Genomic DNA, 72,089 nt, shown 5'->3' with positions numbered 1-72,089 from the left:
AAAAGGCATTGATCCATTCTTAGAGGAAGGAAAGTATACACGTGCTTTGAGTAACAATGTACGTAATCAGAAGTAGTAATAACAGGGGTACTATTCAGTACTTACTGCTTTCTTCTTCCAGCACGATAAGGGAATGGTTTAAGAGAAGAACGTTGTTCTAGAAAAGATAGCACAGGTGTTGTTGCATCCTTAAATGCTACAACTTACTCAGAAGTTGCTTTAATTGTGAGCAGAAATGAGGTTTTGCATTATGCTGTAACCAGCATATTGTGAGCAGGTTATCCATGGCGTGATCGTATTTGCCAGACTTGATTAAGGCTTTGGGCCATCAGGCTTAGTATTCTGCTGCCAGCTGTCCCCACCTCCTAGGGCTTTAGTTGTATCAGATGAGCAGAAGTAAGTCATGGTCTTGAACATGCTAGTGGTATCATGTAAGTGTTACTAACTGCAAGTGTTGACATGTTATGACAACTAAGAAAGCATTTTGGGGAAAAAAAAAACCCCACAACCAAAAGCAACAAACAAACCAAAATACAACAGAACAAACAAAAAAAGAAACCCCCCCCCAAAAAAAAAACCGACCCAAAACAACAAAAAAAAACCACCACAGCCCTCTGCATATCTGTAAAGATAATTTAATTCAAATATGAATAATTTTCTGTAGAAGCCAAGGTAACATGCAGATGGGTCTCTGTTGTGCTAGGTATTTTCATGAGCAAATCGAAGTCAGAAATGAGCTATGCTGAAGTGACTTAATTCTGTCCATTCTCCTAACTGAAGCTAAAGGATCAGCGTTCATGTAATAATGTTTCCTTGCACTGTTGAAGGATTGTAACTGCTTTGGTGACAGTCCCAATGTGCTGGGGATATATGGAAGAGGAAACAGAATTGTTTATATGGCTTCAATATTAATAAAACCAGACTGTCTACTACCTGTTACTGGAATTTTCAGCAGTTTCACTTTTTTTTTGGTCTCATGCTTTGTGTTAAAAACTAGAAAATTGTCAGAATCTGATTCTACAAATATTGAACAATTTCTGCAGGTTCTTAATGTTCTTATCTGCTATTAGAGGAGGGAACTCTCAACACCCACAAAAATTCTTAGGTTGTAAGAGCAGCATGAATTATTAGGATTATCTGATGTACCACCACAAGTGACAAATTACAGAACTTCACACTGAAACAGAATGTCTTACTTAAAATTACACTGCATCTGCCAGGTTGGTGTCCTGCTCACAAAATGGACAACAGTTGTTCCAACCCAGAGCAGCATTTGTCAGAGGTTCTAGCCAAGAATTATTACCACTAGTTTAGAAAAACTAACAGGCAGGAGTGACTACCTATGAACATAGAATTTTCCAGAAATTGTGTTTATAAGCGAGTAATCTTTTCATATTCATAATAAAATCGTTTCATTGGTGCTTGTCCTTGAAAATCCTGAATTGGCAATTCCTTTAGACATAGAGTAACCAAGCAGTGCAGAAGGATCCTTATACCAAGGAGAGGTAGAAGAAATTAGATGCAAATATTTACACTTCAGAGTTCATTCAGCCAGAAAGAAGCTTTCTCCAGAAGCTACATAAGTTCTGGAGTGAGATGTCTAGTTACATTTAAAAACACACAAACAAACCCCAAACCAACAACTATAATAATATCAAATATACAGGTTTTTTTTAAATGTCAGTTATGTAAAGTTGAAATCTCAAAGCTGTAACAGCTGTATTTTTAAAAAATGTAAACCAGACCTTTCTTCCTTTTAATAGGAGCATGTCAATTTCGAGATTGTGTTATATGATCAAGTTATACTGATGTAAAATTATCACACGAGTGTTTGGTCTCCTTTTTCCCTTATTGGAGTAAGACACAAAGGTATAACAGTAGCCAGCTTCAAACAGGTTAATGTACTTGCACTATACCAGAACATCAGTAAGTAAAACAGGATTAAGTCTGTTTAGAAGACCCCAAACACAGATTATCTGGGTTTTGATTAAAAGAAAAAAAATCTTTCCAATAAAACCATTTTACGTGAAAGGGAGGTGTAAGACCCACAAACACTCAGAGTTATAAAAGTGCATGAAGATCATCTCCCATTTAGCACCAGTGAAGTCCTTTTTACATTCTTACAGTTGCTTCCTTGTTCTAGCTGAATTCAACCACTATGAGGTCTTCTGAGGAAAAAGACAGTGCTTTGTTCGGGAGGTGACTGAAAAGTGCTCTACTACTCCAATAGTGCATTATGTGCCAGCTGCAATAGAGGCTAAAAGATTCCTGACAACCAGGAAGGTGTTCTGTCCCCTTTCCTCCGTGAGCACTTGTGGTTAATCAGCATTTTAAATACTCAGCCAGGCTGACACCGCTGTGTCACGCTCAAGAAACGGGACATGTATGGACAAAGCTGTTTTCCACGACCTGCTTTCATGTGGCGTCAATGAAATAGCTGCATTTCATAAAATCAGCCATTCAGGGTATCCTCATGAGGAAGAGAAATTCAAGTCTGATTTAGCAGGGTGACTGGACTGTGTCAACTGATACACTTCAACACAGAAGGTTGGGACTCCTTGCTTATAAATTGCCACTCTGAACTTAGAGGTGCGAAATTGCACAACTGTTTACAAGCCCCAGCCCTTGGGATTCTTGTTATCATCTGCCACTGCAATGACTATAGGACTACTGCAAAACATGCTGCCTAACATCTCTTGCAGTGGAAAAAGGCATTCAGACAAGAAGTAAGTGAAATTTAATCTACTCTGGAAAAATAAGTTCTTCAGTGCAAAGTGGAAGCTCCGTTACATCTGCTGCCCATAATGGGCAGTAAATTAAAATCTAATGGAGATTTTCCTGTGCATGTAACAGAAAAAAAAAAGACAAAATCAACAAAACACAAGAATGGCAGAGCAAGATCCAGATTCCGTGGAGTTACAGGAACTGGAAAAAAATAAAGACCGGTAAACGGGCTGTCTTTAAATAACTAGAAATCATCATGAAAGCCTAAACCTTTCAGAATGCAAGGGAAATAAAGTTTTTTAAGCAGAAATTATTTCTCTTTTATGCCAAAATACATTCCAGACAGCAAACTGAATGTTCTGTAATTATTTATTTATTTATTGTATGGGTTTCTCCCAGAATTGAGTTGTACTCCTGGATGCAAAGATGTAAACATCCATAATAGGGTCTTAGATAGCATTGTCCATGGTATCAAAGAAATCCTGAAGGAAAGGGGTATTTTCCTGATTTTTACTTTGTACCTCTGATAGAACTTTCTGTGGGTTTTGGGTTGTTTTCATTGCTGCCAATTAATGCTTTCCATTTATTGTGACTCAGTCATTTAAAGAATAATTGTGTTGTTGGGAGTTTTTTTAGTTAGTTGGTCTTTTTTAAGAAATAGTGCTTTTAAAACAATGAAGACTAGTGAAGATACGCAGTATAAATATGGTGCAACTGTTAGTAAGTTAACCTGATTTCATATTGATAGTATTTCTTTCAGTTTGGATCTCCCCTGGTCAAGTCAATGCTGTATTTCTACTTGTAGAAACAGTTGATTACTGTTTTCCTAACAGGACTTATTAACTCAGAAAATACTTTAAAATAATTTTAATATTAATTATGTAAGAAGGTGAAACTGACCCCTGTACTCTAAAGCCTAAATCAAGTGTTGTTGAATCAGTGGAGTAACTTCACTATCTAAACTATCCATTATGTCCCAGTTTGTGTTCTGGGGTTACAAATATATATACACGTGTACATATGCACACCAACTTCTTTTTTAGTAATTGTTTCTATTTGACTGTTTCACCTCACTCCCAAGCAAATAGTGGATATAGCTCTCACTCTTGTTATTCTGTTTCTTTTTTTACACATCTCCATTTATTGTGCTGCAGTATTTTGTAGTAAAGCCCTTGTAAGTCTGACCAAAAAATTGATACAGGGCTAAAGAGTAAGTGTAAATATAAACAACATTAAAACAGTTTGTTGATAAAAACATAGATTCTATTGAAAGTGAATACATGATGATAAGACTTTTTAAAATTTGTGGGTTTTTTTGTTAATTTTGTTAAAATTAGTTTTGTATCAATGGTCAGGTCCTTAAAATATGTATTAAAAATACCTGAATTAAAAATAGGTACTATCTAATGAGTCAAATAGGAATATTTTTTACCAAAAATAAATTACAATAATTATCAGTCAGATCCTAGAACTTCCATAGGTTTTCTTAATGAGGGCAATTATTTTAAATATTTTCTAGAGGATTTCTCTAGAAAGCAGAAAAGTGTTACAGCAGCTACTACCCACTGAAGGGAAGGTAAAATAGAACACAGATCCTGTCTAATGGCTCAGGCTTATTTACTTTTCGGCCATCACAACAGTAAGAATCTTTTCCTGCAGTTTAACAAAATTGACAGAAGACTGTCCTTGTCAGACAAAAGTGCAATGGAAACATATGTACAAGCTTCTGAATATAAACAGGAAACATAGTTAGAACTGCCAGGCATATAATCATGCAGTAGTTTAGTGGCTACAAGTGGTTGTCTACTGTGAATAAACTAAAATCTTCCTTTGCCGAGTCTGAGAAGCTACTGTGAGCTGCATCTAGCTCACTGGCCAAGGCCGTCAGTGCTAAAGAAGGTTTCTGTGTTCTCACTGGCATTTGAGAAGTGAGCTATGATCTGGATTTGCTACGTTGGCAACAGAATAGGAAGGGTCACCACATCTCAGCAGTGAAACTGTCAGTAATAAAAGGATAATCCTCCTCAGTCTTAGTTTCAACAGTAGTTACAGGGTAGTTGATGCTAAGGTCAAGCAACAAGGCAAGACCAATACTAGTGCCAATGAGCCTGTCAACATTAAACACCTGTTTTTCAGAAAAGTACCTTCACACTTGAATATTCTGTGTTTCAGACTGTATCTTGACCAGTAGGGTTTTTCCCATTGATACTCAGGTGAAACTAGAGCTGTCAACATACTAGAGGACAAGCAGACAAGTCTGGACCCAGAAAAAAGATAGTGCTTCAAAGTCTGAAGGTGACATTGAAAGAACCCATCAACAGATAAAAAAAAAAGCCTAACCAATTCAATGGATATTTTACACTCTGTGTGTGTACTTACATTTCTGAGCTTAGCAGTAACACAGGTGTTGGCATTGCTACTTACTCTAAAATTGCAGTCAGTATCAGATGACATCAGATTCATACTGATGAAAGGAATAAGCTTTCCCTGCCATGGATGGCATCAGAATTCATAGTTCCTTCAGCACCTGAAAGAAATGACCAGACCAAGTGAAGTTCCCAACGAAATCAGCATGTGTTTAAGTCAGTTAAAAGAAGAATTCCATCTACAGAGAGGGAAAATAATTTTAAACACAACTTCTTCAGCCCACACACAAGATCTCAGTGCTGGAATCTGAAATGATAGTGGCATCGTGCCCTTTGTCCATCTTGACAATATTTCCAAGTGTACTGGCTTATTTTTTCTATAGCAGCTAGATGCGACAGCAATTCCAATGAGAAGGAATAACCTGACAGACTTTTCCAGTACCAGACTTGATGCTAATGGCTCCCACTGTCCACTTGGCATAACCAAACACAAAATAGGCACAGCTGAGACAAGTGATCATCGATAGGGGGTACTGCATTTCCTTGCCTTGTAGAATGTAGACTCATTACAGTTGGAAAAGTCCTCTAAGATCACTGAGTCCAAATGCCCACCTAGGAGAAAAAAGGAAAAAAAAAACAAACCAAAACAAAAATCCACAAGCAAAAAAGCCCACCACCAAACCACTAAATAAACAACACAACAACATCCACCATACCCATTAGAGCATGTCCTGAAGTACCATGTAAACATATTTTTAGCATGTTTTTCTGATGGTGACTCCACCACCTCCCTGGACTGCCCATTCCAGTGCCTACTGCTCTTCTGGTAAATAAATTCTTCCTAATGTCTCATCTAAATCTCCACTTCCACAACTTCAGGCCATTTACTCTAGTTGTTCCTGCAGATCAAGGTGAGAAACTTGATCTCACTCCTTGAGAAAAGGCTTTATGTGAAATACAGTGGTAGCTTTGCTATGGCAATTACTAGTCTGTAATATAGGAGTCTTACCTCATTTTTATCAATTAGCTCATTGAAAGGAAGGACTAGTTTTGTTTTTCTAAAAAGTCCTCTTTCTGTGGGATAATCTGTGGTATGTCTGGGAGGTGTTGCGCAGCTGGTCAGCAACTGGAGCCTCAAAACTAGTGATGGATTAAGAAATCCTCTCAGAATTCTGCTAGGATACAATGCCACCAGTGTGTGAGCATTTAAAAAATGGTTTTTACTTATATAAGCCTTTAAAAATCTATGTATACTCAGTAGAGAGTTGATAAAAGGAAAGAGCTGCATCCTTCAAGAATCTATAACTACAAAGTAAGCTCAGACCTCTTCTTCTTCTTCCTTGACTAGTCTAACACAGCAGCTAAGAAGGCTCCCTCTCCTTTGAATCATTACCAGGCTTTGCATCTACTGATCCCTGACAGCAAATGATTTTTAAAAAATTATTTCCTTCTTTTCTATCCACTACTGCAGTAGAAAAACTGATTTTTTCTAAACTGGTTGCTCCTCTCTACTCAAGCCCAGGTAGTGATGGATACTGAAATTAACAATGGTGAATTTATTTATATCACTGGAGAAAGAAAGAGAACAGAAGAGATTTGATGTGGCGTTTGGATGCAAGATGAAGCCCAGGATTGTCTGGATGAAGAAATCAGATGTTGCTCCAAGAGATGAGTGTAATATAGAATTCTAGGAAGTCTGCACCTGACCTTTTTGCACATCAAATAAAGTGAAGGTCCGGTAGAAATCACTGTGAACATGCAATTGGGAATTGCATCATAATCTGAAAAAAAGGGTATAAAATTCTTTTTGCATATGAGAATTTAGTTGTCATTTCCTAATTTTGTGTACTTGAGTTTGCAACTACGTTGTTGTTCTATTAATGTAGTTTTGATGAGTAAGGCTAGGTATTACAGAAAAAGAATTACTAAGATGGAGTCTTAATAAAGATTTTGTTTCTTCAGACTTGTACTGACTACATTGTTCACAAGTGCCTGTATGAATAGGAAGCTTTTTTTCCTATTTTCTATTGATGACATTTTTTTGAAAAAAAATCCTAATAGGCACAAATATGAGTCAGATGCTTAGGTGTCTTTTATGCCTCTGAAGGTCTGAGAATACTCCAAGCTATTTTTATTTGTTGTAGACTACAGTTAGAATAGGATTCTGCCATCAGATTTGGGGTTTGTTCCCTGATACAAGACTCACAACAGGTATTTTCATTGCTGAACAGTTTTGAAAAAACAGAGGTATTATTTAATTGCATTTTTTAAAGAAAATTTTGACAGCATCAGTGTAACAGGGCATGAAGAGGAAGACAATCCTATCCACCAGCATGCACATGGTAAACGCTTAGATGGAAGTGACAACTGTATGACAAATTGGATGCTAGATGATACAGCTGTCATTGCTTGATTTCCATCCATCTGGCCCTCTACCTCACTAGATCAATTGTTTTATATGCAAGTAATCAGGTGCACACAATGATTCTTTTGAAACTCTCTCTCACTACTGATGAGCAGATTTAGACTGAGAACAAAGAAATCTATGGTCTTCGTGCAGTAACTTTTAGCAGAACGTCCATGTAACTAACTTCAGGTGACAGAATGTCAAATCCAGCAGAGGTGCAAGCAGAACATACCATCTTAAGACATTAGAATGCTCATTTGAAAGAGGAATTACACCAGCTGAATTGATACTATGTTCCAGTCAATATTCTAAACCCTTGTTCCTTCTGCTAGGAAAGACGGTAGCCTTTGAGAAAATAGTAATTTTCAGTTTCCTCTGCTGCAAACAATAGCCTCAGAAGAGGAGCTTTTAGCTAATTGTCACAAAATGTTCAGGTTGGCCGGAGAGCTTGAGACTTCACAAATATGCCTCAGATATGCAGTGCAATGGAGTTTCACCACAGTGTTCATCTCTGTTCTAATTGATGCTTAACATGCTACATCAGAGGTGTCCTTTGAATAAAATTTCATTAGACCATCTCCAGCCTGTCCACAGGATAGTTGTGCAGGTCTGCACCAAGTATAGTGAGAAAGCGACACTTTCAGCCCTAGAATCTTAACATATATTGGACTGACTAACATCCCTGGAATAGCTGGAATAGTTCAGCAGTCCCACAACTCTGTACTTGCCAATTAATGTTGATGCAAACATAAAGATACCTTTTAATTTTTTTTATGTCTTCTTCTTCCCCTCTGTAAACACAAGTTGAAAATTCAAAAGGCAATGTTTGCTAACCCTGGGACATGTACCTTTCTCTAAAGACTGAAGATGGTTATCTCAGAATGAGGTAACTTCTTAGACTTATTTTCTAAAATTGGATGAAGTGGGTAGAGTAAATACAGGAGGGAAAATAGTTAATAGAATTTATTAGAAATACAATACTAAAAATATCCTGTTTCCACCAGTTTAAATTCACACCTACTGCTCTTTGAGCAGGAAAGAGAAAAAGGATATTTTCATCTTTTTCTTTCAAAGTTTCATCTGTCTCCTGGGTACTGAGCACCAGTTCTTCAGCTGGCAGATGTTGGCAGACGAGGGTGAAACCGTATTTCTGAAAGGTCCATTCTTCAACATCAGACTGACAACCTGAGTGTCAAAATCCCAAATGACTCTCAGCACTACTTGAGGGCAAACACTCACAATTGCCCGGGGATCTTGCACAGTGTTGTCAGCCTGACAAGGCCAAGGGAGATAGTAGAGCAAACCATTCTTCAGATGTGTAGAATGTACACTTCATTCCTTAGCCTCTTCCACTAGTTACTATGGCTGTTACCAGCTCTGCCTCCAGTACTGCTGCTCAGACCTATTGCTTTCCTGAGGCCTAGACCGTAGCTCCTTATGAACCTCCTCAGCAGTGCATTAACTATTTAAACCTAGAGGGACAACAGCAACAAAGCAAATCAGACACCATAAATAACACTACTGAGAGGACTTGGAGGGAACAATGAGCAAAGAGGAAGGAACCAGAAAGTTACATCATGTACTTGGAACATTTAGGTGAAATGACTACAACAGTACACCAGGCTGGAATATAACTGGTGGAAATGTGGACTTAAATGTCTTTTTGATGGTTAAGGCTGCTAACAAGAAAAATTATGTAGCTTCTAATTGGCATGCATTTTAAAAACTATGCCCCAAACAAATGGAAATTAGATGGGATTCTAAATTTGCTGTGTAACATGAGTCCAAATGAACAGGACTTGGATAGGAAAACAAGTGAATTTTAGCAGTCACTGCAAATTATCTCAAATACATTATTTATATTTACATGTTTTTGTGATGTGAAGCTGCATCAGCTCAGGAATTTTCCAGAGCTTGTAGCAAGTGCTGTGGCTCAGTGGACGTCTGAGATTCTTTGGGACAAGACTGAAGATCCCATCTTTAGCCTCAGAGAGTCACCAAAGTCTATAGGTGCTGAGACCACAATCCTGAAAAAGGATGTGCTAAACACTGCACGCTGCCAGTTTTCCAAGACACATAAAAAAGGCTTTTATAGGAATATGTAAACCTTTGCAGCAGACTAGTCCCTGGTGTGGACCAGGTAAACTGTGGTCCAGCAGGCTGCTTTGTCTATGCTAGGGCTGCAGAAAATCAGGTTGGCTGCTGTGACTGCAGCTGTCACCACCCAGAGAAAAGGCAGAATGTATGGTATGATGTCCACTGCCAGGTTTGGGGGGCCTCTCCTGCAGTGCTGTGTCCAGCAAGATGCTACCTGCCATCTCAGGGTTGCTGGAAGTGGACTATTCACATGGTGTGCAGTCTGTCTCATTCCAATTCTTTTCCTTTAGCAATGGCAACCCCATCTTTACTCCCTCTGCTTTGAGGCAGAAAACATAACATTTTGCCTGTGTTGTGAGAAGTGCTGAGTTGGCCTTACTTCGCAGGAGTGGGACTTACATGTATACCAGAAATCTCCTCTGGTTTAATTATAGAAATTGGTCTGTCCTGTTCAGCTCTTTGGTAGGTTTTGTCAAGCAAACAAAGAAACAAGAAAAAAAGACAGCTTCTTAAGAGACTTGGAAGGTGGAAAGTGGAAGGTGACCCAATCTGGGACAAGATGGGAACAGGAGACAGGTGGGAATCAAATGCGCATGAAGCACTTATCATTATTAGACATTATTAGGTAGGATTGCTACATGTATTTGTAAACTTAAATATTTTCTGTTGTTGTTATTTTGGTGTGTGTGCAAAAGCTTGCTATGTTTTTCTTTATCAAGAAATGCTACCTAATACTTAGCAGTTCTGAACAAGAGCTAAGTAATTTCATACAGTGCTGTTCACATTTCATACAACTAAACTCACCACCTTTCTAAAAGCAACAGTCAAAACAACCTCCCCTTCACCCCCGCAGCAGACAGATCCATAAACCCTTTAAAGCCTTTATGTCACATTCACATACACACAAAATAAGGGTCTCACTGTGTTCTGAACCATAAGATTTTGTTAATTAATGCTTCAGAATCCCCTCCTAGAATTTCAGGATCTCTACTAAAACTACACTTAAGATATGTCTTACCAGGCACTGAATCTCTCCACTGATTTTGGCAGGAATCTGCTCTGTTTCCCTATGCTTAACAGTGCCTTTATCTAAAGAAAGAATTAAACTATCTGAATTGATTGCCACATAAGCAATTGTTTCAGAGAGAACTGAAAGATGCAGTAAAGAAGAATTAGTTCAGTGAATCTACAACTGGTGATATGAAGGTATTGCTTTGGGAAATGAGTTCTTAAGTAGTAATTTGTATGTGATACAGAGCAAGTTTTTTAGTTTGACATGTTTTCTTCTGAGAGGAAAAAGAAATCCACTTACTTTTTATACTTCTGTACTTGTAAGAACTTATTTTCTAAATTTGTGGTCTATTCACTTCATATATTTCCAGATTCCCTTTTTTTTGTTAAAGCAGTAATTCATGGGTGCAAGTGAAAACATCTGGGCAGTGGGAGGGAGTGAAAGGTAGTCAGAATAAAGAACAATTATGTGGAGTACAGACAAGGCACTGAAGAACTTTGCTGCCTATTTCTTGATTATTTTTTTTTTCCCCCTTTATGGCTTGCTTTGGTGGGAGTTGCAATCTAAAAGCATTAACTCACTCTTAATACTGGTTCTCATCTGGAGATATATATATTTAATTGCTCATATTTTTGTAGCACTGAAAATTAGCGACCTTTTTTTACACTGCTATTATATAAAAAGCATAGAGAATGCCCATAAGAGGATCTTTTCCTTTAGCAAAAAGACACAACCTGAGTAGAACATTATGCAATCTTAATACACATTTGGTATCTAAAGCAGAACTCAACTCCTATGATACTGGTGGTAATGGCAGGCTGGAAAATGTAAAATTGCCAGTCTGATGACTTTTTCATGAGTTGTCCAGAATTGATGGATGTTGCTAGATGAGAAGGAGCACATGGGAGGGACAAAAGGATGGCTGCCAACAGAACAAGAGTCACTGTTGATCCTTCCTCTACACCTATGACAAGAAGCCATTGCTCTGGCCATAAACAGGGGCAGATTGGTGGTGGAACAGGAACACTGACCATTACCTGGCCTCCAGAGGAGTTTGGGAGTGTCTGAGCAACAAGCTGGACTTTGAATGCAAATACCCAAAAGAGAGTAAATATATATAAGCATTAAGAGCATGTGAGGGGAAAAAAAAGAGGGGGCCAATGTGGGGTAGGGGAGAGGGGGTATGGCAGAGAGAAGAAACTGCAACATGATGGAAGGTGGAGGTGAATAATGGAGCCAGATACCTATGCAAAAAATAATAATTAAAAAAGGATGAAGGAAAAATAAGCTTTGCTGTTTCAGAGAACTGAGGAAAGTAATTAAAATTAAGTCTAGAAGATAATAGAGATGAAGCAGAGAAGACTAAAAACATCTTCCAAATTTCAGCCCATCGATTCCCCAGGGCACTGAATGGTTAGCTCAACCAATCTCATCCAATTTCTGGAACATTCAAAATACCTTTAGTTAATTTTGTAACCTCCTCCCTGGTAATGCAGTACACTTTCTATACTACTAAAGATGTGTCTCACAAGTGGAAGTAGTGATTAATTTGACAAGTAATTAAGTATTGAGCCCAACTATCCCATCAGTAACTAACCTGAATAGAGAGACCAGTGAATGCAACAACAGGCAGTGAAACATTAATGAGTAAAATAATTATGATTCTATAGAAGTTAAATGGAAATGACAAAACAGCTATCTTGGCTCTTGCCCACTCTGAGCTTGTGCATTAAGAGGTGTAGTTAGTCAGTCTCCAAATGTTATATACCGTAGCAAAAGTTAAGATAAAAGGGCTGAGCCCACCCCTGATCTGATCTCCTATAGAAAGGAGAGGGTATTTTATGAATACACACTTTAAGTATAATTTGACTTAGAATTTAAACAAGAACTGATATTTTTTATTTTAAAATAACAATGTAGAGAATGATCTTCAACTTTCTGAGTTATTTGCATCTTTCAGACTCCTTCCCCTTTCACTATCTAATATGGATCACACTGAAGGTAAATTCTTCTATTAAATGTCAGCATCTCCAATAAATGCATTAATATCTTATCCAAGCAGATTGTTCTCAGAGATTTTTAAATCATTGGTACATTGGCAAAGGTCTTTAGAGATGTCTGTCTATCTTGGTTTCCTGTTAATTTGGCAAGGACTGAAGCACTAGGTTTTATCACAGGCCAAGTCTGTGTCAGACAAGATGAACTTGTGATGAGCATTGACCACTGAGGCTACTAATACCTAATTATGGCAAATGTTTCTCCCGCAATGGGCACTCCCAATTCTTTGCTCAATGGACACTAAAAATATTCACTGCTACTTTTGTCCTTCCTTAAATACTGATGAAACCCCTTCCAAAATGTCAATGAAAATGCTGCCTTCATCATAGTACCAAGGTCTCATCCTTTCCATTTCCACTTTTATTAAAAGAATGATTGTTAAAACAAACAAACAAAACCCCCAAAAACCCAACCACACCAACAACCCAAACTGCAAATCAAAGTAACTCAGGGCAAGAACATAGGCTCAGCTGTTGCTGGCTTTCCTTCTCTCAGAACTTTCTTACAAATATTTGAAGTCTAACAGTCCACATCTCTGTCCAGCAGGCAGCAGGAGATTCCAGCAGTTTCCAGCCTCTGCTATGAGTCTGGGGCAGCAAGATAGAAGTTCCCACTCATTTGTCAAGTCCAATATGAAGTTCAGCTAAAGATTTTTGTGTTATGAGGGTTTCACAGCCCCTTTCTTCAGAATGCAAACAGATGAAACATTTGAATTAGCAAAAGGATCTTGCAAAGTTTTCAATGCAAAATTGGACCAGATAAAATTGGAGAGGGAGTATTTTTAAGAGAAAGATAAATGAATGTCACATTGGGGTTAGAGTCCTCAGAGAGAGAAAGTTAGAAGTGGAACTCTGTGACTTCAAGGGTCTTTGAAAAATGGCAAGTTATTCCTTGGAGAGTGCAGCAACAAACCAGCTGGTAGGGAGGGGTGATGCCAGATGCTACAACATCTGCATTGAGGTAGGAGGGGAACAGATGAAGTAAAAGGAATGTATTCCAATATAATAGGCAACTAGAGAAATATTGCTTCAGGAAATAAAAGCATAATAATAAAAAAACAAACAGTGGTCTAGCATACTGAAAACTAGATGTTGGTGTAGAGCTCTATGATCTCTCAAAGCCAGAGACAATTTTCTCTTAATGAGAATTTTATTATTGTTGACCATCTCCATGATACAGGAGGATCATGGCTCCGAGTTCTCACAGAAACAAAGTCACAGCCAGAGAGCCATTACCCCAGCAAGTGACAGAGGAGAAAGATTTGTACTGCTGGTGACAAGGTTTCCATGGAGGATGCAGAGGGAAAGAAAAATAATGCATTGAAGATGTTCTACACAATTATTTAAGTTTCAAGCTGGGACTGATGTGAATCCCACACTGAGAATGAAGGATGACAGGGTTGCTGTGGGTCTAGCAGCCAGCAATGGACCACCCCATGAAGACAGTTTTTCACTTACATATTATAGTCACAATATGCAGTTTTCAGTCCTGTTGATGCTGATGCATCTTTATGTCTCTAGCAGCTGCCTATGCACAGTATGTGTAACCATAGAGGAATAACAAGTCAGAGAATGCCTTCTCATGAAACTAAGCTAAGCAAGATGCTTGTCTGGTGGTAGCCAACTCCTTTACTAATAAAAAATTCAAACCATTTCACAAGACTGGCTGCAACACTTAGTACACCTCTGCTTTACAGAAGAGCTGACATCTAGACCATTTTTAAAGCATACAGATTTCCTAGTCTGGGCTACATCTTTCCCAAAAGAATCAGAACTGATCTTAAAATACAAAAATATGCCCTGAAACCACTAGTTTTAAGAGGACCTTTTCACTAGACAGCCAATAAAGGAGAGTTGTAAACCACTTTTCCCTGGCATCTCTTTCCCCTATGACTCTTGACCTCTCAGGAGCCCTGTAATCACAGAAGCAACAATATCAAGCCCTCACCCCTCCTTCTGTCAAATGCAACTGGAGGGACACCTGAGAATATGCTTTGTTGGGGTAGAAGCAGCAGTGCAGAAAGCATTCATTTCCTTAGCAACTAGGACAACCTCTTCTTTAATTAGCACATCATGGTCTGAACTTTGCTAATAAAACCTGCCTACACTGCCTGCTAACCATGGGTTAGGTAGTCGTGCAGTTGCCAACACACGGCAGCCCACCATCTGCATCCTGACATTCTCTGCACTGGTACTTGGTTCTCTGGTCCCACATCTGCGGGCACGCTGTGGGTGGTGGTAATGAATGATACATCCTTGTGGGTTTCTCACCCTGGACTCATGATCTCACATCCCATCACACATTTCTCTGGGCTGGCAGGCACAGGGTGCTGTGGAACAGCTTCTGTGAACTCTCTTGGAATCTGGGAGCTTATTGTCTGTGCCAAATGAATTAGTTTCCTGACGCTGGCTTAGCAGATATGGTAGAAGAATAAGAGAGCTATGTCACTGCCTAAGCAGCCACCCTTGGCTACTCTGTGCCAGCCCCTCCTGGAGTTTCTTCCCTAGCAGCAGCACTAACAACTAATAGACTTGTGTAGGAAATCACCAAGATGCAATGGCACCAGTAATTAGAGAATACACTCTTCTAGAAGATGCATCGTATGGGTTTGTAGTGCAGTTCTGTTATTCCTTTCCCAATATTGCAAGGAAAGAAAATAAAAATCAATAAAAACCTGATCCAGGAACATTAAATATCTGGATGAAAACAAGTTTTGAGACAAAAGAGAAATGAAGTTTTACAAAACTATTGTCGTAGTTGTAACTACAGCTCATATAGAGCCTATGAAACTTCTATCAGCATGCCTATAGCGATGCTAAGTTTAGAGCAAACAGTTAAAACTGGTCTGAGATACCACATACTCAGTTTCTCATTCTGTGTTGAGTTCTGTGCTGCCACGGGTATTGGAAAGTTAGAGTCCAAAGCTAATATGGGTATGCCTGTTTGAAATCCTACCACTCCAGTGAAACAAATTGTGCTCTTCAACAGCAAATCTCACTAAGTGAGAGAAATAGCACATTCAAAAGAGGAGAAAACTACAATTTTATTTTATAAAACATTCATTCTTTAATAACTATGTGAATTAAGGCAGCAATTTCTTATGTCCCCCTCCCTCCCTGCCCCCCTCTCCCTCAATTTTAATGAATTAAACCTAGGGCTTAAGGAAAGAACATAAAATCACATGCTGTGTTTAGAGAGTCTGGTCAGCAGAACAGTGGATGAGGCTGTGGCTACTTGTGGGATCACCTTCAGTATGCTTTTACCTACAGTTTACATAGAAGTATATATAAGGAGGTTTCTTACTTACAGGATTGGCATGATAGAAATGTCAAAGGAGAGTGTCTCACAATATAGCAGAGATTATTTCTTTTGAATTTTGTTTTTGGTTGTTGGTTTGTTTTTTTTTAATATTGAACAACATGAGCTGAAAGAGGAAGCTGCTGTCATCCAACAAGAAAAGAGATACCTATTCAAGACACCAGGTACTCCTTGTAGATTTCCTCACTGAAAATCAAAAAATGGCACCACCTGATCAGTAAATTATCTGATTGCACATCCATACTATACAGTATCAAACACATACACAATATCAAGCCTACATTCTCAAATGTGAATAATGCTCGGAATGCTAGCAACAATGGGCTTTTCTTCTGTGCTTGAAAATGTCAGACTTTTAACAGGTCATTGCCCGAGGAGAATCAGAGATTCAGAGAAGTGAAGTGCTTCTGAAGACGAATTCAGGAAATGCAACTTCAGCTGGTATAAAAAACTGTCACCTCTATCCTCTGGTTATGTGCGTCCCTAAATTAGCCATTAGATAGTTCTGCCACTTCACTGAACTTTTGCACATTCTGCACTGAAGATATTTGTTCTGTGTTGTCCAGGAGGAAAGGTTTTAGTGGTAGTTATGGAAATAAAAGAGAGAATAAAGCTATCATGCAAATAATACATTTTTTGTATTTTCTTATTTGACTGGAAAACTGACATTCCCAAAGGTATGGAGTCAAGGATGTTTTGAAACTGCTCATGAGCATCACCCAGTTGCTAGCTTAATTAAATATTAGTGATTGACCCATTATGAAAGACAGTTTTTTCCATTACAAAATCCTTTCCTAATGTATGGAAACATTAAAAAAAAAAAAAAAAAAAAAAGTGTAATATCAACTACATGAGCTATTTCTATAAAACAGAAATAATAATCTTAACTTTCTCGTGTAAAGTGTTTTCAGATCTACTGATGACAAGTGCAACAGGGGCAGGTAATTTCATTATTACTCTAAAAGCCTGTTGCTCTTCTCTGCACTGGCGGATACTCCCTTCGACCAATTAAGATATGGGATTAAAAGGATGCTATCAATTTAGAATCTTTTTTCCTTTAGCTGAATAGTAATAACACCTTGGAAACCACACAATAAAATTGCTTTCCGAATGAAATCTGACATTCTTGAACACTAACATTTGTTTTCATGCACTGATCCTTCTACCTGTGGAGAGAACTTGCTGACAGTCATGTGGCACTTCTGCCCCAGGATGCTGCTGAGGATACTATATTAAACATCTCCTAAGAAGCCAGCAAATCGCTGTTGCTTCCATGAGCACCTCTAGCAAGCAGAGCTGCCTGTTCATTTCCTGTGCAATGGAAGCATGGAAGTCTATCTCTTGCTTATTACATCGTTTGTTTCCTAACTGAGGACTTAGCCATCAACAGAACATGCTTCCCCAGGTTCAGTTTAAGCCTGTTTATTTCACATCCTGAATGCAACAGTCACCCCCAGTTGAGCATCCCTGGGAAGTCTTCTGTCAGCAACATGCTCCAGGGCACTGACAGGGTTAGCATACACAGAGAAGCCGGTGTACTTGGTACATAGCTGCAGACCTGGCTGCTGTGACACAGAGCTTTGGAGATCTCTTGTAGCCTTTCATGGGATTTTAGAGCTGTGTTGTTGACTAAGAGGTGAATCTGGGATCTTGTCCATTAAAATATGGAATTTCTGAATTCCACTAGACCAGATTGCTTGAAGTTCTGTCCCACCTGTCCTTGAACACTTCCAGGGATGGAGCATTCACAACTTCCTTGGGCAACCTGTTGCAATGTCTCAGCAGGCTCATAGTTTGTTGACGTGCTTAAAACTCATCCTTGAAATGGATTCCTCTGTGAGGTGAATTAAGTGTACAACAACCACAACTCTTGCCTTTTTTTTGCTGAAGTGCAAGCTGAAGTTCTCAAAATCTTGTTTTACGTTTACCCACAGCACAGCATGAGCAGGAGCCCCTCTGTTTTACACAGTCTATGCACACAGATATCATGGGGACTGTCAGCTTCAGCATTCTTAACCACTTAATAATTGGGTTCTTTCTTGTGCCACTTGCCACTGCCCTTTCAACAACTGAGATCACTCCTTTAAGCTTTAGAAGACCAACATTTTTCTTTACAGCATCTGGGGTAACATTTGCTTCAGATGAAATGTATTTACATAAGACTGACAGCGGGCCCCTATAGTCTTGCTTGCCTGTGGGAGCAGGGCAAGAGGAAATGCCAAGGGCAAATCTCTCTTGGATCTGCAGTCTTGTTTCTTTTTGATCCAGTGTCTGTTTCTTTTTTATTCTTCTCCCAGGCAATGAACTGAGCTCCTGTAGCAGAGGATGGATTGTTAACTTGTAAACACATAATGGAAAGGTAACTGCAATCAGAGGGGGGAGGGGAAAGAAAGAGCAAATGCACCCACATTGTGTGTGTGTGTCTAGAAAAGAAAGATCTTTTACTCATAAACATAGGTGTCAAAAGAGAGTTCCCTTAAGACACCTCCAGCAGTTCTTCTAGATGAGAACTTACTGTTTTTAGCAGTAACATGATCACACTTGAGAACCCCACTCCTAGGTCAGAACTCCATTTTATTAGCCGCTATATGTATAATCCATGCCACCCTTTAGTAGGAGATCCTACAGCTCTTCAGGAGAGCATGCAATTAGCAGGCCAAAAAATGGATTCTAGTTTGCAAAAAGAACCACACCATAAGTAAATTCCTTGACACAGAATAAGAAACTCATGACCCCTCACTAAAGGTTGCTTGTTTTTTTCGTAAATTTATGAGGAAGGTTCCTCCCTGTTACCTCCAAAAATGCTTGTGAAAATGCAGTGAGAGAATGCAGGCTTGATCTTAATTCGTCAATATGAATATGCACTGTCTGGGCTCTGAGGAGAGCTCAGGTGGGAAGAGTCACAGAGAAAGTATACATCTCTGGTAATCACTTCTATGGATGAGAGAGAATGCAATAAAAGCAAGTCATTAATGCACTTTCAGCAGTTCTCATGGTCAAAGTACATGAATATCAGTCAGAGGTTGGAAAGACTAGAGCAATTTCACCAGCTATGTGATCTTTCTATGCCTGGAATAAGAGGGTATGAGTGGGAGCTCAGTTCTCAGAGCACAGCTTCCTCTGTAGAGTTTTCATGCACAAAATTGTACACAAGAGTTTGATGTCCCTCCAAGAACAAGGGCAATGAAAGCCATTAGTATGAACCTGCTTTTTCAATCACACATACCTTAGACGTGACAAAGGAGCAAAACCACATCCTGGATGAAATCACTTCTGTGTTGCTGAAGGGTGCAGAGGAACTGTGGGGGGTTAGCCAAAAGAGGAAACAAATGAAGATTTTTAGTCAATTCTTGAAATAACTAAGGCTAAAGCATTTCATACCAAGCCTGACAACTTACGTCTGACTTGCTGTCCTTTGAGACAGCCAGCCACAGTGCTAGTTTTTAAATTCCAGCAAGAAATTTAAAGCTGTCCAAACAGTTTTCAATCCATAATGAGATACCCATGTGGTCTGGGTATAACTTTGTCCTCAAGCCTGTACGTATAATTAACACATGCATAATCACCTGTATTTATTGATACCCGAGTTTTCCAGGACAAATTCAACCTCTTGCTAACAAAATTCCTTCTCTCAGAAACTGGACACACATTGCTTTTTACATAAAAGACAATTTATTTCCCTGTTGCACCACTTTGGAAATGTGGCTGTTTCTGGAATGCTATTGAGCCAAATGATTTAGTTATCTGGCCAAGAGTAAGTCTGTGAAGTTGGAGCAGGTAAGAGTTCAACTCAGTGCCAGTTCCCCAAATAGCTGCATCGTGCAAGTTCCCTGTGTGCTTTCTCTATACAGGGCAACACCTTCTCTGGACCTTTTAGTTGTATACCATTTTGCTAGTGCTTTGTTACATGTGAAAGGTACATTGGAATGTTTCATCTGTGATTTTGCACCTGATCATAAAGTAGCCTTTTACTCGAAATCAGCCTGCAGTTGCTCAGAAATAAGAAAAGTCTGCAGTCTCTATACTAAACAAAGCTGTTGCTTGAAACCCCCATCCACTGACACAGTGAAAGCTTGACTAGACAGTGTTTTGAGAAACCTGATATAAGTTTGAAGTCAGTTTAGAGCAAGAGGGTTGGACCAGATGACCTGCTGAGATCCTTTCCAATCTAAATAGTTTTGCAATTTTCCCAGGCCAAGCATGACAATGAGTATGATGCCAAGTGAAATTAAAAGCAGACTGATGTGATCCATTAGAGCTGGGGTAGAGGTTGTTGGGGTAGAGACAATATACCAAAGAAGATTGTCCCAATGCACTCATACAAATGGTCAATGAGAGGGGGAATGCCATGGTGTGGGAGACTATCCTCTGTCAAGGCTGATCTCAGCTCTTGGGGAAAAACCAGTTGCCTACGTTCAGCCAGATGTCTCATTCCTGTTGATTTCAAAGCTACCTCAGCCCTGCCTCAGGTACTGAAAGGAATAGGAGTTCCCTGCTCATGATGGGCCCTACATGTAGAAAACAAAAGGCTTGTCCTTGTGAATTAAATCTTTTGAATGTAGGGCTCATCTTTCTTTCCAAAATCAATGTTGCTGTCCCCCCCACTGCAACTGAGTTTCAGACTGCTGTCAGAAAAGCTATCAGCAATAAGACTCCCTTTTCCAAGTAACGTAGCTATGCTGGAAAACTCCAAAGGTGGCTCTAATTTCTGTTACTTGTAAAACCTTACAGGGGGTGCTCTAACTTGAGGAAATTAGAGCAGCCCCTAGAAACTCTGCTGCAGTTTCAGCAGAAGTCCTAAGCAGCATAGACACAATGGGTATGATTCACTTCTCCAGATTCATCTTGTGTTAGTGTAGGTGTCTAAAATAGGTCAAATGAATCATAGCCTAAAATTCCTGCTTGAAAGGGCGTCTACTTACCTTACTCAAACATACATATCTCTCACGAATTACTGTCACCAGACATTTCTAATACTAGGCCCACTACAGGAAAGTACAGATATGTTGTTATATCAATATGCCATCTTATCAATATAAAACCCCAAGATATTTCAATATAAGCAAAATAATTGTCAGTTTTTCTTATAATTTCCCAGATGGAAATTCCAGCATTTCTTGGTTCCAGAATGAAGGCAGGTGTTAGGATAGTTCACCCAAAGGTGTGTACTTCTCTGGAGAGCTCCAGATATCAGTTATGTACAGATGACCAAACCCTTCTCCACCTTCCGGATTCCAGAGGGCTTTTCTCTACTTTTAGAATCACCTCGTGACAGAAGCTACATTTTTTTATATCCAGGAAAAGACAGCTGTAAATGTGAGAGGAAAGGCTATCTGGCATTCTTCTAAATCCAGCACATACTTTCACTAATATGGTAACAGTCTTTCTTATCCAAGACAGGATTAATTTAGTTTCCTCAAGGAAAACAGCAGATAGCTTTTCAAAGTGTAGAAAGGTCCCATGGTTTGCATTCCTTTTCATAAATCTGGTCAAATAAATTAAATCACACTGCTCTGGTCTCTCATTTAACCTCATTATTCTAATGTATTTAATAAAGAACATAGTCTTAGCGAGCCTTTTTTTTCTAGCCAGGGCATAACTGACAACACACACACATAGGCAGAGTCCATCTCCCTTGAAAGCAAATAAAATTTTCCATGCAGCTGTCTCAGCACTCTGAAACACATCCTTATAGGAACTAGAAAACTTTGGGAATTCTGCTAAGCAGAGATTATCAGAACAGAATTCCCTACCTGAAATGCCAGTCTGGATGTTTGGTCTACCCAGCTTTGAAACAATCCAGAGTAAGGTATATTAAACATGTATATCCTCATATATCTGCATAATAGCTACATGGAAAGATTAACATGAGAGAAAACAATGCTATAAAATAGGGATAGAAATTATTGAGTCTTTATATGTCAAAAAATTCTATGGTAACAGATGAAGACCAAGACTTTCAGTGGTATCAGTGCTTAAGCATTTCCAAGCACCCACCACAAGGATTACCTAAGTTTTGAATAATTCACTCTCTGACAAGATCCCTTTAAGGTATTTCAAACTGAAGCAACCAGAAAAATCACAGTATATACTATATGACTATTAATTAATTCAATTATTTTTTGCCACAAGCTCGTAACTTTCACTATTAAACACCTAGATAAGTACTTAGAAATCACTATTCACTGGCCAAATGTGTCCCCATTAAGCAGAGTTTATTCTAATACTGTTTCAGTTAAGTAACAATTATTTATTATCCCCAGGCTAAATGGTTTTGCTGGCAGATGTCTCATTAAAACAGCTGTTCTGAGCAACTACAACCATGCAAAATGGGGGATTTTCTATTGTTATTATTGTTGTTGTTGTTGTTGTTATTAACAATAGGTATTTACATTAAACCCTTTGGATGTATGGAACTCACAGCTACTCTCTAAGTATTCCTTACTTTGGAAGCATGGTGACTCAGAGACCATTTGTCACAGTGGAAGCAATTGTTAATTGGTGCTAACACAAGACAGCATATGTTTTTTTGATATTACTTTTATCCTGGAGCAAGTGTTTGACCTTTCCTTATGCTACTTTGGAACATTTCCTCCACACTTAAAGAAAAGCATAATGAATTTAGAAAAGATAGCAGCATTCTTGGTAGCTAGAAGAGCCAGAGAGGTTTCCCTCTTTTCAACTTTTCTTGCTTCGCTTCCCTCTGCTCTCTCTTTGGCTTTCAGACTTCTCTGTTCATTTATTCCCCCCAGAGCACCATAGATTCCACTCCCACCAGCACACTGTGCCACACCCCCTCTCCTTCTCCTTGCTGGAGGAATCTCCACCCTGGGAAGGCAGGAAAACCAGGCTTTCAGTCCTCTGCTTTCTTGCCTGTCTGCCTGGAGCGCTGTTCAGTCTCTTGCCCCAGAGGGAGCTCGCCCAGGTCTTCCTCAAGGGCAATGCTTACCGAGCTGAGCTGGCCACTACAGCCCTCTCCAACATTTAGCAGACAAGCTCTAAAAAGGCTGTAATGAGCACAAATAAAATGTTTCAAATACCTGGGCAACTAAAAGTGGTTTTCCATAGCAACAGTAGAAGAGGAAAAGGCCATCTCCACCAAATATTATGTCCATCCTTCAAAGGATGGGGGGACTTTACTTTCTAAAAAAATTTTTTCCCGCGTGCTGCCATTGGAAAATAGTTCTGTCTTTTCCTCTAGCCTCATTGTGGGTAACTTTTAAACCATTTTTGGTAAAACTTAAAAAAATGTGTATGCTGTTCTGAGATTAAAATCCCACATGGGAAATATCTATGCAGGTGAAGCTTGAGTAAAAGTTGAAAATAAAGTCTTACAAAGGGAAGTGTCAGGAAACCCTGGTAAGTGATGTTTCTAAAGCTGCTTGCAAAGTATCAAGAAAGAAACAGGAATTTGAGCTTGCATGTTCAGCCTCCCTAATGGATTAGAGAGTGCTTAAGTAGCTCAGATCCTCTGTTACAGGTTTGCAGTCCAGAGCAGAAGAAGAAGGACCAGGCCAGTTTTCTCCAACCCAACATCTGTGAAATCATCCGGGCAGACCTCTTGAGGTAGCACGGGCCCAGGAGGATGTGGACCATTGGGGGATCAGGTCTGAACTACAACAGAAACGCTGGAGCAGGATAACCCAACTTGGCCCAGTGGGCCAGGCAGGGGAGGAGTGGAAGGGCAAAAGGACACAACCTGCAGGGAGGCTCAGCATCTCCAAGCGGAGCCGAGCTGTCCTGCTCTGCATTAATCAGGCTCAAATGTCAGCGTGTCCACTCCATCTGTGAAGAGGTGAGTGAGCAATTGCCTGATACCCATGCAGGCTGCAGGGCGTGATGCGGCTGCGTGCAGCAGAAGTGTTGCCACCTCATCTCTAATGAACTAACACTAATGAACACAGTTCCCTTTGCAGAACACTTGTTTTATCTCTTGAATTAGGCTCATTAGACAAACCCTGGAGAGATGTTTCTTTTTTTTTCTTTCTTTTTTTTTTTTTTTCTTTTCTTTTTCATAATCTGTGAAAGTTAAGAGCTTGTTGCTCTTTCACACAGTCACAGATTTGTCTTCTTGCTGTTTCATGAAGACATAATTTGACTGCCTGACAGTATTGTCAATGTGAATGCAAGGAACTCTCAGAGGACTCCTAATCGAGACCATTAGTAAGTTTTCATGTAGAACATTAAATACCAGTTTCAGAAAAGTTAACTGTGTGATAATAAACAGAACAGGTGAAATAACTATGTTGGTGTTCTGGTCAGAGCAGGCAGAGCTACTTGAAGCTTACGTTGCTCAAATGACATCTGAGTAAATCGATTCTGCTTTTTTGTCTTTAATGATGTGAGTGGGAAACACTTGAAATCCAATATTTATTTATTTTTATTTCAGTTTTTTTCATAACCTAAACAAAAACAGAGAAGACATTGAAATCTTGACAATATCCATAGTGAGAAATCCTTCCCATACACAATAGCTAGTTAAAGTGAAAGAAAAATATTTCACTTTAATAATTGTATAATATTGATATTTGTGTATGTAGACCTGGTATTGTCGCCCTACTTCACTGCTTGAATTTTTTTTTTAACTTGCACCTTTTTGTTACATTTTTTTTTTTCCTAAAAGTTTTCAGTTCCATATATTTAATAGTAAAAAACCCCAATAATCTAACTGGCCCTCGTTACAGCCATTAAAATTTTTCACTATTAAAAGGGATGTGGAACCCTGGAGTTAGTTCCCATCTCCTTATCCCCTTTGTCAAGAATTGTGAATCTTACCAACACACATGGTGATCTAGATGCAGCTGACAAGATCTAAAGAAGCTTTTAAACTAATAATTCCTTCAGCAGCCTGGAATCTGGGTGAGAGCCAGTGGGAGTTTGGCATGCAGTCTGATAAATTTTGGTAGCAATAGAGTGGCTTTTCAAGCTTTGATGAACATTGCTTCAGAGTGTCTCTAAGAGATAGCATCTTCATCTTTATACACAGATTTTTTCCCCAGAAAATCTCGGCCCATCAAGCAATGGGGTTGTGCCAAGTCTTAATTATCTCTCATTTTACTGAGTTAATTCATTTTTGTCCAGAGGATACTCTGGTTATTTTGCAGAGGTTTGATTTCACTAGCAGATAGTCAGGCTGGAGAGAAGAGTGTGTGCCATGATTCTGGGGAGGAGGAAAACAGAGATGGCAAAGTCTGGTTTATTGCAGAAATATTTAACTTAGGCCTGACTTCAGCAAAGACCCAGTTGGGAGCTGCAGGCTAGGGCTGATGCAGCTGCACCCCGGCCCTGGAGACACAGGAACTAACTATATTGAGTGATTTTAAAGGAAGGGAATCCACAACCCACATCTACTGGATACTTCCTCTTTCTTTCCATAACTGATTCCACACAGAGTGATGTGTGGTACTGCAGGATGAAGTGCCTGGTTTACAGCTGGGCAGAGGAACTGTGGCTTCAAAGCTGCTGTGGCTAGGAAGTGATTAAGGGGCAGACTTTCCAGCAAGAGCTGGCCATCGAGCTGGGATTCATCCCACTTAACATCACAGAAAAATGGGCACCTCCAGTTACTGGAGAGATACAAATGTCCTCCTCACCTCTCATTTAATGGACTGAATTTTCCTCTGGAGGAACCCATCTGATCCCATTGATGACAGATCAAACTGGAGTGCGCGTCTAAATTAGGTGCCTAATTTTTATGTGTCTGCATTATGAAACCTGTGCCTAATCACATGAAGAACTTTTAAAAATCGTGTTAAACATTTTGTGAAATCTTCTGATGCCTAAAAATACTTGCAAATCCAGTCCCAGCTTTTTCCTTAAAGAAACAAAAGTTGACTTTAACCTTCATGCTTAGAGTACTCCAAAATTAAGGCATCATGACTCATGATGAATCATGCATAACCTAGGAGATGTCAAAAGTTTCTTAATCATTTTCACCGTCTGAAAAGGAGAAATTTTTGTATAAAGAAGTAGGCTTTGGGAGATGTTACGTGGTATGTAAAAAAAGCACCAAGAGGGCCACAGGCAATATTCCAGGGTTTGGGATTTTTTTTGTCCTTGTAAATCAAGAGGGTTGTATAGAGGTTAAATTCCTGAATAAACATCTATTTTCTTTGGCAGTGATGAGTAAAAAATAGACAAAAAGAGAATTTTTCTCATCAGCAGAGTGGGTCAGATCTGGCACAGTCCAGCACAGAAATACAGACAGTCATTACTTTATACCAGCTCAGCAAACAGCCTGATTTGTGGCTACATTTTGCAATTATATTCAGGAAAAAAAAATCTTCCACAGTCTTACAGTAAATAATTCATGAGAGTGTTTATCTAGAACTCCCTGTCCCCTGGCCCTGTAATTACTTGCTCTTTGAACAATTCCTGTGGTTTGTATACACATAACTGACTGTGTCTCAGTAGCCTATGACAATGTAATACAGGTAATTTTCTTTGGCTGCATTACTCTATCATTACTTGGACTTTCTGCTTAATATGTCACAGTAATGAATGCTAAACAATGCCTGGTAACTTTCCTCCTGCTCTTCTACTAGTTAGTTTAAGTGAAGGGAGGGGATCAGAGACTAAGTTTAATTAATAATCATTTCAGCTTTGTAATGAGAAAGAAAAAATATGAAGATGGCTGTTTATTTCTTAAGCCAATATAGCTTCAAGCCACGATTATGGCTGGCAATGTGACTTTATGTGGCTATTTCATTCTGGATACACAAAAAGCAGCAAAGAAAATGAAGTGCAAAAAAAAGCCAACCAGACAAGCAGCAGGAGAAAAACATTTCATCTTGTACACAACTAAATGGGAAAAGAGACAAGTAGGCAACAGATGACAGATGAATGGGCCTATGATGGGCTGTATTTTTGTGTCAAAACAGAGCCAACTGTCTAACAGTCTTTCAGACAGTAGGAGAGGCACCACACAGCATGATTTCCAGTTCAGCTGGCACTTAGGGGTTTAATTACATACGTAGTAAATATTCTGCAAGGACTATATCCTGGCTTCTGATATGGGCACCCGAAGCCAAGGCTTCTTTCTAGCCTTTCCTCTCCTACTGTTCTTAGTTTTCACTTTGAACTGCTATAAAACTGAGCTGTGAATTCCCAGGGATGAGGGAAGCTATCACAAAAGCCACACTACCCTTTCCCACATCATGCCCCACGGAGAGCAGTAATTCCCCTGTTTGCTCCTCGCAGGGTTCTTGTGCTCTGACATGAGCTCTGCTATCTGACATGAAGTGTTTTGAAAAAGCAAACGAGCCTGGTTCAGTGTCGGTTTTTGCATTGGCAAGTGGATATAACCTACACAGTCCACTTGTTTCCTGCTCTTCTCTCTGACCAACCTGTAGCCTGAGCAATGTAGCTCAGCACAAGTGTTTTCCTTAGAACTGAAAAGACACCAAGAGTGTTGGATAGAGCCTCATGATCAGAAACTAAGGATATCTGACCAATTAACTTTCAACTTGGAAGCAAAAGCAAGATTTTTTTTTTGCAAAAAAAATTGCTTTTTTATGAATACCTAATATTGCAGTACAACCAGCACTGGGTGATTAGTAAATGTCATTGATTGGTAGAACCCCACTGAATGACACATTGAGCAATCACTTCCCATTATTGCTGATTAAGTAAAGTCCAGTGGTGAACTAGACCTCGGTGTTGACCCAGCCTGCCAGTTGGGTCTGCCACTCAGAAGAGCTTCTGTTGGGACTTCACCTGTTCACTGCTTTCCACAGAGCAATCTTCAGGCCAGGAAGAAGGCTTTGGATGCTATGTTTGGAAATATTCTGCTTTGAGTGATTCAAGGCTAAGAAGAGCTTTTCTGCTTGATGGCCATAATCACTGTGAGGCTTTGACCAGTGGAAATACTTAACCTGCTGTTAAATCCAGGGTGCTGCTTGTAAGAAACAGGTGCCTTTCTAATACAGTTCTGGTCTTTGAACAAGTAGCCTCAGAGTGGAGATGAAAGGATTGGCTGTGCAAAAGCAAAAAGATGTATTCCTTCTCCAGGCTAAGTTTCCTTCTGGCTTTTCTTCCTAAGTTTTTAGGCACTAGGAAAGTGATGCAGATTAGACTGCTCACAGTGTGTATATACTGATGTTGTATGCATATCCCTCAGCCACTGGATTTTAGTTTTGTGGGAAAGATTAATGAAGAGATGGAAGAGAAGTACTGGGCTGCTCTTTGGGGCTCTGTAAATCTTTCATCCTTTGCAAAATAACTTTCAATTCTTGAGATTTCATTGTTGGTTTTTTTTATTTAGTGCCTCTCGTAAAAGGTGACAGATCATTTTTCTATACAGATTTGTTTAGACCATGTTGCTGCAGTATCCTGACTGATCCTGACTAGAATGGGCAGGGACTGTCCTTTGTCAGCTTCCTTTTTTTGTTAATAATCTTCAAAGAAAGGTTCACGTAGTTGAGCATTTGTGTCAGTGACCTTCAGGAGTCCAGGCTTGTAGCTCTTGTTGTGTGCGTATATGATCAAAGAGAACATGAGGCAGCTGTGGTGCAAATGTCCTGGCTGTAAAAGTTTTCTTTCCAAAGAAAAGTTTTCAATAAATGAGGATTTTCCTAAAAATTTACAAACAAAATCCTCTCCTCCCCCTTGACAATATTTTCCTTTTGATTTTAGTAATCAGAATTTAAAAATTCTTTTCCCCACTTCACTGATTCCTTCCTTTCCAGCCTTTCAGTTTTCCTGGAGTTTGACTGACCTGTGAAATGTAAAACTCAAGGAAAGCATTAATTTTCTACCTATGCTTTGTTTGATTAAAATAAACCAAACCAACTCAAACTGTGACTTTTCCAGTACAAAACTATTAATTAATTTGGTCCTACAAAAGCTGGTTTCTGCAGATTGGGTCTGCAGCACATGAGAAGAGATGAGAGGGGCAGGAAGGATGACTGTCCCCCACATAGCCTGGTACCACCTCCTTACACATCCAACTAAATCTGGCCTTATGCCTGTGACAGGTATTCCTCTTCTGCCTTAGTGGCTGTCCTGCCTGAGGTAGGTCATGGTTGCCTGATAACACTGTTGTGCAGTTTTCTTGTAACTTTTAGGAACAATTTGAGAAATTGTCTCTGATTCACAAAGCCCTTCCAGCTGTGGGCTGCTGTTTGTTTTCTTAAGACTACTTTTGTTCACTGCAGTAATTAAAAAAAGCCTTCAGCTTTTCTACCTATAGTATCCAGGATTGGCTGTTCTGGCTCCATGTTACTTTTCCTTGATGCTCTTAAACCCTGGAATTTGCTTCTCTACTAATCCAGTAAAAACAAAATATTTTGACTCTTGAAGCATGTGGCAATCTCTGAGGATCATAGGTAAACGCACTTTTAATTGCCCTTCTGTTTATGAGTGTTGTTGGAAATGCAGGGATAGGTAAATATATAAAGTACTTGCCAAATAAGTGGTTAATTATTTAGGAACAGCAGAGATGAGCTGAACCAAAAGAAACTTATCTTGCAAGACTTAATTTGGGCTGATTTTTCTAAGAGGAGCAAGCAGCTCCTTGCAACTCCAGGTTATGCAGAGGTCCAGAGGTCTAACTAGGGTAAGGTAGAGGTATCTGTGCAAATCTTTCAATATCTGGGGAGTAGGCAAGGAGGCCCCGCTCCACTGTCATTTACCCTGGGCTTCCTCTTAAGACCCTTGCCTGTTCTGTGTCCAGAAACACTACTGCCAGTTTTCCCTATGACTATGCAGTTGGGTAGGATTTCGTATGTATCCCTTCAGTTACAGATTCTTTATTCTATATATAGTGGAGGATGAGATGCAGTGAGAGAGCAAGAGGCCTGTATACCATTAATGGACTCTGTTTTATTACTGAACTGCATTATCCAAGCTTACCAGATGGAATATGCAATCCCAGTGAGTTCACAACCCATGTTTTCTCTTTATTTGTCAGTTGTTTTCCTGCCATGTGATACTAAAAAGGTAAGAGGGTTGCCGAGGTGTCAGCAGTGAAGGAAATGTGTTGATAAAATGACTTACTAGGTTGCAGTAGCAGAAACTGTCTAAATTCTTTGCTAACAAAACCTAGTCATGATAAATTACACCCCTAAATTTGAAAACACCTCCAGTTCACTAATAATAACCTCTTCAGATGAATCTGTGCAGCACCAGCTATGTTTCAGTTTATAGGAACCTCATGCTATGTCCATTTGAAGAATTGATGGCCCTCTGTAGCCATTTCAAATCCATTTTGTCCCACAAACTGTTAGATAAAGATGTCCACTTGTGTTGAGCATTAATCCAGACAGTGCTGAACTTCTGCAGCCCTCTCACAAAATGAGAGCTGGAGAGCAAAGGGATGTAGAGTTCTGTCTGATGGAAGCAGAGTGGACATGTAGAAACATGAATGCTGTAGAAGCACTGAGTACACATTTTGATACGGTCCTTATAAATCTCATATTGAAGGAAATAGTAAGTGTACATACTACCCTATAGGAAATGCTAATGGTTTAGAAGTTCACAAAATCCTGAGCCAGAGCATAATACTAAGACTATAGAGAACATTGCATGTGCAAGAGAGCTCCCAATATACTATTACAAAGGATAAAGGGTATCTTCCAGTACGTGGAAAATAATTTAGAAGGGTTTTAACCCCCTCTTTGATGGAGCTTAAACAGAAGAGCCTAGGTTAAGAAATGCAATTGTTCCTGTGGCGTTTGCTTATTACAGAATCACAGAATGGCTGAGATTGGAAGTGACCTCTGGAGGTCATCTTGTTCAATGCTCTTGTTCAAGCAGGGCCACTTTCTGTGGGCAACCCGTGCCAGTGCCCAGTCACCCTCATAGTGAAAAAAGTGTTTTCTGATGTTCAGAGGGATCCTCCTGTGTTTCAGTTAGTGTCCATTGCTCCTTGTTCTGTCACTAAGCACCACTGAAATGAGCCTGGCTCCGTCTTCTTTGCATATTCTGCATATTCTTTTCAGGTATTTACATGCAGCTTTTCTGTGAGGATCTTAGGAGAGACAGTGCTGAAAGACTTGGTGAAGTCTAGGTACACAATACTCACTGCTCTTCCCTCCTCTATTACCATGGTTTTTTCATCATGGAAGTTTAGCAGTTGGTCAGGCACCAGGTCGAGCACCTTCTGAACACTGAACTAGAAATTATTTCAGTAGAATGGAATTTCAGAGAGCATCTGCTTAACACTTCCTGCAAGTCAGCTTTTTATAGGTATCTAAGTTTGCGCATTTAAACTAAGCAGTTTAAATGTTATCTGAAGTGAAGCTGGAAGCAAATAGCAAGTCAAGATGTATGTCTGACTACAGCAGACAACATCTTTACTTTTATCAGGGGAAGAAAAAGAGCTGTTCAAGAAAAATCCATCAATATATGACTTTCCTTATTAGAACAGATCCATAATATCTGCCTATGCAGGCTGAAAATTATGCTTTTCTACATGCTATTAAGTGATGATTCTTAATTGTTAGAGATCTATTTTGCCTCTACATGAGGTCCAATTTAATTATTTAGTATTCTGCAGAAGTCTAGCTGCAGCTCCTCCATAAGTCATTGGAAAGGTTTCCTTGATCTCAGCTTGTAGGTCCCTGGGAGCGCTGCTCAGGCTGAACACTCAGCCTCTGGCAGGAAAATTTATTGCAGACTGTGCATTGCTGAAGCTCTCCCAGCCACCCCAAGGTGAGTTGCCACAGCCCCTCCATAAGGAGCAACTGATCCAGTGAGGAAAACAGGGAAGACAGAGACACAGAGACACACATCGCTCACTGTTATGCCAATGTTTTAAGTAGCCTTTTATCTGAGTCATATTATGAGTTGCAAGAATCAAGGCTTTTGGTAACATCTGTCCTTCAGCTACATCAGTTGCTGTGGTCTCCTGTATCTTCCAAACCCCTTAACCACCTGCCAGCAATGTTTGGGAAGGACTGTGAATAGCACTCAAGCTTCTGTTTGTAATTCCATATGACCTTCTCCAGTTGTAACTCCTTTTCACACGGGGAGTGTCTACTATGTCCCAACTATTTAGAGAGATCAGATTGGCTTTATTCAGAGTCCTGATACTGACCCTGAAAGGCTGTTGGGATTGAGTGATATATGCTCTAAGAAAGGAAGATAAAAAGGGATGGGCCTCGAAGTCTAAATGGGAAATTTAAATCCTCAAAGAGATGTTTAATGCCTGGCTAGCACCTTATCTAGAACTGCAAGATGAACCAGTAGGATGCAAATACAAAGGAAGAAACTATAGCAGATGGAAAAGCTCATTTTATTCACACCAAAGAAAGCCCAAAGATGAAGACATTAACTATATTAGGCCAGTGTAGTTATGTCTATATGCATACTGGATTATCTATATGAATGAACTATAGAGGTATAGTCATAAATCCATGGGTTTTTTGTGATGAAAGGCTGAAGTTTTTGAGAACTGGCAGCACATTGTTGTATGGAGTTTCTGCAAAGTCAGTTGATAATATATGAGATACAGTAAGTTCTACTTGTTTTGAGTGTGTTATTTGGGCACTGAAACATCAGTCCAGAACCAAACCACACTTCAATACATCTAAAAATTTTAGCAGTCACTTAATATGTCTATTCTGGAAAGCACTTAATTGCACGCTTATATTTATGCACCTCTAAGTCCTATTGATTTCAAGATGGAATTTAACCACACACCTAAATGCTTCACTGATTTGTGATATGGAGGAACAAAAGAATTGCATAGTGGAACAAATTAAAGGACCATCTAATAAGGTATCCAATACCCATCAATGCCCAATAATGCATTTTACTTTTCAGTGCTATACCATGAAGAAATTTCTTCCTGACCTCAGCAGGTAACCATGCCCTGAAGCATGAGGATTGATAGCACTTGTAATTGTATTTAGCTAGTGTCCTTGCAGATGTTCTTTTTATTTATATAAATGCTGAATCACTTCTTGAACCTGGAGAGCCATCCCTCTCAATTTCTGGAGCAGTGAATATCATGGTTTAATTATAGCTTTTGTAAACAACATTACCTTTCACCCACTCATAATATGTTGCTTTGTAATTTTATTCAATGGCCACCAATTTATTTTTTATTACCAAAAAGGCTGACTAGCAGCGCTTTCTTGGCCTTCTTTTTGCCATTCATAGCTCTTTATACCTTTATCATAGCTGCATTTAGTTCTCAAATTATTATTTTATTTCTTCTGAGGTGTCTCAAAGTGAACTACCTTACTCACAGAGAAAATACATATCTGAGAGCTTACCTAAGTGCCTGGTTTCAGGATTCAGTCACAGTTTTGGCATAAACTCCAACTCAGGAGCAATGCATGAAAGAGCAGACCCAAGGGCTTGGCAATATCTCAAGGTATGTATTTGCTATCAGCTAAACTGTGACCCCTGCCCACTTTCCAGACCAGCACTGTTGATCATCCACATCTGCAGTCCTGCATGAAGAGGCTGACACCGCAGTTTGCAGAGGAAAATCCCCAGGGGTGCTCAGCACCTCATTGTGTGCCTCTTCAGAGGATTTAAGTGCATGAAGTATGATCCAGATCCATCTGTGCCTAAACACAGAGTTGATCCTTTGAGCTTATGTCAAACCTTAGCTAAAAGCTATTATCATAGATAAAAAGCAAATTCTTCAAATGGATCAGTGTGTTCATGGCCTGCTCCTTTGTCTACCTATACACACACAACTTCAAAAAGTCACAACTTGGTTGTTGCTTATCAAGGGAGTAACCAGAGGCAGGCGTTTCCTTGCAATAGCACCTTCTGCAATAGGCTCAGAAAACTTAAATATTGTGTGGCAGGAAGCAATAAAATCTCTGTCTATGCTTCCATCTTCCTTGCATGGAGAAGGAAATAGCAGCCCTTCGTTGTCAGTTATTCTTCAATACATTGCTGTGAGCAGATGGCACAGAGTAATAAAAGGACACCATTTCTTTCCTATCTCCTTTCTTCATCAGTGTAGAGAGCAACCATATCTTCTTCACCTGAGGCTGATTTCTGACATTCTCTCATACCTGTAATTACACATGTTGATTCACTGAAAATCAGTGGAGACATCACTTTTTGGAACCCTAAAATTCTCTGTGAAAGGTTATCTGAATCTGGCTCCACATGGGATCGTTGTGGTATGAAGGTGCAAAAAGGCTAGAGGATGGGAAAGAAGGAGCAGATCAGATCATTGGATCCCACAGCAACTTAGCAATAGTTTAAGGGCAATGTGAGACATTTCTGATTCTTTGCTCACTTGCTTCAGTTTTTTAAACAGTGGATAATCTGTAAAACGAGACTGTCCTGCTTGATGCTAGTATCATGATTTCTATGGGTCTTAGTGGAAAGACTGGGATACAAAAATATTAACAGTCTGGAGAACAGGATTGGAAAAAGCTCCTGTGATGGAGGCAGCTGCTCTTACACATGGTGACAGGCTGAATCCACTTGGGGAGAAACACAGGAGCTGGGATCACTACAGAAGTCTCTCCAAGGACACTGGATGCAAAGATAGCCTCTTCACACTGGAGAGGTGATATCCTTGGGGATTAATTGGACAAGCACAAGAAAGAAATGGGCTGAGGCATTAGGAAACAGATCTAATGGAAAACAGCAAGGTTCAAACACAAAATAAGTTGGAAAGGCAAAAAAAGAGAGAAAATGCTGATGAGGATATGAAGTTACAGATCAAGCAAACAGGGAAGCAACTGATTCAGAGAGAAAAAAAAAACCAAAAAGTTTTTAAAGGAGAAATAAGTATCTTCTTTCTGCTATGTCCAATATGACCAAATTAAATAATCATAGGCATTTCTAATCTTCCTTTCAATAGAAACTCTCCAAGGCTTCCCTGGTCTCTGAAGGCTCTGAAGCATGAGATATGATTACCATTATAATTATCTTAGCTTGTATAGATACAAATGTTACTAATCATCATAAAATTATCCAGTGTGGGCTCTTTTTGCCTTACTTTTAGCCAGCCTCTGCATTATTGTCCTTAACTTCCCAAGGCTGTGAATTTCTGAAGGGGAGTACATGCTGCACAAGTCAGCCCGCTCCTTGGATTTGATCTAAATATACAGCCTTTTACAGTCCCCAGCCCACAGCTTCCCTTGGGTTTCTAAAGTATTTTGAATAATGAAAAGTGAATTGGGAAATGAACTATTGTTATGGGTGGATTTTATCTGATAGTTTTATGGAAATTGGTGGATTATTTATATATACTGTAATTGTAACAAGATTCGTTAAATATATTTGAACGCTAAATGTACTGCTTATTAATTTACATTTTAAGAGTCCCCTTGTTCTTGCCTTATGTGACAATATAAAAAGCACAGACTGATTAGTTTTCACTATTTCTCATATAATTATGAATACCTCAATCAAGTCTCTTCTAGCTCCTTTTTTCTTTCAGGCAAAATACAACAGGGTCCTTAAAATGTTCAGGTTTTACTCTTGACAAGTAGATAAGATTGCCTCATTATCTGAAATGTTGTCCTGTACTTTCCTAAATTGTTACTGGGACTATCAACATGCCTTTTTCACTGCACAGGCTTGCTGCCCTGGCTATGGCATCCAAATAGGTTTAATGGCCACTTATGTTTGTACAGGGTAATTACCGAATAGCACCTCACTCCTCTCTTCCCTCTGCCAGCCTTAAATTTAACAAGATATGCAGCCTTGTGCCTGATTTGGGAAACAGCCCAGCTAAATCCAATGGGTTTCTTCAATTTATTTTGCTTGATGAGAAGCTTAAACTCTGCTTTGGAAGAAGGTTTAAATGACTCCACAAAAATGGCAGGTAAGCTTTTGGTGACCACTTCTTTGGAGTGGGGCCTGTCTTTTAGCCTGTGCTGCTATGGTTGGGATGCAGCTAGTGCAGCTGCCACCACTACAAATATGCTCTGAAAGCATCAGGATTATTAAAGGCCTATTTCACTTGCATTTATACCCTTGCTCCTATGCCTTCTCCCTTAACTCCCTATCTTTCTAATTCCTATACAACGTCATTGCTCACAGGGCTTTCCATAGCCCGCCCACCCACTTGGCTGTGTCATGGGACAGACCTTCCCCTCCCATGTCCCTAATTCCACAGTTAGGCAGAGGGAGGATTGTTCTGTAGCAGATCTGGGCTGAGCAAAGCAGATAACTGTAGAGCTGACTTTTAAACCTTTCCTTCTGTGGGGACATTGGTTTGGATCCCTCTCTTCTATCCAGCCCAAACTCATATAACAGCATGGCAGTTTCATATATCTGAAATCTCAGTAAAGGCTGGTAAAAATAAAACAATGACTTAAAGATATGCAGGGACGTTGGTGGGGAAGTGGCCGTCAGAAGGACAAATTCATAAGGCTTGTTTCCTCAGGAAATGAGGGTAGTAAATAAATAATCAAGTCAGGCTGCAGGTTTCTGTGATTATAAGATTAATTTACTTTTTTTTCCCCATAATAACACTCATTGTAAGAGCCTTTCTCTGGGCTTCTTAAATGGCTAGAAGTATTTAATAAACCTGTCTGTCGTAAGAATACAAAAGATAGTTAACCTGGAAACACTTGGATTTCTCTTTGCTATTCCCCTACTATTTCCCTTCAAACTTCTGTGGCAAGGAAGCTCAGTTCTGAGGAGGGCAAATAAACAGGGTATGTTCTGCCCAGCATGCAGGAGAGATCAATGGTCTCTCCTGTGACCGTACCTGTGATACACACTGCAGGTCATGAATGCCACGTGCTAGATCAACAATCTCTCCTTCTTCCTCAGCAGAGGCTAATTCCCTTTGGTCCATGGATACCTCCAGAGTGGTGGTAAGAAGAAAATATCATTCCCTGCATGATACAGCAGATTACTGCTGTGGGAACTTCACCAACAGGTGAGAGAAAGTGCTCGAGGCGAGAACAGGCCTCACTGGGGATTCAGCTGTGATAGTGCGGCTCAGATGAAGGGCCCCTTCTCTTTTGGCTTTACCCTGATTTCAGCCATTCCTGAAAATGCCTGTGTGGACAGAGGAAGCCAGTTTCCACCTTGATCCTCTTTAAAGCTGAAATTCTAACTGTAGCAATTAGGCTGTGAAAGGCTAAAGCTGTAATACCAGCCACCTGTGCCTATAAGGAGGTCTTTGCTGCTTTCCTCTTCCCTTTTGCTAACACTTTCAGTAGACAGACTGTGTGTGTGTATACAAGAGAGATGGACACCTTGAGCTGGACTCTTCCCTGCTGCTGACACCACACTTCTATCTCAGCAAGATGCTGCCCTGGCAGGAGCTGCCAGCCTTCCAGCAAAGCATCATCAGTTAGGTAGAGCATTAAGCTGCTTGCTATGGAAGCCAAATCTATTAAAATACAATCCATCTCAGGGACATAGTGAGAGATGCATTGGGCAGTCTTAATATTAAGAGCAGCAGCAGACTTCCTGCACTCAGCATTTCCACCTGAAAACAAGCTTGCTAAATTATTCCTTTGCATGCTTCTTAGCCTGCATCTACAGAGTTCCCAGGCTGGTGTGTTTACTGTATCTTCTAGCTTCATCCTTAGTCAATTTTTCCTCTTGTCATAAAAGAAATAAAAGTTTACCAAACAGATGAATAATTCTGATTAACTATAAATGGCTGGATCCCAAATGTGTCTCTGTGGTGTAATTATCCACTCCCCTTTGGCTGTAACAGAATAGCATCTCTATATTTTTGTCAGATGATGATACCACAGTAATTCAGTGCTCTGCAGTCAGATACCATGGCTCTGCCTCACCCACCTACATCCAACCTACCCTAGTGGCACACCTCACAGCTGGGACCATGCGGCAAGGCATTATAAGGATCTCCATATTATCTGGGGGACAAACTACCAATGCCTACCATGATATAACCCAGGGAACCCATTCCTGAAGCTTCTGAGTCCCTGAAAGCCCCTGGGCTTACTTACAGACACACTAGCTATGTTTTAGTTCTTGCATATTTAGTGATGCTGCTATGCTGGAATGGTGCTCACAGCCCTCACTATAGCTGTGGTCAGCAGCTTTCTAGACAGCCAAAGGTTTTATGTGTAAAAGAAAAACTGCAGCCTGGTTTCTAGTCTCAGTTCTCCAATCAGAGATTGATTGCCTATTTAACACACAAAAGCAGCAGTGCTGTCTCCTGTATCCCCTTCTAAGCCGGTAACAAATCTACTGGAGAGAGATGTAATTAATATCTCTGCTGTAACGAAAGCTTCATTTGAGGAAAAACTTCTCTTCCTGCATGCTCAAGTCCTTCTTTTTCTACAATTGTCTTTCACAGGAGATGTGTACAGAAATCAGTGGATCACAGGGCAAGTGCTTTTGAAGCCAGTATCAAACTTGGAAGCAGTAGAAGAGAGCTAGGGAGAGCTGAGAAGCTGGCCACCCAATTAGCCTGGAATGATGTAGGGCACATCTGGTTATACTGCTATAGGGATGTAAGCTGGTGAGAATATGGTTCTCTTGTCTGCCTCCACGTGAGAAAGAAGTCATTTGGGCTATTGTAAGAACACAGATATGGTGTTACAGAGCCATATTTCAATCAAGATGGATTTTTCCATTTGTGTAGTATGTGGTTCTGCAAGCACAGTGCTATAGAAGTTATGTTTACACAGCTGATACTGGTGTGCTGGTGATGTTGGGTAGAGACACCGAAGTGACCATTGCTGGGGAAACTAGCTTGGGTGGCAGAAGAATCCAGCCACAGAAAACAAGATTTATAACATGTTTTTTTATCCTGTTCCTTGTACCAGAGATCTCAGGACCTCACCTGGCAGATGCCAGAGCTCTGTGCTCTCAAAAACCTCTTAGCTACCTTTTGCAACGGTATGTATGTCTCTTGACCATGCGATCTGTGGCCTTTGCACACCCCACCTGCAGCTCCATGCTTTGGTGATATGGGCTTTGATTTGCTGCAAAGCCAGACATGAGAGCTTATGCTGCCTCTGCTGTAAAGCTAGACTGCATCTTCCTTCCACTGGGGCTGAACGTGCACTCTGCGTCTCCATTCATTGAAACTACTTCTTACAAAACAGTATAGATCTAAAAGGATTAATGGAGGGAAATTCATCTCTGTACTTCAGTGAAAAGGACACACCTAAAGGAGATTTGTTTCAGGGACATTTTCCATCCCCCCTCAGATCAGCCCAGCTCTTACCTCTAGGCTACAGGGTATTCAGCAATTACACTCCTTTACAGCCTACTCTGGATCTGCTTCCTTTGTTAGGAAACATTTAAATATTCACTAGGAAAGAATAAGTCTGTTCTGGAAGCAGGAGCCACTGGACTTTCAGTTTCTGCTTCAGTGATTTTTTACACAAACCTCAGGTGAGAAAGACAAAACATAGTATAAGCCAGAAAAGCATGAAAGCAGCCTATATATAGGAAGAATAAATAACAGTCTCTGTAACAGTCATTAGATCAGTCCCACGTCCTATAACATATACCCATGTGTCATCTTAACCACATAATTTCCCCTTTCCCACCTCCCTGCTCAACTGCATTCCAACAGAAGCCAAAGCTTGGAGCTCTCCTTTGGCAAGTGCTGCCTTGTCTCACCAACATCATTCTTGGATCATTCTCCTGCCCACCAGTGAGTGATGCGTGCACAAGGATGGAGGAGGTCCTTCTTCCTCCAGTTTGACTCACCAGTTTTATTTAGGGTGGCTCCCAAAGAGCCTCATCAGGGATCTCCACGCTCAAGGACCTCACAGTCTAACCTCTCTTTCTCAGACCTGCATTTGGAAAAGGGAGAGAGAACTAAAAAAAAAGCACTCAGGGCAATCCCTAAGGTTCCTCTTTGCAGCTGGAAAAGCATGCCAGGATACAACAGAAGAGTGAAGGGGCTGTCCTGGCATCCAGTACAGAGTATATTCCTGAAGTGCCCTCAGAGGTGGCAGTCCTCGCCTTTCTCACCTCTTTCAGATTTCCTTGTGCTAAACTACATATGTGTATGCTGTCTTTGTCACACAAACAAGGATTAATTTCAGCAAAAATTGTCACAAAGCCAGAATTCAGCATTTAACTCGTTCTTCCATTCTCTCAAAGAAAATGTTTAGAGTTACCTTGGGGCTTTAATTAAAAGCCCTAATTAAAGGGTCTATGCAAATTCAGGGGGAATAGGGATTATTTCCCCTCCTCCAATTGCTTATTCAAGTTTTTATTTTGGGGAAGTGTTAATATTTAATATTTTTTCTTAATTCATGTTTAGTACATTTTAGCAAGAATACTTTTGTCTAATTATTCAGAAAAATAGCCTGTGTTTCTTCCTAAAAATCCCACATATCCCAAATTAACTCTAGAATGTTGTAGGAGGTTAAATTTAATATCGTTCTTCTGTCTTGCATCAATTGGTAATGAAGCTATTTCTACTGTACATTTTATTTGTTTTCAATGTCTTTTACATTTTTTTACAGTGTGGGAGGATCTATCCGTCCTACCTAATTCTGAACTAGGACTCCACTGTGTTAAGTGGTGTACAAACAGAAAAAACCCCCACGTTCTTACCTCAAGTGGGCAAGGTTAAAAGACAGCAGTGAAGAGCTCAGTAACAATGGTTGGAGCACACTCAGCAGCTGCCGTGCCAGAGGCAAAGCTTTTGGAGGTGTCACAGCACTGACAGCTTTAATGTGATTTTGGAGGAAACTAATGTAAAGGTAACTGTGGATTTTAATGGGAACCTATTGAAAGTTGAAGGTGCAGTGCAGGAGAAAGTGCAAAAGTGTTTCTCAGAAATGGTAACACTGGCAGAAAAAACCCCAGTGTCACTGAAAGAACAAAGTCAGCTACCATGCTGCCCTTTTTTGCTTTAACTCTACTATTGCTGAAGGCAGTTTTGTACCTCTTATTAGCTCAGGCAGGTTGTTATTGTTTCAAGACTCACCATGAGGATGCAACACCAGCACGTTATGAATCTGACACGTTATCTGGAGCAGTATGGGTAAGATAAATCTCCTTATCTAGAGGACAAAATCACTGCTAGCAGCAATAGCTGATTCACACAAAAAGTTTCTCTATACATAACAGTCAGCACAGACTCAGCAAAATCCCATTTAAACCCTTGGATTATATAGATGAAGTGCAACTAGGAAGCAGGCCTTACATTTTAGTCCTGGTCTAGGTAATTTTCATGCAAGTGTGTATAATTTTGAAGATCTGAGATCGCTAATCTCCCAGTGCCCCAACATTTACACTGCTTTCCTTGCTGATAAGCTGAAAAGCTACTCCAATACCACAGACAGCAGAGAGAGTGGCTGTATTTATATCCTGCTGGAGTAGTTCTTCAGAAGTTGTGGGAATGCCTGCCAAATTTGCAGGTCAGCATTTCATGGTAATGAGTAGATGGAAACTGTAAATCACTTCCCACACTCAAGTTATGTGATCTGCCCTCTACGGGAGTTAATAATCAAATCTGTTAAAAAAATAAAATCCCAACCAAACAAAACCCACCAACACTATAAGAGCTTTTTTCTTCACAGCTGCTCTAGTGCAAGCATAAGTATCACGACAACCACACTGATGGTTTCCGAGATTTGGAATGGATGCTAGGGTTCAAGGAAGCAGATGGGAACAAATAGCTGCTGGGAGGTAAATAGCAGCAAGCCTGTATTCTACAGAACACAGAGGAGTGAACAGCAAAATAGTCATGCAGTGGGTAAAAATCACCATAACATTTTCTGAGACTATCATAATTTACATTCTAATTCATAGAGGTGCCACTTGATGCCCTATGCTGGAAGAGACCCTGCACCAGCAGACCTATGAGGTCCTTTGCTCTTGTGCCCCTGCACTTGTGCTCCTGGTGATGGATACTCCCTGAGCTGGAGAAACAACTGTCAACAGAATATCCTCTCTAATGCTTAGAGGCCACTCTGTGTTTTAGTGCTTCCAAGCTATCCCAACAGGATAGTCCAAAGAAATACAAACATAACTGTAACCCTTTATACCCACTATGTGTGTAAGGCAAAGTGAGTTGTTTCCAGAGATGCTCCCAAAAGATGCTAAAAAAAGAGGAGACACCCAGGAGCTTCATATGCTGCCTAGAGCCTGGTTGATCAGGCCTGTTCTATTTATTTATTCCTCTGATTTATAGCCCATCTACTGCCATAGCAGCAGGATGTTTATTTCCAAGTAGAACATAAATTCTGATAAATTCCATAAAATCTGGAGAACAAACAAAATTTAAGAAAAAAGCAAAACTCCAACTAATGCTAAACATTTTATGTTGTGTTTTGAGTTACTACACAGGCTACTCCAAGCTCCAGGGTTTTTAACAGAGCTGACTGATAAAAATAAAACACTCAGGCTTGTTTTTTTGAAGGCATTAAAATAAAGGTCAGTGTACATATTTTCAAAAGCACACATGTGATTTGGAAAATAAAGGCTTATTTTTGAAAGACACTTAGGTACAGAATATTACTGGCATTTAACTTCTCATTCCAGTGAAATCATTGTAGATTAAATAATTCTCACCTTGGAGGATCTGGGCCTAAAAGGTCTTGTACTCCTTCAAAGTCCTTTAGTTTTAGGACTTTAGATCTAAATTAGATTTGTAATTAAGCCTTAAGTGCCTCAGTCATTTGGATTGTGTAATACTGTGTTGGAAAACCTAAATGCCTTTAGAAATATGAGTCTTGAGAGATTAATCTCTCTTGATGTTGAGTGAGACTGCAGGTCTGAAGGCCACATTCATTGAGGATGAAGCAAGTTAAGTGCTTCAATTCTACTAAAGACCTTGGGACCGTCGGTCCAAAGAAGAAATTTTCAAGAGCACAAAGAGCTCCAAGGTCCGCAGTGTTGTCTGTTATGGGTTAGGAAGTGATTTTTCAAAGAATATATATCACTGAGGAACTTAACTTTCTCAAAGGAGAGAGGCTTACAAATCAGAAACATCCATGTCTTCCAACTTCAGTCTGTTAAGGAAGACTTTTAACTATGAATTTTCTTAGCCTTTCAGTAAAGCTAGAGGAATGGGCAAGTTGTCTCCAAATCACTCGGGGAACAGAATAATTTTACAAAATCTGGCAGTGGAGGAGGAAACTTACTGCAATGCTTTGCTGTCCTTAACTGCTAACAGTTTCCCTAATGTTTGATTTGATGCTATCTTGCTTTATGTTTTTCCCATTATTTCTCACCCTAGCCACTGTGGACAGGGACATAATTTAATTCCTTTCTTTGCAGCAGTTTTATATAAATATGGAGACAATAATATTTTCACTCAATGCTCTCTTCTTTAAAATAAATAGACCAAAGTTTTTCAATCTATCCTTGAAGAAATTTACCTTCTCATCTCATCTGTGCCTCAAATGATGGGTACAATGGAAGGATGCATATCCTCTGCACTGACTTGGGTGAACAACAATCTTCCTCAAAAAAATGCAGTAGAAATTTGGAATGCAGATCAGATTGAGGCTCAATGGCATAGGTGAAGTGGCATTGATCCTTCAGGCTTGTAGGCACAGACCACTGGCTTGTCTGCATACTTAACCAGACAGCAAGACTTTTGGCACACTTGCAAGTAGGGTAAACCTGTAAGACCTAATATTTCTGGGGCTTAGCAAATGTAATTGAGTTCAGTTTTCTGATAACTAGGGAGGCATACTTGAACGTAATACCTGTGAGATGTGCTAGTTTTAAACCTGCTCCGGCCAAACAACCCATGAAGAAGAGAGAAATATTCATCATCATTGCAGGAAAGACTAGGAGTAAGAAGAAAAGAATTAATATATTACTTGAAATATATATCCCCAGTTTCTAAATGCTTTAACCAAGAGAAAAAAATAAGTTATTTGATTATGCTACTTTTGAACGGGGAACATAATTTGTTAGATGCCTTGTTGGAAACTCTTCTTTTGGCTAATAAACACATAACCCTTATGTAAAATGTTATAATGCAAAAACGTATTTTTCATCAGTCGGGTGGCTGTTGGCATTAAGACAATAATTGCTGCTACTAAGCAGTCATTCAGTGAAGGTTACTGTATCTAAACAAAGTCTATGGAGATTTTCTAAAAGCGCTACTAGAATTTGCCACCTAAAGTGGTTCATGTAACTGCTGCTTTTGAGGTTGGCTCACTGGCAACTCTGAGCAAAGTGGAAGGATTATTTTGTGGGCTTGGCAAATTATCCTTTTGTTTATACAGACCAGCAAGATGTTTTGCTTCCTTCAAAACAGCAGGACATTGTGGATTCATGTTAAGTTTGTGATCTGCTGTAACTGCCAGCTCCTTTCCTACAGAGCTTGTTGTATCTCTCTGTTCTGTATTCATTTGTACAATACACCTGGCTCTCCACTTTCATGTGGGTTCCTTCCTCACATCCTCCTCTTTTTAATTTGTGGTTTTGCCTCCTATTTTGGAATGCCTTCACATGACCCATCAACTCTGCCAACACCCCTTCTTTGGTGACCCCCTTTGCCTAGGGTAGATGCAATTCACTAATTCACTGGAAACTGTTCCTTCCTAGCAAAATCTGCACCAGGATGCTACAGCTCACTCTGGAGCTCTGAGGTGTCTACGATCAGTAAGCCCCTGCTCCTGAGTCCTTCCACACAGAGAAACAAAGTTTGTTTCTCCGTGGCTTTCCATCTCAATATATTTTCTGCCTCAGGGTCAGTCCCTTCGCAGGAACAGTCTGTTTTTGACACAGACCATGTCATTCATCCGTATGTTGAAAAAAATCAAAGCAGTTTTGCCTTCCCCCTGTGAAGCCCCAAGTCATACTTCAGCCAGCTTCCAGGGTGAAAGTGATGCCAGCAGGGACAGGGAGAGGATGGGGAAGACCCATAAAATGTGGTCCCATCCTGCCAGCCAGACTCCTGAGGCAGGAGGGCAAAGCACCTGGAATTGCCTCCTCCCCAGGAAGGAGGGCAAGAGTTTGCACACTGGGTAGTGGACACAGTGGCTCTCTGTACGCCGTGTGACAGGAAAGACTGCAGGGACTTGGGAGAAAGTTTCTTTCTGCCTAAATGCTCCTGACATCTGTATTTGTAACTCCTTTGGATTTTAGAGCTTGTTTAACCTACCTAAATGTGTCCTGACAGCTTTGTAATTTACTTGCTCACTAGACTAAGCATCTGCTACCACAGGGGAAAGGAGAGAACCAGGAGGGAAAAACACAAAAAACCGCACAGCCTCTCAACCTTAAATGCGTCTGAAGAACACTGGAAAGAGTTCAACAATTCTCATCGTCTCTGTCCATGCCACCCAAGCAGTTTCCTTGTCTTTCAGTTCACTTATCTACAGTTTCTCAGGCTCAGAAGATATTTGTGAGGAAAGCATAGAAAATTACACTGTCAAATGGGATGGCATGAAGGAAACATTTCAGGAAGACAAGTACCGGAGCCTCTTGAGATAGTGCTGAGATGGAAGAAGGTTATAAATAGGGAAACTGGGACTACATGGAGAGGGTGGCTTATTAAGAATTCTATCCTTTCCTTTCATGTAGAGCGACCATGGCACTGAAAGGGAATCTTGTCTAATGCTGATATACCTCTTTGCTAAATGCGCTATTGATTCCAAGAAGACATGGAGCCTCTCAAGCTTTCACTGCTGTGTTGCAATCCACACAGCAGGTGGATCTGAGATGGCATGAGCAGCAGATTATGAGGTCACGATTGATGACAAAAACACCTGCAAACATTTTTTTTAAGAATGAAAGTGGTTTTTTTATTTTATTTTGGATGGAGCTGAATGTTACACTTGGGAGTTAAGCCTGTCTCCTTTTTAGAAAAAGGTAAGGAATTTTCCAAACAAAAGTGGTTTTTAAATTAAAAAAAAAATACTAAAAGGTTTGATTTACAAAATTCCAGGACACACTGCTTCAACATTCTACTTCTGTATTTATTTGTTTAATTGATTTTGTGAGACATCAAAGTGCAACTGAATCCGCTAGGGAAAATATACATATGAAAAATATGTCTGTGTTCTGCTCTCAATTTAAGAAGGTATTTTCTACTTATAAACTGCTCACCTCAGGTGCAGACAGCAGCCTTCCTGATGGGCTCAGCTCATCCCAAGTGTTTTACTCCCAAGGCAGCACTTTGCCTCTTCCTGCTACTCTCAAACACCTCTTTCTTGCGCCAAAGTGTTAGTTAGAGTAGATACAATCCTAAACTCCCATGGTTCTTACTGTTCTCTTTGTGTTTACCTCTATTTTCACTGATTTTTCTACTGCCTTCCTGCATACATTTTTTCATGGGCTGTAAAAACAGCTTTTCTCTCTTCCCCTCCATGTCTGATACTTTTGTTTTTTCTGGTCCTTATTCATATTGTCCTGGTGGGTTTTTTTTGTTGGTTGGTTGGTTGGTTGGTTGGTTGGTTGGTTGGTTGGTTGGTTGGTTGGTTGGTTGGTTGGTTTTTAAGAAAACTCAGTACTGCATCTTTTAATGGTAGAGCTCTTCTGTTCTTTCTTAACTTCTTTGCAGCTCACTGCAAACTAGTGAAGGTGATAAATCAAGTCTCACCACCTTTGCATACAATGGCAGAAGTTTTTCTGGCTCCTTACTGGGCATACTGCAACCAGTGTATCACAAGATCACATCTGTTAGTCATGGTTTACCTTGTGACTGATTTATCACACAGGTCTTTGACTTTGTCCACTGTTCCCAAGTGATTAATTTCTACTTCATAAGAGAAATTTCTTGATGGTACAAGGTGAGGGAATATTGTCAGCATACAGGAGATTAAAGCAATGCTATAGGGAAATGGCTAACCTTAAGGACTGAAATAATAGAAACAGGACAACAGTCCCTACCTTAAAATAAACCATAGTGTGCTTAGGGTATAAAAAGATATTCTGCTACAGAAAGTGAGTTTATCAGTTGGAAACAATGTATTACAAGCAAACTACAATGAAAGTTTTTCATTAAAACAGGAACACATTTTTCTCTGGTAAAGATAATTTATATGAACAAAACCCCAACAACTTTCCATTCTGAACATGTTGCCTTGTATTTCTTTTTGATTAACAGTGATTCTTTAGGTAAACATTCTGACTGCAGTGAGAATAACACTTTCCATCAAAACTTTTTCAATGACAAATTTATCATTCTCTGTTCACATTCTAGTAGTTAAAGGCCATGTTTCCCAGCCTGGAAATAGCATTTCATCATTAAATCAACCATTTGTCTCATTGTATTGGAGAAGGGGCAAAGTATCTTCCCTAACCTTGTGAGTAAATTTATGGCCACAAAGAACAGGATGATGGACCACAATAACCCCCCCCAAAAGCTTCTCAAGCAGTGCTCTCACAACTTTAAGGCCAGAGAGCTTCTTTGTCAAAATTGGCCTTGAGCCCAGACAGCCAGACCCCAAGGAGGATATGGGATGAGCTCTGGGTTGTAGCAGCTTCTTCCATTTCCACCACACAGATACTAATTTTCTTTCTCTTAGATTCTCACAATCCTGTTTTCATTGTAACCTTTTAGTCTTTTCACTTTTTTTCCTGAAGTCATGTCTACTTGTGTGCAGCTCACCCTTCTATTTTAAATCCTCTTAATTTTCATTCATTTTGCCAACTACAAAAGCATTATGTTCAAGAGAACTGGAGGGGGTAGCGTCTGAGGCTGTTCTGTGAACCAGACCACAAGAGATGGTCCAGCTTCATGGATCTTGCAGGCTACATTACAGAATTTTAAGTCCTGAAGCACGGAGGACTGGGGACAGCAAAAGGGTACATCAAAAGCAGCTCACAGTTGGGTGGTCCACAGGGCATCTCACAATTTCTTTGTGGGTAGTGAGCTACATCCCAGGTAGACCAGCAATACTGTCTTTAGCTCTCTATGCTCCTTTTAGATAATCCACAAGCCAGAGGGTCAGTAGTTCTCCCTTCTGCATCTCCCTGTTGGTTAAGACCTGTTTGAACTATTCATGAACAACACATTGGTCAGGATCAACCAAATCACCACACTTGACCGATAAGGCCACAACTGTACTTGATGGTTGGAAAATTCTGGTTGTGGCTGATTTTCATATGATGTTACTGCTACTGTGCCCCTTGAAAATGAAGTTGTAAGTCAGGTCAGATTCTATGACAGCAGTATCATTATGGCCAAAAAACCACATAATAAACTGATAGAGTTGTCCCATCTTCATCTGAAAGAGGAAGACCCTTTTTTTCATAGTCTCAAGAGAGAATTCAAAGACTGAAAATATTTTTGTTTCTAGGGCCAATAGATCTAGTTCCTTCAGATCCAGATTTCATCTCTTGTCTTCCTAGAAATCAACATCAAGGTTTATAAACAAAGTCATCAACAGCCTGAGAAGTAGCCGGACTATAGTTCTGAGAACTCAGAGCATCTCAGAGACGTAGGGCCACATTCAGATAGTTTTTTTAAAAGGCCTGCGCTGTTAACATTTCTGTTCCTCCTCAGTTTTCTAGAAAGGCATATTACAAAACCCCTAGATAATGATAGAAAGTCTGAATTGTTCATCTTTCCCTTGAAATCAAATACTGATGTAATTGTAATGTGTAAGTTAGGTACTTACAGCATATAGTCTGAAAATGGCCATCAGTGCTAAAGCTTTATAGAAAATCAGCAGACCACATGCATATGCTATTTCCTCTCTTTGTATGAGTAACTTTCCAAACAGAAAAATAATTCTGTTATTCCAGAAGCTCTTTGCACAGTAACGTTAAGGAAGGAAATTTTAGTCAATATGGCTAAGTCTCAGTATGAATGAAATCTGTCCTTGAGTAAAAAGTTCTATTTGCATACCCCTCTGAATTCTGCAGTTCTTATTGCATTACTGGTCCATTTCTCCCTCCAGGCTCTTTCACTGTGTTGCTGAATTCCGGAAATTCAATAGCCAAGCCAATCCCATTAATATACCATCTCTCTCTTTAACTCTGTTTCCTACACATCTCTATAAATAGATTTAGCCACTACACTTTCACTGTGTTCTTTAAAGCTGTGAAATTCTGTTACCATAGAGATAAAAAAAAATATATTTAGCCATGAAAGTACCAATATTAGACTGTAGGTTCTTTGGGGCAGGAATTTCCTTTCTGTCTGTGTACTGGCCTTAGCCAGACATACTGTAAACATCCACTATTCTATAGGTAGACCTGTTTCACAAGCTTTTCCATAACCGAGTTTTTACCATTCTCTGAGCTTCTGCTTTTCTAAGGCAAAGAAATCCTTTCTATGTATAATGGATAAACCTATGGGTGAACAGGTGGTTACCTGTGTCACCAGGCTCCCTTCTGATTAGAAGAACAGAGCCTTCATGTGCATGGATCTTTTCCTTTCTTCTATGAAAATTAGACCTAGAAGAACCCATCTGGCTTCCACCGAGTAATGGACTAATCTGAATGATGTAGGGATTTGCATACATTTACCCTTGGTGCTGTGAAAGCCACTGTTATCATCTGCCTCTAGTATGGCTGGTCTCAAGGGAACTGGAAGACATCTGCATTATTAAGACTAAATTGAAGATTGACTTCAATTACTTCATCTTAATAAACTCTCCATTAAGTACAAGGAGAGCCTTTATCAAACCTGAGTATGTCCTTAACTTCTGGAAGCAAAAGAAATAACGATGTTCACCCTCTTTCTACCCTCTTCCCTTCAGGGGAGATTCTGGGAAGGGATCTTCATAAGCTTTCAGACGATTCAGAAGTCAAATGAATCACTCTGTGGGTGTAAAGTTGGAAATAATCCTGTGTTGTAGAAGAAAACGTAATCGACAGGGTTTTAAACAAAGGAGACACCGCAGAAGAAAATCTTGTCACACCATGTCAGTATCTGACTGGTCTCATGTGTTCTGACTTAAAATGCTATGAAGCTTGGGCATTGGATAGGGAAAGGACAAGTGAAAGAATAACTGTGCTGCTCCCCTAAGCTCAATAACTCTAATGAAGCGATTTTGAAAGGGATGGAGCTGTTGAAGGGGAAGCATGTGTCATATGTGCAAAATCCAAACTTAGTGGGATTGGTGGCAGCTACATTTTTTCACCACTGAAAAGTGTTTAAATCCTGAATAAGCTCAGAAAACACAAGGGGCTGACGTTCTTTCTCCTAGTCCTTCTTACACCCCTCCTATCACAGTGTATGTGGCCTTCTTTGCTCTAAAGAAGACCTGAATTGGTCTCACAGGAGACCTCTTAGGTTGTGACTTAGATGTACCAGCAGATCCACCTACTGAAATCTTGTTGTTCTTCACAAAAACAGTTTAACAAGGGCAGCAGCAGCATGAGCAACTCCATATTGCCCTGCCAAAGGGCTCTGCAGCAACATTCACTCTGAGAATGAGAAATAACTGTGAATGTGCAGATTAGGTCTCTGTGCATAAATAATCTGAGAGACATGGAGGTTAAGGCTTGTCTGGTAGTAAGATTGCTTGAGAGGTAGGCACATAACTGAGACCTGTCTTCTTATCACCCTGGACTCCTTCCAGCCAATAGAAGGAGATGGCTAGTCTGAATTTCCTTCTGGAGGTACCCCATTGCTAAATATTTATTACAGAGACAGTTTAAGGCAATGACATTCCAGGCTTTAGGAAGCAGAGTCAGGCATCTAACTGCCAGTGGGATTAATCTGAATCTGTGAAGGAAAAAACCTGTCTGTCCAACCTTGCCCTTTTGTCTGCCTATTTGCCTGTTTTACAGGGAACCAACATTAGTTGTTCTCTATTGTGAAACAATCAAAAGTGATGTACTTATTCTGCCTTAGTTGCTGCAGGTCTTTCTTTTCCTTCCCCTTACTTTTTTTTCCTTCTTTATGTCTGTTCCCATTATATAGTGTACTACTTCTTCCTTACTCTACTGTCTTCGTATTTAATCTGACCTCCCTGTGATGTAAAACTGTTTGAATGTATTTCTCTCAACATTTTACCTCTACTAACCTGTCTGGTTGTTTTGTTTTGTTTTCTTTTGCACTTTCTATTTCCAACTCTCTTTTGCTGCTCTATTTATCTGTAATCATTTCCACTTCTTCTGTCTTCAGTGGTTTTCTACCTTTCATTTTTTTCCTAGATAGAGAATCTTCTTCATTCCCTTCTGTCACACAGATGATAGAAATAATCTCTCTTTGCTCTTCTAATCTCTTTTACGTCCTTATCCCTCTTCACCTTTTCTCCTGCTTAACTCCCTGTCTACACACATATGCTGATCTTGAGTAATCTGGATCCTTTTTCTTTGGCTTTCTCTCTACCCAAAAGAAAACTTTTACCATGTATCAACAAATCTGAACTCAGTACCTGTTCTAGTCCTAGATTATTGTATCAATGATCAGAAGCACTTATTTCTATCTCCTTTACATAGTAATTTACCTTTCATCAACAGTAAAAGTATATGTCAAACAGTCCTCTCCCATCAGCATGGTCTTCCAAGGTAGGAAGAAGAGAGACAGGCTTTGTCACACATATTCAAGGCTAATTCAGGCTCTGTCAAGACAAAGTTGGGGAAAGAACTTTATAAAAAGGGGATTTTTGCTGGTAATAGATCACCACCAGTCCAATCTATACTGAAAAATAAGGACCAAGTAACTCAGCTAACATAATCTATTGTGATATGTCACAGGATGAAGGATGGTCACTCAAGTAGCCAAAGCCAAAGGGCAAAAATTTTTGTAAACAAAATCAAATACTTGCATTGCAACTGGAGGTGAAAAGGAGGCCAACAACTATAAAACAAGACCACTAAGTTCCAAGCTTCAGCTATGCACATGTAAGAGAAATGGTGTAATGCATGTTCAGTGGCTGAAGCAATGCAGAAGGCTACCCAGCATGTTCTGCATCACCTGACAATCTAGGAAGCAAGCGAGAACAGACTGTCAAGGCAAAGACTGCTTCCAGAGGGAAAGGCCATGTTCCTTAGTCAGACACAGAGTGAAACAAAGAGCTCCTAGACAATACTGCCAGCTGAGTTTCTAGTAATAACCATAAATCCAAAAGTACTCTCAATTTCTCCCAGAACAGTACAAAAACTATGAGCAAAAGTGATTGATGCATATTCCACATCCTGAAAAATCTTTTCCTCAAGCTACTATCTGCAACCATGTTCCATCTTCTGGTGAAGTGAACTTTATCCTATTATTGTCCTGGCTAGGAACCTGGGATGTACCACTTCATATAATCTGAATCTGATGACATGAAACCGTATTTCACTTGCATCCTGGTGGCTTCTCTGAAAAAGCACCATAGTATTTTTTTCACTAGCTTTACCTGCTACTTGGTTCAGACCTACAACCCAGGTTAAAAAGTTCCTTTTCTTGATTGGAGTGATACATTTACAAATATATGCATAAAGAGGGCACTGGGGCAGTTTTGCATAGCTACCCACACAAGACCCTTCGGCAGAGATAACTGTCACTCACAGCTCTGCTTCCCTGCCCCAGAGAAAAGATTGTGATTGAACCTTTCATCCTAACATTCAATTCCTTTCCCCCATGTCCAGGAAGCACCCCGGAAAATCTCCTGGCAAATGATGTCAAGGTCTCCAGAGAGCTGTGAGCCCATCAGCAGGGTTAGATGACATTTCCTACTGTCAGGAATCAGTATTGAGTGGAAAATAACAACCTCCCCTTCTCCCACTTCTGCCATCGCTAGGTTACAGCATGGCTGCAGGTCCACTGGGTATGGTTAGTCCTTGTAATTGAATCCAAAACAAAGCAAACATATGGAAGGACAGAGGAAAATGTGAGTCTTCAGTCCCAGGTGATGTGGATTCTGGGCACTTTCTCCTCCTTGCTCTGGTTTCTTGAGGACAAGTGTGCCACAGGCTCCATCTGGTTCTGTAATACAGGATAAATTATTAAAATAAATAAAATATTGATGAACTGTTCTATAAAACAGAAGGCCTTTAAAGTATTGATTAAGAATTGAGAAAGTCATAATGAGTTTTATCTGCAGAAATAATTAGGAAATGGCTTTTATGTGGTAACCATCTTCATGGAGCAGGTAAAGACAGCATTTAACTCCAGGACTTGATTGTCTTCTGTATAGTTTATATATAAGCAAAACAATAATTTTTACATGGTCATTTTGTTGTCCATTGAAGAGTCTTGTGACATCTCAAGAGTGACAACAAAGCAAGTTTCATAGTATCATGAAGAAATAAATAACCATCTCTATGGCAAGAGCAGTAGGAAAATCCAGCCTCCACATTCTGCAACTGATAACTTTGAAGAAAACATAGCTTCAAGAGAGAGGATATGTAAAGGAAAAAATGCTGATCTCTTAAATAGTTAAATCAACTAAATAATTCTTCCTCTAATAAAGAATACATTCCTAGAATTGTTTTTGGGCTTAGCAAGATACGACCTATTCCACGTTGGTTCCTCAGAGCCAGCAAAAATACACATTGTCTCACTCAGCATCTGCACATGCTCTTTCCCAGAGTCACATTGTGTGAGTGACTTGACTTCACGCTCGGCTCTTGGTAGTAGGTTGCAATGAAAAGTAGACTTGGCTAGACCTAGTTCTGTTGGCTGGCTTTCAGCCCCCACTGTGCTGTGGGTCCTCTACAGCCTTTGGAGAAAGGCACCTTCAGGGAGTGAGTCAGTCTTATCTAAGGTCTAAATCAAAAGCTTGGCACTTCCAGAGGGTGAATCAGATTTTAGTTGGGCTGATTCACTCCCTGAAGCTGTCTATCAGTCTGACCAGTTGGCTACATCTCCCAACTGTGACACCTCTGAACTGCATCCAGACTAGATTCTTTTGAGCTTGATTAGTCCCACAGTTAAGTCAAAACCTCATCTACAAAATCCTGCATTTCTCCTTTCTCTCTCTAACCCAAAGCTTAACTGGCCTGCCTGTGAATTGCTTGGCTTTGTATATCCCACCATGAAGTCCTGCTTCTTCAATTTTGCTTCTGAAGTTTTCCAGCTGTCTGCTTCATCCCCCTGCAGAGCCATGAAGGAACTAGTTCTCCTAACAGGTTTCAGTCAAATAGTTCTCTTAAGGTATTTCCACTTGAATAGGTTATTGCTTCAGTTAATGACCCACTCTTGCCCCATCTGGCAGATCTGTGGCAGGCCCTGTGAATTTTTGGTGGCTAACTACACGTTATGGTGATTCCCAAAAGAACTGTTCTTTATTTGGATCTATGAAATATGCAGAAACCCAACTTGTCACTGATTTGAAACTGAATTTCTATGAACCTGATGCCACTACATCCATTTATAACATGTCAACATTTACTTCACTCTCTTCATAATCCATTAGCTCCTGTCTGTGGGTCACTATCTAGTAAACTATTAGAGTAGCTGTTAGTAGTGGCATTAGATACCCTCATATAACTTGCAGTGGGATGTTGCATAGAGCAAGGTATCAGATTTAGAGGAAAGGAGTAGCAGAGGTAATACAGCATTCCTGAAATATTGGTGTGGAAATGCCAAGTTCCCTATAATAGAATCTATATATAGGAGTTAGTGATTGTTCTGTTTAGAGTTACAAAGCTTGGGGCACAGATCCACAAGAGCATTTCCACTGCAACACTGAACACTGCAGTACCTGGCTTTCAATCTCTTCATGCCCGATGTGATGACGCTTTGGAAGGCTGGGTGCTAAGGAATGAAATTCACTAGAGCCAGCATGCTGAGGAGGAAGCTACTTCAATTAGCCAATAGGAGAAAACAACAGGAGGGATGAGTTTTAAATCTTGTCTCTCTTTGAGATTGAATGCTTTCATTTGACTTCATGGAGATTAGCTTGCAGGCTGCATTGCCTGTGTAGGGAGGAAAGTGTTTGAAGGCTCTTTAGCAAAGGCATGAGGAAACCCAGTCATTAGAAGACAGGAAAAAAAATCAAACTGGATGCAAAGTGCATGTTTTAAGGAATCAGGATAATTAACCACTGAATTAGCTATTCAAGACATATAACACATTTTCCACTAACTGAGGGGCCTCTTGCTTTCTGAATTTCATTCTTGACACTCAAAAGCAACTAAAATGTGTGTGCATGATTCAAGAATTACTGGGTGATAATGTTTGTCAGGAGCTCAGTGTATATCACCATGATATCCTATCTCTTGTCTTTTAAACAGATTAATCGGCTTTTACCAGGGCTCAATTTGGTCCCAGTCCTCTTCCTGAGTGTTCAGTGATGTTTTGATATCAAATAACATAAGTTAGAGATGATATCAGCTTTTCTTGTCTTCCCTCTGCAGCCATTTCAGGATTGTCCTTTATTTTCTGTTCATTTGTACTTCGAACTGTGGAGTTTTATATATATGAACTGTTATATTGCTTCCCTTGTGATTATTCAACAGTCTATTAGAGATTACTACTAGGGCATTTTTATGTGAAATGGATGTGAAGATGATTACTAGGACATGTGAACTGTTCTTCAAATCCTCTCCTCACCTACCTGTAATTTCTTTAAAATCACACACCCTTTAGATCCAGCTCTCGCCCTCTTTTTGATGTTTATTTTTGCTTAGAGGTACCCTAACCAGGAGTATCCAGCCTGCACCTCTTATGCACTTCAAATTTCTCTCTCATTCTGGATCTGGGAGCCAGGCCCACATTCATCCTCCATCTTGAAGTGTCACCACAGGATCCATGGGAGAACCCTATCACCAGCTGTCTGTGGTCCACCCTGTGCTCTGTGAGGCACAACAAACATGTGCTACCTACCAATTATGACCACCAGAAGCTTTGAGTTATGTCATGCAGAGGCTCAAGAAAGTTGGCCATGCTTTCCCCATGCTTTTGGATGCTGCTTTCCCCATGTTTTAACCAAAGTCTGTATGCTGGGGTGCACATTTGAGCCAAAATTAATCCCACCCTGATTTTGGCCAAATTAGATCTTTTCATCTTTCCTGCATGATATCGTGTAGAAGAAAACTTGTAATTATGCTGGCTTTTCTGTTCAATACATTACATTGCAGACTCATAACTCATCTATTCATTCTCATAATCCATCGTTCACCAGTCAGCTCTTCAAAGTATTTCCCTTTTCACCAAAAAATTTAGCTTCAGATTAGTTTTCCCCTGTCTGCATTTTCCCAGGCTGAATCTAATTTTGCTTTATTTTCAAACTCTATTTCTTTCTCAGCTTTGACAGTTATGGGGCAAGTACAAGAAGCTACACGGAATTGAATGCAATCTACATTACTTCTCTCTTCTCCTTGGGATTTACAACACCTTCTCATTTTGTATCACCTGTGAATGTAGTTAACGGACTCTTTATTTTGGATTAGGGGTATAACTGCTCAGTGAAGAGATGGCGATGGTGAGATCTGAATAGATTAAAACCCCAAACTAAGAAATTATTTTAATAGTGTTTATTTACTTGAGATTCTTAGGTCTGTCTTCATGCCATGCCACAGCATTCTCTGTGTGAACTGAGAGAAAACTACATGTCCTTTTTTTCACTAATTTTGCCTTGAAGTGAGAAGTGATTACATTTATAAGCCAAATACACCCCGCAGAACTCTGTATTCATAATTTCTTGTGACTTGTTATCAGATATGTACTTCCAGGTTTGGTTGTTTTTTTTTTTCCCTCTCTGCAGGGGATCCAGGCTACACGAGCAACAAGACCAGTAGGTGACCCCCGGGCTGTCCCCGGCTGCTCCAGCTGCCCACGGAGCCCCAGTCCCCCAGTTCCCCTCGCAGGCTGGTTTGGCAGCCGCGTTCTGCTGAGCTGCTCGTTCAAAGCCACCAGAGGGAGCAAAAAACATGATGTTCAGGAGCGGCGAAGAAAGAGTGGCTGGTGCTTTGCTTACTTAGGTTTTTACTCGTTAAGTATCACCTACTTAAGTGAATAGTTTTCTCTTTTCATTCTCAAAAGCATATTTCTCGTGCTCCTATACCTATACCAGAATTGTCTCACCTACGAAGTTCTTGCTCCTTCCATGGGACTGTCCCAACTTTTAAGGGTGTTTGCTATAAGAAAATTAGAGTCAGCTGCTACATCCCATCTTAGGTTTGTTGCAGCAATGTGAAATGGAAGCAGCATTGCAGTAGTATTGACAAATCTTATGTGGCAGCTCTAGAGGAGCAAAGATACATGGGGGTTGGGGCAGAAGACAGCTGAGCATATTGCAATGTGCAGCACCATGTCTCGGTCTCTCCCTGGTGTTCCTCAGAAGCTCCATGTGTATAAGCAACAATAAATGAGCTGGGCAGTGCTGGCCCACGCTGAGACTCCATCCACACCTACTTACTAGATTATCAATATCTGGGAGCAGAGGCAGCCTGTTGTTCAGCATTGAACAATACCACTAAACTGATTGGAGACCCTATGCTTCCATCTGCTCATGCAGCCACAACAGCTTGGATTTGATCTTGTACTCCCTGCTGTGCATATTGCAGCCACTTGTTTTACATCTTAGCTCTTTGAGCTATAGGTCACCTTGCTGCCTTACTATGTAGTGCTAAAGGCATCAAGGTCCTGATGCCTAATGGGGAAATAATAATTAAAATTAAGAGCATCCAATCACCTGCTTGGTTACATTCACAGGAGGTCAGCCTCTGAGCCTAAGATTCATCATGGTCCTGCTATTTAGTAAACTCATTACTCAGTTAAAAACTGTGCCCTTTGCTCTGCTCCTGAGAACTGGTGACTAAAGGCTACTATGCATTATGTGGCATGTGAGAAATGCAAATACTGTTTCTCTAAACTTTCAAGCAAATTCATTAGAAGAGAAGCAAGTCAGTCCTGGTAAAATGTAGGATGCATGGGACCCTACAACTAAGTACCTTAAAGTTTCTTCTTTCCTATTCAGAACTCTGGATGCAAATGCTGTGTATATACACCCTGCATTTATTTGTCATAGAATAATAGAATCATAGAATGTCAGGGGTTGGAAGGGACCTCTAGAGATCATCTAGTCCAACCCCCATGCCAAAGCAGGATCACCTAGAGTACATCACACAAGAACGTGTCCAGGCGGGTTTTGAAAGTCTCCAGAGAAGGAGACTCCACAACCTCTCTGGGCAGCCTGTTCCAGTGCTCTGTCACCCTTACAGTAAAGAAGTTTTTCCTCATCTGGAGTGGAACTTCCTGTGTTCTAGCTTATACCCATTGTTCCTTGTTCTATTACTGGGCACCACCAAAACAAGACTGGCCCCTTCCTCTTGACAACCACCCCTCAGATAATTACAGACATTAAAAAGATCCCCTCTCAGGAGGTCTTTCTACTAAATATCATCTGCTATTGACCAGAGCCATAAATATTACGACTGGCCTGTAAAAAGAACTGAGCAAACACTTGGGATTTCCTCATAAATCCACAAACAGAATTCTGCTACAGAATTAACAAAAGCCAAACTTTGAATTAATGAGTTAAGAGGTCATTTTGTGCCTAGACATGCTCATGATGGAGGGATTGCTATGAGAACTTAGGAAGATTACATTGATTAAACAAAATATGCATTAGAAAGGTATCCAGGAGAAAACCTGACCTTCTAAATGAAAGGAGAAAGGTAGGTTATCATATGAATGCAATACTGAACAAGGCTGTTGTCTGCTTCCTGGAGACAATTTCCACTGTCCGAATGGATTTCTAAACCTTTAATGTTGTCAGCAAAGATTCTGAAAGTTGACCTGGAGAAGCCCTTCTGAACTGAGGCTCTGGATTCAGATGGTGAATTCAGGTACCTAGGCCAGGTAAATACCCTATTTGATTACACCTCATCATAACTCACTAAAAAGATTAATTTTACCTCTGCAAGACTGCAAAATCTCCTAGAAGATAGGATGGAGTAGGCATTTCTGTATCTTCATTTCCTTGTTTTTATCACCACTTTTTCTCAGGATAAGCCACTCCTTCTTCACTGAAGAGGTGCATAAAATGGAGTATAAAATGAAGACTGCAAGGCTGCAGGAGAGAACAGAGATAAATGCCAATCAAGCAAGATGGATAGACATTAATGACACAGAAGGAGTATGGGATAACCTAGTCCCTGAACACCATGACATCAGTAGAAATAGCAAATGTGAAGCAAAATCCAATTGTGGTAAAACGTTCAGCAGTCTTCTTTTATACAGTCTTTAAAAAATAAGCTACATTAAATACCCCACATCAGATTTTCAGAACACGTTTAAAGGATGCAACTGAAGGAAGACAGCCAACATACAGAGTGCTTGGCACAGAAGCCATTGAAGTAGGTTTTTCTCAGTGCCTAGAAATGTGAAATGTGTGAGAAAACAGGGAAATCAACACTTTAACCGCTACAGCCCACCTGAAAAGCACGGTAGAAAAATTAAGTTGTGTTACTAATGAAATTGATCTAAGCTAGAGCAGTAGCATAAGAAATCAAATCAATGAGATAAAGATTTTTCCAGCCAACCTGAACTCTGCATGCACAGTAGTCTGGATGGAGAAAGTTGAGGATCAGTGCAATAATCTGTAAAATTTCCAGAAATTTTAATAGGATAACTGGAAAGAGAACAGATGAGCTTGCCAAACAGACCCAAAGATTGATTCCTAACTTGGTCTGGTTCTGGATACTGCTTAGAGATAAAAACTACAGGAGAAATATAAGGAGTGAGTGGAATTTCTGGATTCAGAAATGTCTATATTCAAAGCAAGCAGCTCTATCCCGAGTGTGGATCTTCACAGTCTGACTGTAGCCATTAGCTCCTATGAGTTTACTGGGTTGATGCCTGTCACCTTTCAAAGCATTGTATTTTAGGCTGGATGACAGTGACTTTTAAAAATCTATGATATGGGCCACAACATAGACTTTGATGGGATCAGGATTTCATTCACACTAATCTTCATGGTGTTCACAAGACTGACTTGAGTGCTGAGTAGTGCTGCCTGAGCTAGCTATGAACTCCATATACTGGGTGTTAGAAATGACTTCACTGAAGAAGTGCAAACCTCAGCTGTGAGTGTTTCACACAGATGCAACCAAGCAATGAGATTCTCATTGTCTGATTCCCTATGGTATTTCAGTGCCTTATTCCCATTGACTTCAATGGAAATCTGGTACCTATGAGAGGATAGGGTTCCTCCTGTTGTGGGTTATGAAAAAAGATGGAAAGGATTTGGCAATGACAGTTTCAAACTAGTTTCCAGTGCCCTATGTCCCTAAAACAGTTGAAGTCCTTGCTGAGACAAGACAGAGATCATGCACAGTGATCCATCCTCATTCCTGACATTCAGACTGGCAAAAGCCCTTCATAAGAGCTCCGAAGTGCTTGCCAGAAAGTGTGTTTGGATACCTGAAACCTGGAAGATCAAAGCCATTTGAGAACTAGTCTGCCAAGTGACACCAGCTTATCTCTGGATATACAAGTAGGCACAGCCCTGGGCTGCAAAGACTTATTTTTGTATCTAAGTTTTTTCAATATCTTAAATAAGTCTTTTTATCTCAACACTTATGGGATCCTGGCACTGATGAACCTTCCCATTTGGCCTTTGATTTCATATATCTGTCTGCATGTCACTTCTGTGATTGTTTTCCTATGCAAGCCTTTTCTCCTTTCAGCAACAAGTCTCATAAAATCATAGAATAATTTAGGTTGAAAAAGGCCTTTAAGGTCATCAAGTCCAACCTTTAACCCTACTCTACCCTGTTCACCCCTAAACCATATACCCAAGTACCACAGCTTGAAAACACATCCAGGGATGGTGACTTAACCACCTCTCTGGGCAGCCTGTTCCAATGCCTGACAATGCTTTCAGAGAAAAATAGCTTTAGACCATTCCCTCTTGTCCTGTCACTATTTACTTGTGAGAAGAGACCAGCACTTACCTCTCTACAATTTCCTTTCAGGCAGTTGTAGAGAGCAATAAAGTCTCTCTCTAACAGCCCCACTTCCCTCAACTGCTCTTCGTAAGACTTATTCTCGAGTCTTTTCACTAGCCTAGTTGCTCTTCTCTGCACTTGCTCCAGCACCTCAGTATCTTTCTTGTATTGAGGTACCCAAAATTGAACACAGTACTTGAGCATACACCAATGCAGAGTACAGGGAGAACATCACTCTCCTAGACCTGCTGGAAACATTGTTTTTAATACAAGCCAAGATGCTGTTGGCCTTCTTGGCCACCTGGGCACACTGCTGGCTCATATTCAGGTGCCTATTAATCAGAACCCCCAGCTCCCTTTCCACCAGGCATATTTCCAGCCACTGTTTCCCTGGTATGTAGCATTACATGGGGTTGTTGTGGCCCAAGTGCAAGACTCAGCACTTGGCCTTGTTGAAGCTAATAAAATTTGCCTGACCCCATCAATCCAGTCCGTGCAAGTCCCTCTGTAGATCCTCCCTATTCTCAAGCAGATCGACACTCCCACCCAACTCGGTGTCATCTAGAAACTTACTGAGAGTGCATTCTATCTCCTCACTGAGGTCATTGATCAAGATGTTAAACAAAAGTGGTCCCAACACTGAGCTCTGAGGAACTCCATTTGTGACCATCCATCAGCTGGATTTAACTCCATTCACCCCCACTCTCTGGGCCTGGGTGTCCAGCCAGTGTTTCATCCAACAGAGAGCATGCCCATCCAAGCCATGAGCAGCCAGATTTTTAATGAGAATGAAAATGATGGTCTCTCACCATATCAGGCTCTTGTTTTGGCTATATGTCTGGGATGGTTAAAGCCATTCATGACTATTAGTCTCCTCTCTTCTAACCCTCACTCTGGGTTGTTGCAACAGTCAAGGAACAGACCATGTGCTGTACTTTACCACCTGCTTAAAATTCACATGGGGTAAACCTAGTCCAAATGAAAGGTCCTGTCTTCAAATACATTAAAACCAGTGCTGCTAAATCTCCCAGTTTTCGAAAATATTTAATTCCAGTTAAGTGAAATTATTTAAACAAGCTGTGCTTTGGGAAGGTAACTCATAAGCTTTTAAAGAATCAGAAATCACCATGAAGCAATGGATTCTTACAGGGGCATGTGCACAACAGCACAGGCACATGCTCTAACCAAGCCTACACTACCAAGGGAAAGGAAAATTTGAAAAACCTTGGGAATTTTGTTCTTTGAGCTGTTGTAGCAGGTCACCAAAGGAAGGCAAAACAAGAGGCCCATGGAAAAGTTTAAAGTACATTTTAAAACCTGCCTCTGATTCCTGCAACCCATTTCACCCAACCCATGTAGCATCTCAGCTACTCTTCCACAAGCTGAAAACCAAGTACTCTGAAACTAGTAAGAAGCAGACTATGAGGCTTATTTACCTGAATTAGCCTTTCTCATTTCCATAATTTCTGCTGCCTGGGGGACTGACCCCTGACTCTTTTCCTTTACCAAGATTCAGAGTTATTATCTCTGTAATTAAAGCAGTTACAGGGGGACATATGAAATGCAGGTTCTTTTGAATTATTGCTAATAGAAACATTGAGGAGCTCTGTTAGCTTTGATCTCTTATCAGGTCGTGCACAGAGCTCCCTCCTGTCTCTTTCTCTCTCCCTCTCCAAGCATGGCTGCTCCTTGTCTCTCTGTGTCTAATCAGACGTGTCACACCTTCACAGAAGTAAATTTGGTTTATTTAAAAATTAAATTAAAACTGTTTAGGAATTAATTGTGACTGCCTTTGCTTAATTTATCGTATTATCCTATTGTCGGCATATCAGGGTAAAATATCAGCTAACCCAGTTTTGGAGTAAGAGGGGGAAGGAACACACATTCACCTAAAAAGGCAGCAGCAACTTCTTGGAGAGACATTATTTATTCTTATGAAGTTATTATTCTCTTGAACTAATAAAGTGTGTTGCATCATCTGATCCTTCAACAGCAGACTGTCATTTTGTTTATGGAAAGCAGCATGAATTTGCATCTATGTCAGCAAAAAGACTTTGTACATTGCACACCTGATAAACTGGTGCACACTTATGTAAAGTAGTCAACGTTCCCAAGCCAGGGAGTTAACCAACTCCAGCAGAAATAATAAAAAAACCTCAAGGCATAGGTCATAATAAGTAGGCCAAAGAGAAACAACATTCCATCAAAAGTGCTATGAAGGGAAAAAACCTGAGTTGTAACAACACTGCTGCAAAAGCAAAATATTTTATCCATATTTTATGGTGTCTTCTGTCTATGGCATGGCCAAGGTCTTTCTGACACACTTTTTAAAGACAGATGAAGAAGCATAACTTCATGGAGAAATTTAACATCTCAAGGGAAACTTAATTTCATAGCTGCATATCAAAATACTTGATAAAGTAATGTGCAAACAAAGTCAATAAGCTGTCCTCAGTGTGGAAATCCTTAAAAATTAACATCAGCTCCACTGCTTTAATTTGAGATTCATCTGTTTAATGTATTAGAATTTGGAAACCCAGAATCCTGACAGAAAAAGTATCATAGTCCCTTATTTATGAACATTTTTCAAAGTCTAATCCCTTATTTGACCTTGTTTGTGTGGCCTTGAGCAAGTCACCATTCCAGGTATCAACCTCAACATCTGGGAAGCAGATTTGATGTACTTACAGTGACACAACAAGCATGAATTTACTGCTGTGTCCCTGATATGCTGAAAGTACCAGTGCTACATAAATACACAGCTCTGCCTGAAATACTAATGCTGCTTTTATAAAGGCAACAAAACCCACTTTTGTTGACATCTTGTATCCATAAGCATCTTAATCAGAACAGGGATTTTAGGGTGGTGGTAACAGTTCAGCACTCAGGGTGACCTACAGCCAAACAGTGTCTTAGAAGGACTGTCTCAATTACAGCTGAAGCACAATCCCCATCACTTCCAGGTGTCTGAAGTACCAGAGCATGCTGCATACTGGTGGTGAGTGGCAGAATATCATCACAGAACTTTTCTGTGACTATAATGGAATAAAGGAGCTTTTCTTGGTGAAGACAACTGGCAGACACTCTTGTTCTAGGGAGAGGATAAGTCTCTCTTGTTTTCACATAGGAAAATGACACGTTAGCTGAAGCCTTTTGTCTGGGACAATAGTCACAACAATGAGAAATAAGGAAATGATTCTACAGAGACTTGGAGCTGTTCAGCCTGGAGAAGTGAAGGCTTCAGGGAGAATTTGTAGTGGCCTTCCAGTACCTGAAGAGGCCTACAGGAAAGCTGGGGAGGGGCTTTTCATCAGAGGGGATAATGATAGGACAAAGGGTGATGGTTTTAAACTGAAACAAGGATTTAGGTTAAACATCAGGAAGAAATTCTTCACCATTGGGGTAATAAGGTGCTGGAATATGTTGACCAGGAAGGTTGTTGATGGCCCCTCCCTGGAGGTGGTTAAGGTCAAGTCAGATGAGGCTTTGTGCAGCCTGGTCTAGTGTGAGGTGTGAGGTATCCCTGCTCATGGCAGGGGGGTTGGAACTCGATGGTCTTTAAGGCCCCTTCCAACCTTAACTATTCTATGATTCTATGGTTCTATGACTCTATGAATCTCTGCAGTCTGAATGAAATTGTAATATAAACATGTGAACGATAGACAGGAAGGGATTTGTGGAAAGAGAAAACAGACTTTATTACAATTTAGAGCAAATATCTGAGGTCAGGTTGTAGATAAATCACCTATGTATTCCCAGCTAGTGATAATCCATTGATCTCTGTTAATTGAGTGTGGAGGTACACACACAGCCCACTCTTAGAAAATGAATTCTGTGCATGTATATTAGAAGCTTTGCACTAGTTGTAAAAGGATGTTTAGAAATGTGTAGGTGTCAAACAACATTTTGTAAGATTTTGGTCTTATGGTTTCTCTGTTGTATTGCTGACATTGTATCTTGAATGTATATTTTCCTGACTGGCATGTAATTATCTGTCATTAATAAATCAACAAAACACTTAAATCCTGATCTGTTTTAACAATGTAAACTGTAAAATTCTTCCTTGCTATAGCAGATGTCTTGTTACTGAAGTATTTATTATACACCAAAAATTTAATCTTTGTAAACCAGTAAATCAGGTCAGTCCCTGCAACTGAAGACTTTCTTTCTTCAAAGAAATCCTGTCAATTAAAATCTGAATAAACTGAACCAAAAGAAGAATGGAGTTAACCTCTACTGAAAGTCTGGGTCTGCATAGTTGTATATATCCAAATTTACAAGAAAATTATAAACTTCATTTTGAATCTCTACACTAAACTTGAATGTGACTGTGACAAATTAACTCTGGATTCAAAATTGAATTAGGGTCTCATACTTGATTAAAATGGATTTATTTTCACCCTTGGAAAGAAGAGAAAAAAAACCTGGCCTCTGTGGTTATCTGAAATAGATTAAGACAATTCCACCCTCTGTGCGCCTCAGGAATTTCAAACCAAACCTCTTGATATTATCAAAATAACGCAGACCAATAGAGTCCCCATTAAGATATGACTGTAATATATTCCTGGTCCTCTGTCACATCAGGTCATATGTGATGTTGATCTTGACCAAGGGGGTTAAGTAGAAAGGATGGATGAAATTAGAAGGGGCTAATGATACAACTCATTTTGAGATCAGCTCATATCAACTGAAGGGACTGGATCAGCATTTTTTTACCAGAGGCAATCAGGGTATCTGCTAGAGGAAGGCAATTAGACATCCTAGAATCATGAGTTGCCCAGCTGGAAGCTAATGAGTTATAGACCCCAAATGAAGGGGAAACAGTGGCTAAGTAGGAATTCCTGCAGAAGCAGGGAAAAGTCAAGGAGCAGAGAAAGAAACTTCTTCCAGCACTTTTTAACCAACATTTAAAAAACAAGCATTGTCTTACTTGGCATAATTATATGTATTTTTATTGCAAAATTGGAACCACCCCCTCGTCCTGTTGTCCAAGTCAGTGCTCTCTTCTTTCTCAACATAAAAGGTCCATTAGTAGTTTTACAATTGGACAACACAATGTCTTGTCATGGAATTTTGCTGCACAAGATATGGAAGCAGATGGGGAATATTGCTAGCAGTATCAGTGAGGTATGATTCTCCTTAACACACCAATCTGAAAAGGTCCCATGCTAAACCATGAAAGACATTCTATTTGGAACTATAATTCTGCCTGAACATTTTACAATCTGTCAGACTCTTTCCACACCCTCTTCCTCACTATTTACTACAGAAATCTAGACACTTGAGAAACTGGAAGGAAGTTTAATTTGGATTCAAATAGCTCAGAAAAGAGATATCTAGATCCAAGTAGATCTTCAAGATAGTGTTGAATTTTGAACGTGGTTGTGGATCCAAAATTACCTCAAGTCCATGCCTATATTTAACTAAGCCTATAGTGGAAGATACACTCTTTGGGAATCTACCCACCTGTTCTTTAGCTGTTAGGTGGGCTGGATCAATGGGCTGAAACCAACTGTATGAGATTCAATAATACCAAGTGCTGAGTCCTGCACTTAGATCACAACAACCCCACGCACTGCTACAGGTTTGGGGAAGAGTGACTGGAAAGCTGCCAATAGGAAAAAGACCTGGGGTGTTGTTGATGGTCAGCTGAATATGAGTCAGCAGTGTGCCCAGGAGGCCAGGAAGGCCAACAGCATCCTGGCTTGTGTCAGCAATAGTGTTGCCAGCAGGACTATGAAAGGGATTATTCCTTTAGACTTGGCACTGGTGAGGCCACACCTGGAGTACTGTGTTAAGTTTTGGGCCCTTCACGACAAGAAAGATCTTGAGGTGCTGAAGCATATCCAGAGAAGGGAAATGAAGCTGGTGTAGGTCTAGAGCACAAATCTTATGAGGGCCATCTGAGGGTTGTTAATCTGGAGAAATGGAGGCTGAGAGGAGACATTATCAATCTGTACAACTGCCTGAAAGGAGGTTGTAGTGACATGGATGTCGGTCTCTCCTCTCATGTAACAAATGACAGGACAAGAGGAAGTGGCCACGGGAGATTTAGATTGGATATTAGGAAAAAATTCTTTACTGAAAATGTTGACAGGCACTGGAACAGGATGCCCAGGAAATTGGTGGAATCACCATCACTGGAGGTATTTAAAAGATGTGCATTCAGGCACATCGTTTAGTTGTTTAGTGGTGGACTTGGCAGCGCTAGATTAATGGTTGGGCTTGGTGATCTTAAAGGTCTTTTCCAATGAAAATGATTGTATGATTCTATGAAATGTAAGACCTATTTAAGAGCTGTTCTCTTAGGAAGGTTAGTGGGAGTGATATGATTCTCCTGAGGAACCAGGAAAGAGATTTGGTCTGCTGTGTGAATGTGCAAACATAACAAGCTGTTCTTCCTTACGGGAAAGGTAGTGATAACAGCTTGAAAGACAAATGTGATTTCTTTCCTGAGGTGGGGTGCAGTAGGAGGGAAGAGCAAGGCTCATAGCAGGCATCTTTCATGAGTGAGAGACAATATTCCTTCTTTTTCTGTTGTGTGTTTTTTTTGTTGTTTGTTGGTTTGGGGTTTTTTGTTTGTTTTGGTTTGATGTTTTTTTCTTCTTTCTGTTCCCTTGTAATGTCCCTCTTATCTACTGTCCCTCTTTTCCCATGACTGTTCATCTGTTCATCCTTCTTTGCCTCCCCTTCATGCATCTCAATAACCCCGTGCACCAAATTCAAAATCTGGACTAGCCCCACTGCAGAAACTCATGGGCTGAAGCCAAGGCCTGTTATGCCTGCTCCTCAGCTTTCCAAATCCACTTGTTCTCTTGCCTTCACATGTCTGTGAGCTGTCATTAGTGCTTCTTGGATACCCCAGCCCACTATGTGTACAAACCTGTCAATCACACTGGCATGCCTCAGTCATAATGCCTGTTGGAGTTTCCAAACACCAAGGAAGCCAGCCACCAGCAGCAGTGAGAAGAAATGTCAGCCTGGCAGTGGGCTGTTGGAAAGCACACATGGGAAGGAAAAGACTCGAAGCAGAGCTCAGGGCTGAATGACACTGTAGTCTGAACTGCAAATCTGCTCCTACACTCATCCTGCAGGCACCAGCTGTCTCCTGTGGGGAACAATAACACTTCCATGTCTCCTTGAGCTTAGAAACTTATATTTGCCCCATCACTGGTCTGCTAAGTGACTATTTGAACACTGCTCCCTAGCAATCACTGCCTTGTACTACAGAGAGGCCCCTAGATGTCATTTGCCAGATGGGAACCTTGTGCAAATTGGGCTTCACCACTTATGGATGAACAAGCATTGACACTCACATCCTAAATACTGATGGTGCAGACAAATGCCACTCATATTGCACCCTTCAACCTGCTTAATTGAAATGCAAAGATAATACATCCTTTGTCAAAAGCTAATTCTGACAGGCCAAGTGCAGACCTGAATGATTTCAGGGAAACTTAGCTGACTTTACTACTGTCTGATTTGCTGCATTTAGATGATTTTCCCTGTGTGTCCAAAGAAGGACAATGAAGCTGGTGAAGGGTCTAGAGCACAGGTCTTATGAGGAGCAGCTGAGGGAACTGGTGGTGTTAAGCCTGAAAAAAAGGAGGCTGAGGGGAGACCTTATTGCTCTCTGAAACTAGCTGAAAGGATGGAGCAGTGAGGTGGATGTTGGTCTCTTTTCCCAAGTGACAAGCGGGAGAACAAGAGGAAAAGGTCTCAAGTTGTACCAGAGGAGGTTTAGATTGGATATTAGGAAAAAAATAATTACTGGAAGGGTTGTCAGGCATTGGAATAGGCTGCCCAGGGAAGTGGTGGAGTCACCATCCCTGGTAGTATTAGAAACTGTGCAGATGTGGTGCTCAGGGGTATGGTTTTGTGGTGGACTTTGCAGTGCTAGGTTAATGGTTGGACTTGATGATCTCAAAGGCATCTTCCAACCAAAAGATTTCTATCATTCTATGATCATCAGATGCAACTACACCCCCAACCACATGTTAATTTACCTTAGCCAACTTCTTTGTGCTCAGATGTTTGTTTTGTTCTTCATGGATATGCCATAAAGGAAAGCAACAAAGCAAAAGAAAAAGACTGGAGGTGCTGTAGGAAGACAGAGATAGAAAGAGAAGGAAGGGAAGCAGTTACTTAAATTGTGAAATACTGGAGCCCATTTTCTCAATGACAAGTTGATCTGGATCAGTTATTGGCAAGATAAAAGGTAATAGCAAAAGAAACATCACCTTCTAAAATTAAAATATGACTGAGAATTGCATGCCAGCATGCAGTGAAAACAATAGCAGTAAGCAAACATGCAAGAAAATCCCTTGGTTCATATTAAAAGTGAAAAAAGGGGCTGGAACCACACACATTTCCTATGGCACTCTATCTCCCTCTCATGGTGTGCCTTTCATACTATGTCTAATTAGAGACATAACAGGCTGGCTGATGTAAAGGTTCAGTTGCTTCTAGTGCAGTCTCCCTGAAAGGGTCAGAAGGACCTGAGACTAGTATATCACCAGCTCAGCAGCTTAGACTAAAAGACCCCGATGATATCCCAGGTTGTGGTAAATCCAACCACATTAGTTGTGTATAGGACCTGCTGCTGGAGGTGCTTTGAGCAGCACTGGGAGCTATTTGGTTACATAGAGCCATTTTTTTCTTTTTCCTTGAACCCTACAGAGTGCTTAAGCCATAATCCTCCTACTCAGCTACAATCACATCTTCAGTTCTTCTAACCCTTCGGAATAAGGAAAGAATGTGATTTTGCACAACTTTGCTACTTTTTTCAAGTAAAGCTAGCAATTGCAGCATAAAACTTATTTATTTACACTTTTTGCTTCCTTCCTACTTTTTCTACTCTACATTTCCCCCCTTTTTTGTGTCTCAGGTAAAACCCACTCTTTCATCTTCATTGTCCCAGCAAAGCTCTGAAGTAAAACCATGGTCAGTGACCTACAGCTGTACAGTACATAGGATCTGTAGGACAGAACCTGACTACTTTATGTTCTATCACAAGGTTTATATCAAAGTATTAAATGCAGGCACATAGGTAAGCTAGTGAATCTGCTAAGCTGAAGATGTAAGATTTCTTTCTTTTTTCTTTTTCTTTTTTTTTTTTTTTTAAGTATACAGACTTCCCACCAGAGTTATTATACACTTTCCCTTGAGTGGTCCTTCTTACAGAAACTCAGTACGACCTATAAATATTTTGAAACAGGCCCAATGAATCTTTGAATCTTTATTTTCCACATATGTTAACACAGATAAAGGTATTAAAGGGGAACTGTTTAAAGACTTTAAACCTTTTTTTTTTTCTTATTTTTCTTTTTTTTTTTTTTCATTCTCTCAAGTCACATGAATATTTAACTGCAAGAAACTTCTCTTTGTCTAAGCTGGAAAAAAAAACTACAAGCACTTCAGACTCCTGAGCAGGGACATGCTGTGCATTCATTCACAGGATGCTCTTCCCACTTATCCCTGGAGAATGGTCCCTGAAGAAGCCAGTCTGGGTGTTCACCTGGGGACAGCCAGTCGTGCATGGTAAGTGCAGTGTGTCAGCTCTAGAGTCATCCCAGAATTTTACTGAACACTAAGTGACATAAAGGGTTTATGTGCTGAGACTGTTAATACTGTGTGAAGTCTTAGCACTGCTTGTGTTCTATTGGCTGCATTCAAGGAAACAGACTCTTCCCAGATGTGCTGGTCAGTGGCTGGGAACTATGGAAATATGCACCTGGGGGGCTCCCGGCTGTCAGGTGCTTTGTGCTTTTGCGGCTGCCCCTCCCGACGTGGAGGGGTTTTTGTATAAGACCGAGGGTCACACGTGGCACTCGCCTCTCAGGGAGGAACGGCCGCCGCGGGGCCGTATTTCAGGGTGGTAGTTAGAATGTAACCCCCCCACCATGCTCAGAAATTGCCTCTAAAACCGAGGTTTGCTCCACAAACTAATCGGTTTATTAAGGGTTAACACAAACTGAGGGATGATGTTTAGGGGAAATGTAAATGTAAATGGCTACCAGGGATATAAATATGTATATAGTGTGAAGGTGTCCTTTAGGGAGGCAATGCAAAAGTGCTTAGGACCCTGAGCTCAGCACTGAGGCCCAGGCTGGACCCGGGGCAGGCAGGGCAGGCAGGCAGGCAGGTCCCAGCACCAGTATCCGCAGCAGGGGGGTGTCTCATGCAGAAAGTGTCTGAATGGGCCTCAGGGAGGAGGGAAGGGGCCCCCGGCTGCACTCACCACCTTTTATACCCCCCGTGACCCACCTGTCCAGTCAGTGTCACTGTCCAGAGCCAATGAGCGTCCATGAGCTCCAAGTTAGGGTGGTGTCCACCAGGGGCACAGGATGGCTTGTTGCCCATCCTTTCTGTCCCGCACCACAGCTGTTGTTTTGGGTTCAGTTGTCCTTGAGAAGCACGTCTGTTTTAGTCCGTGAGCAGGGAATAATCAGGAGAGGCCTTCGCTGGCTTAAAAGGCATTTTGTTTAGACTTATGTGGGGAAGAAAAGAACAGTTTCCCACAGCACCTTAGCAGTCTCTGCTGTATCACACAGTTTCTATTCCTCTCTTCTAACTCCTGTAGCTACCTCTGTCATTTCCATGTTGTCCTCTCAAGCCTTGAAAGAGGGCAAAAATACTTTGAAAACATGTCCTGTTAGGTGGAGAAGATCAAGGCTCAAAATATAAATTGCATCAGAGAGGCTCCAAAGTGTGGAGTCCGAAACCTTCCCTGCCAGGGCACAGAGCAGTTGTTGGAAAACAACTCTCAAACCCATATTGGACTCAGAGATCCCAAGGGTCTTTTCCAACCTGAATAGTTCTATGATTCTATGATTCTATGATTTGACTGCAGTTTGACGACACCAACAGCTAATGCTGGTGCCGTGGGATCTGGTTGTTAACTGCACAATAAAGAGTGAAGCTATTTGTGTGGTACAAGCTGTGGGTTTTAGGGAGCAAGCAAGCTTGCTAAGGTACCAGACAAGCAAGGAGCTGATGGCACTGGCTCCACATCACATGAAAACTGCACAGTCCTTGATCAAGTCTGAAATAAGTTCTGTTCAGTTCATCATGTTAGGTTTTCCTAGGCACAGACGGTTACCTTTGGTTTTCTCTGGGTTTTATACCAACTGATCTGGTTCAGCTTTGTCTGTTCATCTTAATCCTGATTGGCAGAACTACTTTCATTATGCTGACGTCTGATTTAACATACTGTTTGCTGCCTGCTGTTAAGTTGCTTATGCCATGCCAGTCTTGTGCCTCTCCTGTGTGTACCACTCTTTCTGAAGCTCCAGAAGTACAAGTCCTGGACATAACTGTATCCCAGAGACCTCTATCAGTAAATACCTGCAGCTTTGCTATTCTGGTATCCTGTCTTTGCCAAAAAAAGCTGATGGGACAAAACCATTTTGTGGCTTGCTTGAGTGCAAACACTTTTTGATACCGTAACTGAAAGAAGGAAGTTACTTAACTAAGGTTGATAACTTGAAACTAACAATGAAAACATTCTTGCTGAAACATTCTTATT

The sequence above is a fragment of the Chaetura pelagica genome, unplaced genomic scaffold, assembly GCF_000747805.2.
Source record: "Chaetura pelagica isolate M959 unplaced genomic scaffold, ChaPel_1.0 scaffold79, whole genome shotgun sequence".
Lineage (NCBI taxonomy): Eukaryota > Metazoa > Chordata > Aves > Apodiformes > Apodidae > Chaetura > Chaetura pelagica.
This window is presented reverse-complemented; position numbering follows the sequence as displayed.